Consider the following 72,089-nt stretch of genomic DNA (forward strand, 5'->3'; position numbering starts at 1 on the left):
GTGTAGTGAACTGTGAATGTAAAAGCCAAGAGAGTGGGAGAACAAAGCTAAGGAAGGTCAGGGAAGGGAGTCATCCCCCTGGTGTTGTGAAATCATGGAACCAAGTGAAAAGAGAGTCCAGGGGAAGGGAGGCATTCCCCCTGGCTTTGTGTCAAGATATATGGATAAGGGTGGCATTCTCTGCAAACCCAATAGTGAAGAAGCAACTATAGGAAATAAGGAATTTGAATGTTTGAACTGGAACTTTACCTTTTTAATTTGAATTGAGTACTTTACTACTTTTGGCTTTAGAACCTGGAATTATGTTTTGTGCCTTGGAAAGGGATTGAGACCTGGGGAAGGGAGTCAATCCTTCAGTTAAAGATCCAGCATAACAACTGGAACTGTGATCTGCTGTCCAGAAGAAGGAGCCATTCTTCTGGACCAAGAAGATCCACTACCTCTTTAGTTACGAGTGTAAAGGACAGAAGTAGGCTTTTGATACAGGAAGGTGGACTATTGATTTACACAGACATTCCGACAACACCATTAATATTTTAGTTGAGGCAGGGAAACCCCTTTTAGAGTTGGAGAAAGTTAGGTCTTCTCTGTATTTTCACTGCTAATAAAAGTCGTTAGCAATCACTATGCCACCTGTGTGTCAGTTTCCTCCTTCTGCACCCTTACACTTCCATCTGCACCCCTTGTCTCTACCTGTTTGGACAAGACACCCTCAGCGTGATGGTGACAATCCTGCAGAACACACTCGATGGCAATCTATGTCTCCAAATATCAGACTGGTCACCACCTTGCAGATGGCTCAGTCTGTGCTGTTCCCATTCTACTTTTAGCCATAAATACACAGCACCCTAAGATGTCTGCTTTTTCTCTGGTTGCTTGCTGCTTGTAATGACTGGGTGGAGCAGCAGGGTAAGGCACACCCGATAATGGGGGAGTGAGAGAAAGACAGAGACAGAAAGAGATCACATAGAGCACTGGTCTTCAAACGGGGGTGCTGCCTCCCCCCCCAGGATGCCCCAGAGGCAGGGGGACCAGACTCTTTGAAAAGAGATAAAGATGACTATTTATAAAATACAAAAGGATTATGGTGACTGCTTTTAATAGAAAATACAAGCAGTCGAAAACCTGCTTCTTTTTGGAGAACCTGCCTCCCCCCCTGACCCTCCCAGCATCCTTTGGATCTCCTAGCGGCAGCCAACCCCTAATAGAGGGGGCAGAAACAATATTTTTACTCAAAGAGGTGGAGGGGGGGTTGTAAAAAGTTTGAATACCACTGAGAGAATTAGAGAGAGTGAGGCAGAGGGTGAGAGAGAGCAAAAGAAAGAGAGCAATGGACCGGTACACAATAGGCCGAGTACACATGTTTCCACCTTTTGTATGCCCTATTTGTTGTAGTGACGATTATTTAAATATGTTACATTAGTTTTATTATTTTAAGATGCTATTTCTTTACTTCAATTTTTTTCTTTCGTATTTCTGTACCTCTTTTCTTTGCCTCAATATGTGCATTGTCGGTGCGGGGGCCTTCCATTGAAATGGGTTACATTGAAAGGAGTTACTTTCATTTGCAGTGAAATTGATGAGGTGAAATGGGTGCAAGTCTGGGTGTTGTCATGAGTAGAAACTCTGACTCCAGCTACTCTTGTTAGCATTGAATGACGAATCATGAGGTCATGTTTTTGTCTCAATACCTTTCGACTCTGGTATTACCATATGGGCTTAGTACAAGTTTCACTTCTTCGGTTTGACCTTTCCTAAAGATTGTTTTTTTGTGAATATACATCTTGTGATTGTTTTGTACAACAATGCAATGCCCCACTGAATGAGGGCTCGTTGTTTCTTCTTTTTCTGCCTTTTGGCTGCTTCTGAGCGTTTTGCGACATCGGAAGCATAGGTACACTATAATGACTGATAGGGGCCGACCCATAGGCCACCGAGAAGCCCCCGAGCTCCCAAACAGCCTACTCTACCAGCTGGATTTCTGGGGGACCCTGTGATGATTCTAAAGTGGGGGTGGCCTTACATTTACCAGTTCCAATTAGTTTAGTTCATTACTTGTATTGCGCACCAGACCCAAGGGTATCAGGGCGCATTGCATAAGACAGCTTGCTTGGTTACAGAAGGTACATTTTCATACGTGGATACATTAAAATATTACAAAGAATACAATCCAGAATGAGATGATGTTGCATAGTCAGGATACAAAATAGAATACTATATACAATTATGGTAACATATTGTTATGTACAAAGGTAGAGCAAGAGGTAGACTGGGGTCATAAGCCAGATTGCTTGTCTGAGTCTTTGAGCCAGCTTATGAGGTTCTGCCGGAATTGTAGGTAAGACTGATCTTCTCACATGAGAGGGGGTAAGGAGTTCCACAGTTGGGCTGCCTTCACCGGGAAGCTGCGTCCCCCAAATCTGGAGAGTTTGAATCTTGGGACCAAGAGGCAATTGGTGTATGATGATCTGGAAGGTCTTATAGGGGTTTTTCTAGTGATTCTCTCAGTGAGGTAGCAGGGAGCTGCATTATTAAGGCATTTGTATGTGAGAGACACCACTTTCAACTGGATTTTATCCTGCGTGGATAGCCAGTTGTTTGATCTTCTCATTTCAGAGATATGATCTCTCCTGGAGATTCTGAGTGCAGCTCTTAGAGCGTTGTTCTGGAGAAGCTGGATTTTCTTGATAGTTTCCTTGTTGGCCCCGAAGTAAAGAGAGTTGCAGTAATCCAGCTTCAACAGAACAAGAGCTCTTGCCAAAGTGATGCAGCTATTGTTGGACAGGAAGGGGTTACCTGCTCTGATAAATTTACAAGTATATGCTGTGGCAGATGCCATTGTATTGACCTGTTTCCTGAAGGAGAGGGTAGAATCTAGGTAGAAACCCAGTGTTTTAACCTCACTAGCGACCATAATGGGGTTGTTGTCAATGTTGAACATAGAGTATGTGGGTCCCAGTTTTTTGAGGGTTGAGGAGGTGCCCAGAATAATGATCTCAGTTTTGTCATCATTCAGGCATAGTCCATGGGTGGCCATCCATGCCTGGATGATGAGATATACCCTGTTCACCAAGGCCAAATCCTTCTCATAATCACCAGTAAGAGGCAGGAGAATCTGAGTATCATCTGCATAGTTGGAAGCCACTGCCATGTTCTTGTACTATCTGCAAGTGTTTGCACCTTAAATATTTATTTTCTGGGGGGCCAAAATGCAAAGAATGAACTCAGACCAACTCAGAGGATATTGGGGAAGTCTTCCACCCACAACACCTCTTAGAATATTTGGTGAAAATGGTGCATTTTACAGCACCAATTTCAGAAAATGTGGGTAAAAGAATGTGCACTCTGTCACGTGAGTGAACTTAGGAAATGCTCTAATAGGTGTTAGATCACCATCATTATAAAGGAGAGGTTTGGAATACATTCTCATCCTGAATGTGAAAGTCAATGAAACCTGATTCAACAATATATGCCAGCAATGCCTTTGTAAAAACACATTTTCATGCTGCTTGCCCTAAAGAAAATCCAGAGACCTTTCTAAACGATATATGACAGCATTTTTACTGTAAAGCACATTTTCATGATGCATGCGCCTTCTGTACTGGACCTCTTTTATACTGCTTGTGCCCAGCCCAAATAAAACAACAAGACATGTCCCCACAGTAGGTGGCAGCATTGACACTGTAAAATAAATGTTCATGTTGGTCTACATCTGCCCCATCTCGCTCTCCCAGCCCCAATTCTGTTCCGATTGTCCCCAGTTTCAGAGTTCTGCGTCAATTTACCCATCAGTGTTGGGTTCTTCTTCCCCAATGTGTTGCTCAGTGCCAAGGTGTACTCCAACATGCCCCTCATAGTCGAGTTCCACCATACGCTCCCTCGCAGTTCATAGTCGTACCCCATGTTCTGAGTTCATCTCAATCTTGCCTCTAAAGGCCTTTTTTTCTCAAGTGGGCAATTGCTTTTGAGTTCTATCATATTATGGCCCACAGTGTCCAGTTCTGCCTGGAGCTACCTTCTCCACTGCCACGATCTGCCCTTATTCTGCCCCAATCTTCTTCCTCAATTTGCAACTGAGTGCAGGGTTCAGCCCATGATGTGCCTCTTAGTGTTGACTTCTGCCTCAATTTACCACATGTACCAAGTTCTTCCTCAATTTCCTCAGTGGCAAGTTCTGTCCCAATTTGATCCTCAGTGCCTAGATATGCCCCAGTATTCCTTGCAGTGCCCAAACAATTCTGTAGCAACGTGTTCTCTACTTCTGAATTCTAAGTCAATTTTCCACTCAGTGCAAATTCTGTCCTAATTAGCTCTCTAGTGACAAGTCGTGCCCTGATTTGCCACCTAAGTGTTAAGTTGTGCCTGAATTTTACATTTACTGTCCCAATTTGCCCCTCATTCACCAGGTCTGGCCCTCACCTTTGGGTTCTTCACCAACGTGCACCTCAGCCTTCAGTTCTGCACTGGTTTGGCTTTCAGTCCGCAGTTCCATTTGTTGCCTCTCAATGCAGAATTCTGCCCCAATTTGCCCCTCATTGCAGCACTCTGCCCCAGTTTCACTTTCACTTCCTAAACATTGCCCCATTGCTCCCGTTCAGTCTCCCTGCACTCGACCCCACCACGCACCCCCAACTCTCCCCATCCACACATTTAAAAAGAATGTCTTTCTTTTCTAGCCCATCCATCTTCCCTCCTCGAGTCCTGCCTCCATCGATCCCATGGGCGGCTACAAGAACTTGAATTTGGAACCCCAGCAGGCACTCTTCTGCACATGCTGGGGCACGAACCTGACACCCTCCAGGCCTCCTATGGACCCGAGCAGCTAGTTGCCTCCTTGTGCCCGCATGGGCATTGCCCATTTCATACGGGGGCACGCAGGGCATTAGTCTGTGTGGGCAGAAAGTGGCATATCATGCAGAACAAACACACAGCTATAGTAACACATGAGTTTACTCCACAGTACAAGAAACAAACATTGGCAATGGCAACAGTTTGGGCTTTTGTGTAGGCATGGGAAAGGCACTTGCCAGGCACTGCCGTAGTGCTATTAACTGACCATTAATGGTAGCAGGAGCTAAATGGTGCGAGTACCTGGGCATCTAATAGCAATCCCTGGCAAATGCCAAATACTTATACACAAGCCAAAACTGTTGGCTTTGCCAATGCTTGTTGTTAACAGGACTTCAGTGAAGGGCACTCATAGTGCTTATGAATCGAGTGGCTGAAAACAGACCTCGTTAAGAAATATTTGATTACATCCCTAGCTTGTTTACAGCTCCAATTAAGTGATTAATTTGCAGAAGAGTGCTTTGAAAAAACACGGGCAGGTACTTCCAATGCAAAGATTGATGGTAAGGCTTGAATAAAGCGAGCTCAAAGAGTTCCCATGAGGCGGTGTTTTGGGCAGGGAGGGCCAGGAACTGGATCGGAATGGCCATGAGGATTAGCATTGCCATGGGCAGTCAATGGGTGGGCAAATAACCAAACAACACCTACAAGCTGTCTGTCCCTCCTCATATGACATTTCTTCCTATCTGGACTCTAATGCAATAGTTTCAGACTACTACCCCAAACGAACAAATTGGCACTTAAAGACAATAAAACTGAATACAGCTTCCTCTAACAAAGGTATTTTAAAAAAAAGTAACCCTCTTAATAAAGTGAAAAGAGCCATGTTAAAGCACATCAATCCCAATATTTACAATTTTACATTTGAAAAAGTATATGGATACATGTGTACATGCCAACATGCCCCATTCCATTCGGGAATGCTACTGCAGCCCAGGTTTTAACTTTCCATTCTGGGGCTTCTAGCCCTGGATTTCTCCATTTTAAACCCAGGACTAAAAGTCCCAGAATGCAGAGTTGAAACCAGGACTGGACTAACATCTGGTAACTGGAATGACACGTGTTGACATGTAAACAAATGAAAGTCTTGCAAATGTGTGTGAAGGCCTCTGCTTGGTGAGACAAGAAAAAAGAGCAGATCAAAAGAAGCGCACCTGGTATAACTGAAAAAAAGGGAGAGACACAGTGGACCTGTTCTATTGTTGCCGTGGATTTACTGGTAAACTATTCCAGGGTACAAGGGTCCCCGACGTGTTGGTGCTAACACAATATTGTCTAAGGCATAGCTTTAGAGCATTTCTTTAAAGAAAAAATGTTTTAAATGCATCGCACAGACATATGAAGAATTGATCCAATTTAATATTTTTTATTTATTTTAAACTTTCTTCATTATTACTAATTACATTACTTTTGACCCCTTCATTTTTACTAGGGTCTTTTTCACGGATATTTTAACAAAGAAACACTCCAAACAGATTATGCCCGGGCAGCCACTGACTGCCTAATTTCTTTTGGGCTTCCACTTTTCTCACTCTGTATTTTTATGTCTCATTCTATGTCCCTGTCCCTCTCTCTGTCACATTGTCATGTGTTAGACACCTCAGCCGTTGCTGGCACCAGAGTGGCCAGAGGAAAAAACACCAATTATCATGAAGGAGGGGCTGCCATGTTTTTATGGTTTAAAGTAGAACGAGATCAGCAGTGACAGAGTCATCCCCTGAGGCAAGGAATGGACAGGTACTTGGAAACATGCATCGTCATTGTGTGTGTCCTGCAGGGATGGAGCCATCATACTGGGGGTGCATAAGGTGGAGAAAGGGAGCCAGGGATGGGCTCTGCAGGGGTTCTGGATCCTGACAGAATTCCTGTCAGGATGAGAGGACGAGGCAGAAGAGCGTACACCTGCTTCTCACATTTTATTACTAATCAGTGTTTGTACAAACTATAAAAATGTGCCGGTTCAGCAGCACTACAAACCAATTAGCAGCGAAGACACAGAGTTAAATATGACCTTGGTAGCAGAAAGAGCGGGAAGGTCACATGGTGTTCACGGCAGAAGACGCTGTTAAAAAGGAATCTACTAAATTGTACTCACAATGTACCCTGATAACTTCATGTCTGTATTGTATTCACAATACGATTGTGACACTTGTCTTCCGGAGCTAAGCATATTATCAAAACATGGAATAACCAAAACGGTTCTAAAATGATCCTTTTACGTAACATCTAAAACCCTACATTTGGCTCAGTCAACATTAATCAATTAATAAAAATAGTTAGATATTTCACTTAAGTGTAAAATACATTATTTGACTCTCTTTTCAAAAACCCTGTTAGCTGCTTTGGCCTGTCAGGTGCACTGATAATATTAGCCAGGCCTGATTAGTTTTCTCCTGATTTCTATCGCATGTATACATACAAAAAGAACATGGAGTAATATTTCTAAACGTAAACCACAAAATCCGGCAATATGTTTTCTTTTGTTTTGCCTCCCATTACCATCAATATGGGCCCCAGACGCAGTGGTGTGAAAACCATACGAACTTCCTGCACCACGTCCTCAACCACGCAGCGTGGTGCTCCCTCTCCATAATGCCAATGACCTTATATTCAGATGCCATGCAAGATACTCACATTACGCATATTTAAATTTCGGATTTTTTTTTCTTCCACCAACTGAGCTTCATAATTGAGGGTGCTTAATAGATTCGCCCAAATTAACGTGATTAATAACTTCAGAAAGTGAGTTAGCTAGGCATGGTTCTGTTCCTGCACAAATTGGAATCAAATCAGGCATGTATGACCTGGTGTCTTTCGGTACAGTCCTAGGTCACCCTAGGCTTTGTATAAACTTCCTAAGCCAACATTTACCCAATGGTGGCACGTGCTAGTGTTTCACCCTGGTTCAGTCTCCTTTCTAAAGAACAACACAAGCTTCTCCTCTTCTGTCTTCATGGGAAATTACCTAAAAGTGCTGCAAAAGTGCACAAAAAAGGCAGCGCAATTCTTCTGAGCATGTCTAAGTACAGCGAAAGGAAGTCGTTCCTCAGACGGCAGCTGTTGAGGAAATCGGATGACCCTCATCGTATGAGTTTCAGGCAATTTCAAATCCTGTATATTGAGTCACCACAATGAAAATGTCTTCATGTCATTCAAGCAAATATTAGCCACTTCAGATATGGTGGCCAACTCTATATGAGATCCAATCATGACCTGCAATCGATGGTACTTTCATTCCTCCCAAATTCCCTACCATGTCCGCAATCAATCCCCAGACGTCTCAGGAGTCATTCTTTTATGCAGCTTCCATCCTCTCACCTCCATTTTCAATAGTTTTGTGTTAGTGTTTTAGTGCCCTTACTTCTTTATGATTCCAGTTACCCTTTACATTTTCCCCAAAAGTCCCAGAAGCCGCCTGTGGTGCTGTTTTTTATAGGCACCAATACTGGGAAATGACAGTGAAACACCCTTGTATTTCTACTCTTTTACAAGTTAAATAGGTTACTTATCATGAACACCTATCAGTTCTCCCAAAATATCCTGAGAGGTTATTACAATCTATTCAGAGTCTAATTCGATTTTAAAATTAGACTGGTGGAAGGAATTCTCTGTTTTATAGGATCAATATACTTTTAATATTTGCTCCAGGGCACACAGTTCTACATGAACATCTCAAATCCCCTCTGTTATCCTGTTTATAATTGTTTCAACTTTCAATTAAAATGTGCTAGAAAAGGCATATTGTCCTTGGAAACTGGTGGCATGGCAAGAAAGCGGTGATGGACAGCAGCTAACGAAGTTAGATGATAACACATGACAGTTGTAACAAAAGTTTAATGATTGTATTTAAACTGAAGTTTTACAAATAAAAAATAAAAAATATGGACCCTTTCAGCATAAGGTAACACCTAAAATCATGGGTCTGCAATTTGTGGCTCTCCAGATGTTTGGGACTACGGCTCCCATGATCCCTCACGTGGACTCTGCTGGCTAGAGCTAGTGGGTGTTGTAGTCCAACACAGCAGGCCAGCCAAGGCTGCAGACTGCTGCCCTAAAGGTTAATCAACTAGGCAATGTACTTGAATCAACAAAACATTAATTGATGTCAGAATGATAGATCGATAGCAGAATACTTTCAGTATGTTACGGATGCCCTCTTGAGAACGCTATGTCGATAGCTCAGGGGCAACGTGCTCCCTTGGAAGCAAGACGACACAAAGCACCACAGGTTCGATCCCTGGGTCCGCGCTCAGAAACCTCTAGGTATTAAGCGCGTTATAAATATCCTATCATATCATATCATGTATTACACTGAAGCCCCCTGATATTATGGACGCCTTTGTGCAGAAACAGGGGTGTCACATTGCTTGGATTCCAACAGCTGTTCAGCTGAAGTTTGATTTCAGATAAACATTTTTAAAATTAGTCCGGGGCAAGGGTAAAGCTGGCTGCAGCAACATTTGACAAATGCTGATGCAGATTAAAAAACAAGCATTGGCAAAGCCAGTGTGTATGTCTATTTATAGTGAGACTGGTTGCAGGTGTTGGCATTATACAGCCAGGTACTCACACCATCTAACAGCAATGGACATCCTATGCTGAGGCACTACTGTCATTTGGCAGGTATTGATATAATATGCTAAGAATGTGACATCATAAGGAAGGTAATGACGTCAAATGCCACATACTGCTATTATCTGCCCAACTTCTCACATCATTGAGAATTACTTTCATCAATCGAACAGTGACTACAAAAATGTGTCAGGTACTGTCATGATATGCCTTGGAACTCCCACCAAAGCACTTCTGAAGACCAATGTGCACTTGTGCATCGGCAATAGTGCAGAAGGCTGTGGAGGATGCACTAAAAGTTCTAACAGGTGAATTGCCACTGCCCTCTTATTGTTATATATTGCAACCATCATAGATGCCCCTAGTGTTGGGTGAAGGCCTGGATCTGGTTCACTGATTTTGGGGCTGGCATTGCAGTATTTCTGTATAGGGGCAGCTCGGCAGCGCTTGATATCACACTCGCCTTCGCGGTTGCTGCATTCCCCGGAGTTTGGGGCTCGGTGCATAGCTGTGGAGGTGGGCCACTCCTTGGCTCATTTTATAATGTCTGTCAATAGTTAGACTTCTGTCTAATTTGCAGGTACTATTGTTGTGATCTTCTCGCACCAGCATTGTGGCAGCACCCTTCCTTACTGTCATATGGCTATAGAGCAGGGATCTGGAACCTGTGGCTGTCCAGAGGCGCTGGACCATGACTTCCATGGACCCTCACCATTGACTATGTTGTCTAGGGCTAATGAGATTTGTAGTCCAGAACATCTGGCGATCCAAAGGTTGCAGACCCTGCTATTGAGCAGTGTAAAGGAATTCTGGTACTCACAGCTCCTCAGTGTCCATTACTCGCTCCAAGTGGGTCGCTGAATCCTCCATTAGTTAGTCCTAAATCATTTGGTCTCCAAGGCCTTATTCAAAAGTCGACAACCACTGGGGTGTGTTTGTTTCTCCAGAAATAGATCTTGCTGTGTGGCCCCTTCAAAACCGAGGTGGTGCAGTCATATCAGGGAATGGCTTCACGAAGGATCAAGCGGTCTGGAGGCAAATTGATCTCACCGCGTCTCCTTTAGCATTAGTCTTGCTCCATTTTTGTTGGTGCAAGCCCCACCATGGAGCCAAAACTAAAAAGCTTTTTACATCAGCAATTTCCCCTTTACAAATGGAACTACGAGTGTTCGGGAGTGTTTCGTGTGTGGGGTCTTTGCTTGCAGCAGCAGCGTTCAGTCTCTTTTCGCTCTTGGTCACCCAGAAGGCAGAGCCTATTCTTTAAAACGTATTCTTAAGGAGCCTATTCTTTAAAACCTTCACTGCGGACGCGGAGCGTTGCTGAGTGTCCGGGAGTGTTTCCCGTGTTCCCCGGGTGCTCGGGGGTGAGAAGAGCTTTCTTATTAAGGGGCCATCTGACTTGTATCTGCAACAACAGGCTGGCTCGCATGCTAAAAACGTTGGTTAAACTGGCAAATCTTTGACAAATCGACAATTGGGGATAGGTAAGGTGATTGCCACATAGGGTGGGAGAATGTTGTGCCACAACCCTCGTTGGGCATTCTTTTTGATACATGATAAATGTCGATGGATTTAATGCTGCAGCTTCTGCGTACAAGACAGCAAGGCCGTTGCCAAGAAGACGGGAGATGATTAATTGCCAAGAAACAGGCCCTCCCCATTCCAGAAGCCGTTAGCACTACCGGTAGTGCCTCCCTTGCGATTATTAAGGGACTTCAATTCAGCACTCCAGCCAAGTCAATGCCTAGTCTGGGATGCCCAAGGGAAGCCCTTATTTATATATTTTTACGACAAGTTCATAGATCTGGATGATAACCCCTTGTATAACGCCCCTCTCTTTGAATCCCCCTGACCTCACTGAGCCAAGAAGTAGGTTTGTTTGCAAATTAAAAGATTTATTTGAAAAATTAAACAATATAAATATCACACTTTTATGAATAAATTAATATTTGATAGCACACTTATGAATATAATATTGATCAACAATGGGTAATGTTACAATTGCACACTCTTTTCAATCAGTGAGGAGTTAGTATAGAAAGGATAAGGTAGCAGAGAATACTTTTATGGAAAAGGAAAAGCAATGATGGAAAGAATGCAGCATAGAAATAAACTGATATGGTTTCAACAAGAGATAATATGATCACTTTTTCTTTTGACAATTCACTCCCCCCCTATGCAATATAAGGAGATGGAAGGAGAGCACCCAGTTTTCAGGAATACAATCAAAAGCAGTTCAGTTCCCCCCTAGCAAGCTTAGACCAACCGGTATGCTTTTAAAACATGCAGAAATACTTTTAATGTGATTTGCAATGAAGTGAAAATATGCTAAAAATGATTTTAATTCCATATAGGAGATTCAGGGTGGGTGACAGCTACTTTGAATTAGTTCAGGTCAACACTAGCAATGATTCATGAGGGATTATCAGGTTGAAACGAATTTCAGCAATGGAAGCAAAAGACAGCTATTTTTGACATTTGAAGAAGTTGAGTCAAATTGCAATTCACTGCACGGGGCTTGTTGGAAAGCTGAGGATCTTAGCTTTAAAATGAAAGTTAAATCTCGCTCCTAGGGCACGCGGTTCAAAAGATACAGACAATTTAGTGGAGGTAGATACTCAGAAATAAAGTAAGATTCAAATGACAAATGACACTTTCACAGGTTTGAAATCACAGAATGGACACACGATTTCTATGCAGTTATAAATAGGTGGAAATGGTTTGAATTAGATTATTTTAAACTAAGAGATTGGTTTGCACAGTTCTGGCTGGATACTCACACTATAAATTTGAAATAGGCCGTCAAGATCTGGTAAACAGGTTTAGACGGGACTTCTGGTGGGTGGTTCTGAAGTCACAGCTATCTGGGTCAGCTCTGCACTGCTGGTCTGGATCTCTGGTTCTGGCAAAAGTTCTTGGCACTGCACAGCAGTCTGGTCTGGTCTGGTCTGGTCTGCATACAGCTCTGCTTTCTGGGTCTGGTTCTGGTTCTAGCCAGAATCAAACAGCACAGCCCGGCTGTTTTATTCTGATGTGCCCCTTGGAAGTCTGGGGTAAATCAGTTTGCAAAATTGTAAGGCCAGCTGAGAATACTTTTAGCTTGCAGTAGGCCTTCTGCTTCAAAGTTCTGGAATCTGGAGTCTAAGTTCTGGATATGGTCCTTCTGGATATTGTCTGGTCCGGCAAAGTGCTTCACAAGAAAGTGGAAAGAGCAGTCCCTATCTGGGTTTCAATGGTTCTTTTTTATGTCTTTTGAAAGTGGGTGGGAAGGCTGACTTTCTATGCCCAACCCTCTGAGGATCCTGATAGGTTAAAGGATTTTCTGTGCTCTCACTGGAGAACAGAGTTGTGAGTCAGAGTGTTGCTACATTTTATAATCTATTGAAGAAACGCCCCTTTGCTTTTACTGAGAACCCAATTTTTCATAATCAAACATGTTTCCAAGGTACACATGTTGTTAAGAATGTACACATCCCAGATTAATTTAATACAGTTCTCTGTTCAAGCGCCATGTTCCTGCGAGCTTGGGTTCAGCAGCGACAACATTTTGTGCTTTTTAGTGGGTTTCGCCATATTGGTTTTTCAACAAATCTTCCACGGAGGTACACCCCCTCCCTGAGCATATTACTATAAATTATAATGTCTCTAGCATAAACACCGTACCCACAATATTCATAAATCCCGGGGTTCGGTCTCAGAACATCACACAGAGTTGAACTTAGTCTCAATTTGTAGGTACATTTTTCATATTAAGAATCTCCAAATTTTGTACATTTTTGTAAGCTTCATACAATATTTTATAAGCAATTTAATAAAACATACATTTGCCTCTCCTTCAGTACACCCATTTTCTTGTCCCCGCCCCGGGAACTTGGCTTGACTCAGAGATCAAATGTCTTTCCTTCCCCCAGAGCAACTGTTGACAATTACACCTCAAATCAGCATATCCTATTTAGTAGAAAGAGTCTATTGTGTTGACTGCGGTCAGTAGACCAGGGTGCCACTCTGCATCTGGTTAACACGACCATGTGATCTCCTGTGCTGTTGCTGGTAAGGGCAGGTGTGAATGTTTCCCATGGACAGAGGCCTCTTGAACTTTTAATTAAATCAGACTGCCTTCTAGTATAGGGCCTGGGAACAGTAGGTGTTAAGAATTCTCATTAACCAGCAAGGCTTTGAAGTCCCAGCTGGCTCAGGTTCCTTGTCAGCTCCTGAAATACAGGTCTCCTGTCAGAGTTTAGACCACTAGCGCCGGTTACTGTCTAGCGCCGGTACTGCACCCCTTTTTAGGAGCTGTCTTGAATTAATACATTTCAAAAAGAAAGGATTTTACTTGATAGCATATGATCCTTGCTAACATTGCATTGATCTGGATTCTGCAGTAGAATAATGGAGAACACCCAACCAGAAGTTGGATTTTTGTTTGGTGGTTTCGTGCCCATGATTTTAGCAATTTTTGACATGAATTAAAACAGATTTTGAACAGCACCATATTCCTTTGCACTGATTTCGCTCATGGCGCTTCTGGCCCATCACGCTCACACTGGTGGGTGGCAGGTCAGGCGACCATTTTGGTGTGTGCAAAAACTGCGTGGTTTTCCTGGATTCTGGCGCAAATGTGGGCTTTTCGGCCATCTTGAATTTTATAAGCCCACAGCGCCAAATGTTGTAGCATAATAGTTCAAACGTGGGTCAAGACACCTGACATGATGTACCTCTCAGGAGGGTCTAAAAGACGCTGAATCATTGAGTGGGCAGGACTTTCAAAAAATCATGAAAGCTAAGTAATCCCAGATAAGATCCTCTGGCCCGCTCCTCACCCACTATAAAGTTAATTCAGAATTGTCACTCAAGAACACAAAGGAACTGTTCTCAGTGTTGTCTGCCATTATGGAATCGGCGTCAGCAAGGAAGAAGGTAAACGATCTGACGGACGCCGAGATACTAGAAACTGAATTATCGCCTGTAAACCATACAGAAAGTTCACGCAGTGAACAGCGAAGGTGCCTTATGAGCGGTTGAGCGGCTAAATCAAACTTTTATTTATTTATTTATTTACATTTGTAAAGCGCACTACAGCCCCAAGGCATTGAGGCGCTGTTTACATGAAAGTGTACGTAGGCATGAGTACATTAGGACATGCGGTTACTTGGTTACATCATATGTGCTAGGTTACAGAGTACAGATGGGCATACGGCGCCTGACATTTCAGACAAACAGGCTGGTTTTGATGGCCTTGCGGAAGGCTAGGTGAGAGTCGATTACCCTAATGTGTGAAGGTAGTGCGTTCCAGTGGGTGGCAGCGATGGCTGGGAAGCTGGAGCCCCCTGCACGCACTCTGCAGGTTTTGGGCTTGGTGATCAAGTTGGTGTAGGCTAGCCTAGATGGCTTTGTGGAAGTGGGGAAGGCGATGCGCTGGGCGAGGTAGGGGGGTGCCAGATCATGGAGGCATTTGTGAGTGATGGAGAGGATTTTAAAGATGATTCTCTGTTTGACAGGAAGCCAGTGAACCTGTCTCCTTAGGTCCGATATGTGGTCCTTTTTTGGGAATCCAGTGGCAGCCCTAAGGGCATTGTTCTGGACAAGTTGGAGTTTGGCAATGTTTTTGCTGGAGGTGCCTCCGAGGAGAGCATTACAGTAGTCCAGTCTTGAGCTGATAGTGGCTCTAGCGATAGTAAGGCAGTTCTGTGTCGTTAGGAAGGGTCTTACTGCGTTAAGCAGTTTTGAGTAGTATGCTGAAGAGGCAGCAATGGCGTTAACCTGTCTATTCATGGTGAGATTAGAGTCCAGGTAGACACCCAGAGTTTTTACTGTATGGGACACAGCGATGGGTATATTATCGATGGTGAAGGAGCGATATTTCTTGTTGAGGTTGCCCAGGATGGTAGGTGACCCAATGAGCAGAAGCTCGGTTTTGTCACTATTTAGGCATAGCCAATTTTCAGCCATCCAGGCTTGGATGGTACAGTAGATGGAGTTGAGGGTGATCCTATCTGCCTCATAGTCACCTGTGAGGGGGATGAGCACCTGGGTGTCATCAGCGTAGTTGGTATATGAGATACCCAGGGTGTCAAGAAGGTTGAAAAGGGGCCTAGTAAATAGGTTGTAGAGGGTGGGCGCAATGCAGGAGCCCTGAGGCACCCCACATTTGATCTGACTAGGGGAAGAGCATGCTGAGTCTGAGAAGACTTTCATGGCCCTTTCCTGTAGAAAGGAGGTGATCCATGCACATGCTTTAGGGGAGAAGTTTGCTGCGATGGAGAGGTGATGGCAAAGAGTATTGTGGTCCACGAGGTCAAACGCGGCCGATAAATCAAGGAGCAGAAGGAGCGCTGGTTTACCAGCGTCTCTGATGTCGTCCATTTGATTTTTTAAATCGAGGAGGGCAGTTTCGGTGCCGTGTCGTGGCCTGAAGCCAGACTGCCGAAGGCCCAGAAGGTGGTGATCCTCGAGGAATTTCTGGACTTGCAGGTAGGCTGCTTTGTCCAGAATTTTAAGCAGGAAGGGGACGTTGGTAATGGACCTGTAGTTCCCTGGTGCCGCGGGGTCAAGGGAGGGCTTCTTGAGGAGCGGTCGTACCCAGGCCTCCTTGAGGTCAGATGGGACATGGCCAGACTGGAAGGAGGCATTGATGAATGCTGCCAGGAAGGGTGCAAGTGTCGCGCCGCAGTCCTTAATGAGCTGAGAGGGGCAGGCGTCGCCCTTACAGTTAGATGGTTTAATTTTTTTTAGGAGGGAAATGACTTCAGATTCCGTCACGTCCTTGAAGTTGAATACAGGGGAGGGTTTGATTTTGGTCTCTTTATTCTGTTTGCTATTCTGAGTGGCAATGAGTAGGGTAAGGGCCTTTTGGTGAGCTTGGATTTTTGTTTGTAGGGTGTTTAGTTTGTTGAGCATGGCCGATTGGATGTCGTTGAACCATTTCTCATCCTTTAGGAGCGTGGGTGGCGGGGTGGAAGGGGTTTCCAGCTCCCTAAAAATGGTGAAGATTTCCTTTGTGCCGGATTTGGCGTTGGCTATCCTAGTGTTAAAAGAGTTTGCTTTAGCATGGACTATGCTTAGTTTATAGTCTTTGGAGATGGTCTTGAAAGCTAGTTTGGTTGCATCATTGGGGTTGGCTTTCCAGGCTGCGAGGGCGGCTCGTTTCTTTATACGCATTTGGAGCAGATCCTGGGTGAACCAGACATTGGTTTGCTTGGATTTCTTAGCTTTCCTGAGAGTGAGGGGGGCAATAGCGTCAACTGCTTGGGTGATTGCTAGCTTGAAGGATCTGGCAAGGGTTTCTGGGTCCTGCGACAAGGGGGCCTGGAGTGCGGGCACTTTCAGGAGTGGGGTAATGTTTTCCGCGGTGAGTTGACGGGAGCTTCTGGAGAGCCCTGGAGGGAGGGGGATAGTAGGCAGGGGGGGCTCTTTGGAGGTATCGATGTTGAATTGGATGTAGTGATGGTCGGACCACGGTATGGGTGAGTTCTCAGTAATAAGTACTGGGCAGTTGTGGTGGCTGATCCAATCCAGTGAGCGTCCTTTGGAGTGGGTGGGAAGGGAGACGGCTTGTGCGAATCCTAAGGTGGATAGGGCTTTTTCCAAGGTGGCTGCGTGGGCGTCGTTGGGATCATTAAGGCCAAGATTAAGGTCACCTGCGAGTAGGACTTTGGATGTCTTTTTCAAGTTGCTGGAGAGGGAGTGAATAAGGGATTCATGGAATTCAGTGATAGGCCCCGGGGGGCGATAAACGATGTGGAGGGCCAAAGTCATATTAGGGGAGAGATTGATTTTGAGTGGGAGGTAGTCACAGTTGTGGCCAAGGTTGCCTTCTGTTCTTCTGATAGCAAGGCTTTCTTTGGCGATGAGAGCTACTCCGCCGCCCCTAGTGAGGGGTCTATCTTGTCTGTGGATAGTATAACCATCTGGGATGGCAAGGGCGAGGGCTGGGCCCGAGGTTTCATTCAGCCAAGTTTCAGTTATAATGAGGATGTCTGTCTTGTTTTTGAGTATGAGGTCATGAATATCCAGGGCATGGGCTGGGATAGATCGGGCATTGACCAGGCCACATTTCAGAGAAGTGGTGGGTACAGATCCATGTACAAGCTTGGGGGTACCATGCACAGTGGTAACAGTGTGCGCATCAGGCGCGAGCAGTTTGGTAGCAGTGGGGGCATCAGGCACATCAATAACAGTAGGCGCATCAGGCGCAAGCAGTTTGGTAGCAGTGGGGGCATTAGGCACATCAATAACAGTGGGCGCAACAAGCGCAAGCAGTTTGGTATCAATGGGGGCATCAGGCACATCAATAACAGTAGGCGCAACAAGCGCAAGCAGTTTGGTATCAATGGGGGCATCAGGCACATCAATAACAGTGGGCACCACAAGCGCAAGCAGTTTGGTATCAATGGGGGCATCAGGCACATCAATAACAGTAGGCGCAACAAGCGCAAGCAGTTTGGTATCAATGGGGGCATTAGGCACATCAATAACAGTGGGCGCAACAAGCGCAAGCAGTTTGGTATCAATGGAGGCCTTAGGCACATCAATAACAGTGGGCGCAACAAGCGCAAGCAGTTTGGTATCAATGGGGGCATCAGGCACATCAATAGCAGTAGGCGCAACAAGCGCAAGCAGTTTGGTATCAATGGGGGCCTTAGGCACATCAATAACAGTGGGCGCAGCAAGCGCAAGCAGTTTGGTATCAATGGGGGCATCAGGCACATCAATAGCAGTAGGCGCAACAAGCGCAAGCAGTTTGGTATCAATGGGGGCATTAGGCACATCAATAACGGTGGGCGCAAAGACGTCAGCTAGCGCTTGCTCTGTGGATATGGTAGAGACAAGAGGCGGTGTGTGGCCAGCCTGGAGTGGGTTATGTCCATTGGTGGGGGCAGCGTCTGCTAGTGGCGTTGGTACTGAAGGGCGTTGTGGTGCTGCAGTAGCCGCAGGAGGCATGTGACGGAGGGCAGGCGGGTGGCGCATGGTTGCCTGGATCGGCCGATGTTGTGCAAAGCAGAATGTTCTCCCCCCCAGGCGTTTGTTCCGCGTGTGGAGATGCGGAGCGAGGGAGGTTGGAGGGGCCAGGGCTGTGCGCGATCTTAATCGCGCGTTCCTTGCAGAGGGTAGGGGTGGCATCAGGTGATGTGTCAAAGCGTTGAGGCTCATGATTGCAGCCTTACCTTTAGTGATGTGGCCAGCCGCGCCGACAAACGCCGTCGAGCAGCGGAGAGCTGCAGAGAGGGGGGAAGGCCTTTTCCCTTGGCCTTCTCCCGGCGGCTTTGCCTGTCGGCCTCCTCCCACTCCCTTTAAAGCAGGAGGGGCGGGGCTGGCAGGCTGTGTGCACCAGTGAGAGGCCTGGCTCAGGATGCTGGGTTTCGCGGGCGTTTCGTCCGTATTCCCGGGCAAGGGCATGTTGATGTTGGTTGCCTGGGCAACCAGGGCAACCATCTTGCTGCCGGGCCCACACACGGACCACGTGTGCTGGGCGGGTAGCAGCCGTGGACGGGGAGCGGATGAGGGCTTCTCATGTTGTTTGGGGCCGTGCTTCTGGATCGCTGGCAGTCTCCCTCGCAGCGGAGCTGCAGAGAGGGGGGAAGGCCTTTTCCCTTGGCCTTCTCCCGGCGGCTTCGCCTGTCGGCCTCCTCCCACTCCCTTTAAAGCAGGAGGGGCAGGGCTGGCAGGCTGTGTGCACCAGTGAGAGGCCTGGCTCAGGATGCTGGGTTTCGCGGGCGTTTCGTCCGTATTCCCGGGCAAGGGCATGTTGATGTTGGTTGCCTGGGCAACCAGGGCAACCATCTTGCTGCCGGGCCCACACACGGACCACGTGTGCTGGGCGGGTTGCGGCCGTGGACGGGGAGCGGATGAGGGCTTCTCATGTTGTTTGGGGCCGTGCTTCTGGATCGCTGGCAGTCTCCCTCGCAGCGGAGCTGCAGAGAGGGGGGAAGGCCTTTTCCCTTGGCCTTCTCCCGGCGGCTTCGCCTGTCGGCCTCCTCCCACTCCCTTTAAAGCAGGAGGGGCGGGGCTGGCAGGCTGTGTGCACCAGTGAGAGGCCTGGCTCAGGATGCTGGGTTTCGTGGGCATTTCGTCCGTATTCCCGGGCAAGGGCATGTTGATGTTGGTTGCCTGGGCAACCAGGGCAACCATCTTGCTGCCGGGCCCACACACGGACCACGTGTGCTGGGCGGGTAGCGGCCGTGGACGGGGAGCGGATGAGGGCTTCTCATGTTGTTTGGGGCCATGCTTCTGGATCGCTGGCAGTCTCCCTCGCAGCGGAGCTGCAGAGAGGGGGGAAGGCCTTTTCCCTTGGCCTTCTCCCGGCGGCTTCGCCTGTCGGCCTCCTCCCACTCCCTTTAAAGCAGGAGGGGCGGGGCTGGCAGGCTGTGTGCACCAGTGAGAGGCCTGGCTCAGGATGCTGGGTTTCGCGGGCGTTTCGTCCGTATTCCCGGGCAAGGGCATGTTGATGTTGGTTGCATGGGCAACCAGGGCAACCATCTTGCTGCCGGGCCCACACACGGACCACGTGTGCTGGGCGGGTAGCGGCCGTGGACGGGGAGAGGATGAGGGCTTCTCATGTTGTTTGGGGCCGTGCTTCTGGATCGCTGGCAGTCTCCCTCGCAGCGGAGCTGCAGAGAGGGGGGAAGGCCTTTTCCCTTGGCCTTCTCCCGGCGGCTTCGCCTGTCGGCCTCCTCCCACTCCCTTTAAAGCAGGAGGGGCGGGGCTGGCAGGCTGTGTGCACCAGTGAGAGGCCTGGCTCAGGATGCTGGGTTTCGCGGGCGTTTCGTCCGTATTCCCGGGCAAGGGCATGTTGATGTTGGTTGCCTGGGCAACCAGGGCAACCATCTTGCTGCCGGGCCCACACACGGACCACGTGTGCTGGGCGGGTAGCGGCCGTGAACGGGGAGCGGATGAGGGCTTCTCATGTTGTTTGGGGCCGTGCTTCTGGATCGCTGGCAGTCTCCCTCGCAGCGGAGCTGCAGAGAAGGGGGAAGGCCTTTTCCCTTGGCCTTCTCCCGGCGGCTTCGTCTGTCGGCCTCCTCCCACTCCCTTTAAAGCAGGAGGGGCGGGGCTGGCAGTCTGTGTGCACCAGTGAGAGGCCTGGCTCAGGATGCTGGGTTTCGCGGGCGTTTCGTCCGTATTCCCGGGCAAGGGCATGTTGATGTTGGTTGCCTGGGCAACCAGGGAAACCATCTTGCTGCCGGGCCACACACGGACCACGTGTGCTGGGCGGGTAGCGGCCGTGGACGGGGAGCGGATGAGGGCTTCTCATGTTGTTTGGCTCTTCTGCCATATTGGAATAAGAGGTTCCATCTAACTTGAATGGAACTAACAGGGCGGCTGTAACAGATACATCCTTGTTACAGCCTCATTCTTGTTCAAAAACATTTTTAAATGCCTTACATGGCCCTTTGGCGTCTCAAGCCATAGTGCCTCCAGCTTTCTTGCAGACTTCTGCTGAAATGACAGCAACACCTCAAACGTCTACAGTTCACATTCTTCAACATGGTCAACAGCTCAAAAATGCTGAAGCCGAGCCTTCTGCTTTAACTGCTCCACTGGCAAGTGACATAGATTTCATGAAAAGAAAGCTCAATCAAAAGTCCAAAACATTTAAACCTGACCTTATGATCGACTATGTGCAAAAATTGGCACAAAAAGAACGACATGTAAATCCTGGGCAAGTACTTGTAACTTCCAAAGCTTGCCAGCGGTTAATCTCCTTTTCATCTGAGCCGATAATTGAGTCAACTAAGCCCCAAGCTATTTCATTTTCTTCATCATTCTCTTCTCTGGATGATTCTTTTTTTCTCCTAAAATGTTTCAATGACTAAGGAATCCTTTAAACTCTACGGACTTTCAAACACACTGCAGTGTTATGTCAGCCTTAACAATCTCGTTAGAGTCGTTCCTAAAATTGCACAAAACTGTGCATTAAAACATAAATGATCAAGCAACTTTACTAGCCATGATCCACTCAAAAATGATATACATAGAATCATTTATCTCGTCTTTGCAAGCTAGATTGGATCATAAAGCAGCAATCTCTTCGCAGCTACAGAAAACCCTCCAAGAATCACTCGAACTAGAACGCGCAGACAAAAAGAGTATATTGGCTTCATTGCTTGAGATTTTACATGAAAAGAAAAATTCCCTTGAATAAAGATCCTCGACTGACAATCTTCACCTAATTGATTGCAATGCAAAACAAAAAGTATCTGCAAATGATACAAAAGGACAAGCCAGCCAGCCTGATAGATTTAACTCATCAGTCCTCCCCCACACAACCTGAGAAAGAATTGCGTCCACTAATCAGGCAGGCTTTGATGCCTGTAGAGGCCATCAGCAGTTTGGCGGTCATGACGGTAGAAACAGAATCACCTGAACTGCCTCTTTTGGATGTGGAAGGTAGTCCTTCCATTCACACGCTGAATTAGGAAAATTGTGAATCCCTACCTTCAACGACAGTCTCTTTTCCTATCTTTCAAAAGAGAAATAAAAGGAAACTGCTTAGTGAAAATACAAGAGACACTTCACAAACTAGGAAGTCCAAAAAAATTCAACAGCAGAAAAGCAGAAAGTCCAATGACACAAGGAATTTTTGCACAATTTATCTATCCCTCCGGTAGTTTCGACACTGCATTTAAATAAAAAAAACAAGTACACGTTGTCCCTTGAACCTCTTGTACAACCTTTAAAATGCATTAGTAGGGTTGGCTGTATGAATGATAAAGGGAATGTGAAGTCCAGTCCTGAAGCAGTGGACAAACAGAATTTCTCTACCTACACGATGGATGACGATTGGGAGGTAGATGAATGCTCGGTATCGGAACTTCTTCACAACTGACTGAGATTGCAACAGAGGGCAACATAAAAGTTGCCCCCTCTTACCCCTTTGGGCACAAAGACACCTTTTTTTACTCTAGTGCAAAAATGGTTGGCCGCTGATCTGAAATTTAGGCTGGTTAACAGTGAACATGAATGGGTGAATGGGATCAATCCATCATTCCCCTCAAGTTCACCACTACATAGCCAACCACCATTGAAAATGCTCCGTTTGTTAACTTTAAGTCTTTGAGATACAAGGATTTGGGCTATGGTCCCTTGAAGGACATGAAAGAACTGGAGGGGGGGCGGTATACCTAGCTTTTGGAACATTTCTTGACTGCCCAAGGAGGCCTGGTTTTAAATTGCTTCAATGTATTGAGACTATTTCACCCCATTTCATTACTATGATTTGTCAATACTGAGGACATCAAAATTGTAGAATTTTTGAACGAATCACAGTTGGATAAAGTGATTATACACTTACATTCAAGTGTGATTAAGTTGAACACTCAGGGTTTTGCCCACTTGTTTATGGATGGTGACCTGCACTTCAAAATGTTGACATACAATGCTTGAGGGAAACTTGGTTGCAATCGAATCCTATATTAGATGGCTGCAGTTCCTATCTCAATACGGCTTACAGCGGTATTAGGAGTAGACCCTCATCAGGACTCCTTACCATTGTGAGAAATGGGACAGGTATTGTAGTGGTAGATGCATGGAACTTAAATCCCTTCGTACAAGTACTTTCTTTGAAGATTGATCTGGGAGCCCCCAGTAGCACAAAGCAGGGCTTTATTTTTAACTTATATTGGAACCCTGTTGCTATAACATCTACGTTATTGGTGGATTAAGTGACTGACATTTTTGATAATCTCAGTACACAATCTAATGTCTCATTTATGGTTGTATGCAGGGATTTGAATATTCCGTACATCAACAAAAAAGGTGAGGCCATCAAGGACTCGGATAGTTCAATCAGTAAAGGGCAGGAAAGAGCCGTCAGGTGGTTCAATGCAATGCGGATTAGAGATTTCTACATGCTTATTGGCCAAACGAACAGGGATATACCCTGTAAACCAACTTGGTCTAATGGTAATCAGTCTAGAGTGTTTGATAACTACTTTGTATCAGGCCCCATGATTAATAACATAAAAACCTTGGAAGTAATGGAAAACAAAAAAAGTGACCATTCACTCGTAAAAAGGACGTGGGGTACAAGAACAAAACAAAGAAATGAAAATTGGCCAATAATTGTAGAATTCTCACAAGGGAGAAATAGTCTATGTATGAGACCCCATGACGTAGCTGTTTTGTTGTCTGAACACAATAGGTTGGAACGACAGCAGTTGGACGTTAATTATGCTCTGCTTTTGCTTGCTTTCACCATAACTGACAAGAGAGGAAACAAGCCAAACTTCTCTCATAAGCATAGTTATGATGAGAGTATAGCACTGGAAAAAAAGTCTCTAAAAGATCTCTGTGCTATTAACTAACTGGCGAGTGATTTGAGATTTGAATTGCTTAGGAAAAGGAAACAAAAATGTAAAACTGGGTTGTCTCTTCATAAAGCCAAAATGCTGTATATGGATGGTGAACAGATGTTAAATGCCATAAAAAAAGATTCACAACAAATCTGGCAATTGATTAAAAACCAATCTTCTTTTCCACCAGCTCTTTTGACTAACGTGGTCACTGAGGAGGACTGGATTAAATTACATGGGAAATGATTCGGTCCTTTGGCTGTGATTGACCAACTGGCGCCAAAGATACTGGCAGCAGCATGGGCTTTTCCATTAGATGTTATGGACTTAGATTTGCTAATTATGAAGGCCAACTCGTCAAGAGCACCTGGTCCGGGTGGCCTTACAAATAACATGATCAAAGAGGCCCCCTGAAGTCCGGATTCCTTTTATAGCCAAACCTTTCGAACAGGTGATGCAGTTAGGGCATCTCCACGTGCCTGACACATGGAGATCTGCTATAATAGTTCCAATAGTCAAGAGAGGCAATAGGGCCATTCCTTCCAGCTATCACACTATTGCCCACTTGGATGTTGTAGGTAAACTATTTGCAGCCTTAATTCTATCTCACCTGCAGAAATGGGCAAAGGACACAAACAGATGTGACCCCCCCCCCCCATAAAATAGGATTTGTAAAAGCAGTGGGGACTGACCTTAATCTGTTTCTTTTGAACATCTTGAAAAGGAAGGCTTTAAAAAGTAGTGTAGAAATGTATTTGGCCGTCATTGACCTGAACAAAGCTTTTGACAGCGTTGACAGGCAAATCCTCTGGTAGAAACTAGAGGCCTGCAATTGCCTGATCGACTTACTGTCGGCAATTAAGGCCTTTTACACATCGACAAAGGTTCAAATCAGACTAAATTCTCAAGGCCTTCTGACTAAGGGAATTAGCACTTACAGAGGGTTGAAACAAGGATGGCCATTAGCACCAATGCTTTTTCATTTGTTTCTATCTGACCTCGACAAGACTCTGGAAGTAACTAAATCCTTTCCAGAGGGATTCCGGAATTTTGGCCAAGGTGGCAGCAGCTTGAACCTGCAGCTCCTGATCCCCTCCCTGAAGCTATTTCAAGACTGATAATGAATTCAAAGAAGAAAATTCAAGAATCAGAAAATCCTACTTCTAAGAAGCAGAAGCAACTGATGGATGAGGAAGAGGATAATCCTACAAGCCAGGACATATATAAGCTTTTGAAACAGGTGTCCCTGGATATGGTAGAAGTAAAAACTACCTTGGCAGAACTGAATTCTAAGGTGTGTCATTTGGATGGCAGAGTGGAAGAGTTGGAAAGAAAATGACATTCAATGACTTATGAGATGGCGGGAAGTTACAGGGCCTATAATAATTTGAAAAAGGATCTCCATGATGAGAAGGACCGGAGGCTGGAAATGGACTTCAAACTGCGGGAGCGAAATGTCAGGCTGGTGGGAGTGGAGGAAGACCCTGGAGTTGACAAGCTGCTTTCAACAGTTCTTGGGATTTTCAAAGAATGTTATGGTCTAATGTCAATTAAGGAAGAGGATATTGACCATGTTTATAGGATTGGTAAGCAGCCTGGCTCTAGACCCAGGCACATCATGGTAATCTTTGTTCTGGCCAGGAAGAAAGAAGGTCTGCTACTTGCTGCTAGGTCTAAAGGATCTACCTCTTACAAGGGAAAAGCTATATTTGTGTTTCCAGATTACCCTAGAGAAGTCGTGATGGCTAGGAAGAGCTTTAAGGGTGTGAAAGATTTGGCAAAATCCCTGAGGGTGAAGTTCCTTTTGAACAAATATAACTCATTGACCTTGATGTTGCCAGAGGGGGAGAGAATAACTAATGATCCAAAAGAAGCTTTAATTTGGCTGGAGGCGCTTCGGGATACACCTGGCACTATTGCTGATTGATTGACATTGAACATTTATTTTTGGCCTCCCCTCTTTTTCTCGTGTGTTTTTTTTTTTTTTTTTTTTTTTTACATTTAATGTAGTAAAATGGTGCCAGATGGTGGTTACAGTTATAGTTTCAAATTCACCTACATTCGATGCAGTAATACAGCTTGTGGATTCTTTAGCGGCGACGCTCTGATGGGAGAGAGTAAAGGACCTTGTTGTCCGACGTGATGACACGTGATGCGTAATGCGTGGCGTTGCACTTCTCAGCGCGTTGCGTAGCGTTATGTGGTGTGTCGATATTACGGCATATGGATGATCGTACGCCTTCTGGGTTGCAGCTCCCCCTCCTCGTGCAAATGGATATATTATGGCTCGAACGCCGGGAATGGAGATCGGGGATTGGATTACTGGAAGGTTTGAGGTATGTAGGAGGTAGCGATCTTGCTGCGGGGCCTAAACTTCGCGAGTGGACTTCAGCTGCCCGTACTGTTTTGGTCTGAGGGAGGATATTAACGGGGGTATGTGCAACACGGTGCACAGGGCTGCAGCAGTTGTGCCCCCGCTCCTTCTGTCCATGCGGAGCAGCTGGTTTATGACACTCTCTGGACACACAAGGTGCGACCCGGTGCCCCATACCCTCTTCCAATCTATCTGGAATGACCTGTGCTGGTGTTGAATACGTGTATAGCATACCCTGGTTTACTCCACCAAATAAAATGATCTACTTGTACTATGTATTTTCCCACGCACAGTCACACGTATTCTATTGGATACATCAAGTGGTCCAGTAACCATCATTCTACCCTGCGCCCATGTCCCCCCTGACCTGGTAGCTCTCATAATACTACTGTGGAACAGATGACAACACAATTGGCATGCTTTCCCATTTTATGCATGTTTTATTTTGTAGCACTTGATTCCTTCTACTGGCTGCCCCGTCTGGATGAATGCGGTGGTCGGTGAATGGGCTATTGGTGGCTGATTTTCTGCCATCATATTTGTGTGGACATACTGCCCTGTAGTGGTATCTACTGATACTGACATTGGTCAGTCCAGGGCTGTCAAAGGGTGTAGATTCATTTTTACAGTCTGACTTGCTGCGTTTGAGACATTATTCAAGATCTGTGACTGATGGTGCACAATACAAGCTGGAGTGGCATGATGGCTTTTTCATGTGCTACATTTCTACAAACTGTCTATGTTCACGGCACTGGCATGTGGTGGAGTCGGGATGGGCACGCAGTTGCTAGGGTCCTGTTTCATTCTTTACACTGGCTCCTTGTGACACTGCTTTCCTGGAGTTGTGGAGTGGTCATCTTCACTGCTCCGGTATCTGTTTCTGGATCCAAATGACAAATGCATGTTATATGGCAAGCTACTTGACAACATACAGCATTTTATTTTCGGAATATTTTTATTTTTGAGGGAGACCAGTGTGTGGAAGCAAGGCGGAAGTGTTGGTTCAATTTTAAAAGCATGTTTGAAGTGAGATTCCACATGGCTGTCTCCACCATTTTGTGCCTGCTGAGAAACGTATGTCATTGGTTACTGGTCAGGAGAAGAAAGAAGGCATGAGGAGCCCATTTTTCATTTTCCCAGTTGTCTTCATCACTTTTTTTTTATTTTATTTTTTTATTTTTTTAATAACTGTATGATATAACTGCAGAAATGGGGCAATGCGGTGGCATCTTGACTTTTTTAATTGTTGGGAAATAACTCCTCATGATTTCATACTAGTTTTTTGATTCTGAGGCGCAGCCCCCATATCGTAGTCACACTAGCTACGTCCAGGACATTATTCAGGTACTATGATTAGTGGTACACAATGTGCGCTAAAGCGACAGGATGGTAGTTAAACAGGTTATTATTAAAATCTGCTTGTGATTTTACAGCTGGACTTGGACAGAAATGGGGATTTACATCATGATTACCTGATATATGTTGCTGCATTGTTATTTGCTTTGCTATCTTGCTATGTTGTTTTTTCTTCTCTCCTCCTTATTTCTTTTTAGTTAGAGGGGATAGGCATCTCCATCTCTTGACTCACGGGTCGGTGATGTTTTGATAGGTGGCCCGATGGGTGTATATATTTAGTTTTAGATATATTTGTTGTTGCATCCTTTTCTCCTGTTGTTTCAATGATTGGGATGCTGTTGAAGTAATTCAGGTTATGTTATAGGTTGCTTATAGCCTGTATGGGTTTTTTTTTACTTTGGTGTTTTCTGGTTGGGATATCTCCATGTGATTGGGGGGGGCATCGGGGGGCTTGGGGTTTGTTAGCTCTTGGTGACGTTGGATTCATATTTCTGTGAGCGGGGGTGGGGGTGGGTTTTTGATTTTTATAAGTACAGGTTTTTTTGTTTGGTTTTTTGTTGTCTTCTCTTTTTCCTTGCAATGCCGTCTGAGAGGAATGATCAGTTATCTGTTTCCTCGTGGAATATTAATGGTCTAAATAATCCGCTCAAAAGGCAAACGATTTTTAATTGTTTGAAAGATATGCACAGTGATGTACATTTCCTCCAAGAGACCCATTTACTGTTAGAGGATGCAAATTTGCTGCGCAAAGGTTGGATTGGGGAATTTTTTGTCTCGTGCTATTCATCCAGGAGTAGGGGGGTTGCTATTTTGATTCGGAAGAACTCCCCGATTAAGGTCTTAAAAGCTCGCACTAATAAAGAGGGCAGGGTCATCGCGCTCTTGGTGGAAGTTCAGGGAGTTCAGTATATTTTTTGCAATGTTTATGCTCCTTCAGTGGGTGACGGCACATTTTTTGGAACAGTTGCTCAAATGTTACAGGATTTGACTTGTCAGAATGTTATTATGGGAGGCGACTTTAATTTGGTTATTGATAATGTCAAGGATCGCAGTGGGCCTCATATTGCTTTCAGGAGAGACCCGACTTTTTGTTCCTTTAACTCACTTATTTCTGAATTTGCATTAGAAGACTGTTGGAGATTGCTTCATGATGATTTGAGAGAATATACGTTTTATTCTAGTTCTCATGGCTCACATTCTCGTATAGATATGTTTTTCTCTGCTGGTTCAGGAACCCTGAATTTGAAAAGCTGCGAGATTGGTTGTATTGCTGTCACTGACCATGCACCTGTGTTTATGAACGTAGATTTACAGTTTAGTACTCTTAGATCGTTCTGCTGGAGAAAGAATACCTCAATTCTTCGAGATGAAAAGATTGTGGAAAAAATCAGATCTGAGGCTGATCATTTTGTTGTGGAAAACAGGACAGATGGTATTGCTGTTGGGACAGTATGGGAGGCATTTAAATGTACAATGCAGGCCTTAATTCTGGGTTTGTCCAGCAGCAGGAAGAAATGTATGGTGGACAAAAGTATGGAACTGGAACAAAGTATTAAGCAACTTTCACAAGAGTTGATTAATGACTCTGGGAACATGGAGAAAAAGAGAAGATTGAGGGAGCTACAGAGAGAATTGAATGAAACTTTGAAAATAAGGTCTGAAAAGGATTTGTTCAAATTGAAATGTTCGTATTTTGAATATGGTGAAAAATGCGACCGTTGGCTTGCCTAAAGATTGAGACAACAAAAATCTGAAAGATCCATCACTTCTATCAAAAATGGGATTGGTCAGGTGACTTGTGATCCGAAACTGATTAATGAGACTTTTAAGGAATATTATAAGAAGCTCTATCAAAGGGAGTTAGGTGTCAATGGATTGGATGATTCTTTTTTTAATGGACTAGAGATACCTAGAGTGAATGATTTGGAGAAAGCTATGTTGGGTGAGGCTTTGACTGTGGAGGAAATGAAGACTGTGATTGGGAAGTTGAACTCGGGCAAGTCTCTGGGTCCGGATGGGCTGCCTGCTGAATTTTATAAAATCCTACCAGATTCGGTGGTGGAACTGATGCAGGATATGTTCATGGAATCCAGGGTGAGAGGTTTGCTCCCCGCTTCTACTAGTCACACCATTATATCGGTATTTCTAAAAAAGGATAAGGATGGCTGCTTGACTTCAAACTACCGTCCGATCAGTTTGATTAATACTGATAATAAGATTCTTGCGAAATTATTGGCCATTCGTTTGCAGAATCTTCTTGTGAAGTTAGTGCACACCGATCAGTCAGGTTTTGTTCATGGTCGCAGAACATCTAGCAATATTAGGAACCTATTGTTATTGATGAGGCATGCACAGGATATGGAAGACGATGTTGCGGTGCTTTCCTTAGACGCGGAGAAAGCGTTTGATCGCGTTGATTGGGACTATCTTTTTTCAGTATTGCGTGCTATGAATTTAGGTGAGGAGTTTGTTTCATGGATTTCTTTGCTTTATGCTTGTCCGACTGCTGCAATCAGAACTAATGGGCAGTTATCAGACTCTTTTGTACTGCAGAGGGGTACAAGGCAGGGATGCCCTTTATCCCCCCTGATATTTGTTTTGGCCATGGAACCACTGGCGATTGCATTGAGGTGTGATGTAGGGATACGGGGCCTGAGTTTTCATGGGGCCAATCAGAAGCTGTAGTTTTATGCGGATGATCTGTTATTGTTGTTGTGGGATTTAGAGGTGTCCCTTCCGGCCTTGTTGGATGTTCTGGACAGATTTCGTGCGGTGGCTGGATTTAAAGTCAACTGGACTAAGACTGAGGTTTTACCTGTTTCTGGATGTTATGATAGGAATTTGGTTTCTGGTTTTGGATTTCGGTGGTATGACAGAAAATTAAAATATCTGGGTATATGGCTGACCCCACTGGTGTGGTGAATATGACTGAGACTTGTAGAGAATTGAAAATTAGTATTTTGAGGTGGTCATTACTTCACTTGTCCCTATGGGGCAAAGTGAATGCTATAAAAATGAATGCAGCCCCGAAAATTAACTATGTACTAGGTATGCTTCCAATGAAAATTGGCAATCATTTTTGGAAGAAAATTGATGGTTTGTTACAGTTGTTTTTATGGGATGACAAGCCACCGCGGTTAAAGTTATGGAAACTTCAGCTGCCAGTGGGAAAGGGAGGTTTGGGGGTGCCGAATTTCAGGGCTTATATCTAGCTTTTTCAAGTCATTTCATTGTGCCCTTTCTGATGGAACAGCCTGATAGTTGGGTAATTGCAGAGGCAAGTTTGTTGGACCCACTCCCCCCAAGGGCGCTTCTTACGGCAACGAACAATTTATGTAAGAGATCATCTCTGACAGTCTTTCTGAGAGAAACGTGGAAACAGGTTCATGAATTACTGGGATCGAACGCATCTAAGACTATTCATGCTTCAATTTGGCTAAACCCTCAGATTTCTGTTGGAGGTAAATCTTTGTTCTGGCCGGATTGGTCTGGGTGGAGTCTATTGGATTGATGATGTGTTGGTGGATGGTGAGTGGATTGGTGAGCGTGAGTTGCGAGCAAAATTTCACATTGATAATTTCAGATCTGAAGACTTCAGAAAATTAAAAAGATGCATAGGTGATATGGTGGACCAAGGAAGCTCAATGGTTAATCTCTTTCTTAGAGAAAAGGTGCCAGGTGGTGGCTCGATTGCTAGCAGGATATACAATTTGAGGAGAAATTGTATTCTGATTTGAGAGATGAATGGGGGAGGAGATTGGGGTGTGAGATTTCACCCGAGGTGGGGTTGGATATGTGTGCGAACATTAAACTTTGTGCAATTGATCTGGGGGAACGGTCTAGGCAGATAAAGATCCTCAATAGAGTGTTTTGGAGCCTGGAACGTATGTTTAAGAGGGGGTTGTTGGATTCGGATGATTGTTGGTGTTGTGGGAATGGACTGGGAAGTCTGGAACATCTGCTGTGGCAATGTGTGCGTGTACAGGGTTTTTGGCATGATGTTTGTGGTGCCTGCCTGCGTGTTTTGAATTTTGAGGTGGATTTGGATTTTGTGACAATGATTTTGGGAGGTGGAGATTTGCTGGAGGATCTCTCTGTGTCACGGAAAAAGTTTTTACTCCGTGGAGCTTGTCTGGTCAAAAAGTTGGTCCTGAGGGGCTGGAAGTCACGGAATGCGCCTACTCTTGATGATTGGGTTGAGGGGATGTCTGCCCTTGCATCCATGGAAAGGATGGTGTTCAAGAGGCAAGGGAAATTGAATTTGTACGGAAAGGTGTGGGATGACTTTTTGAGTATTTACTGATTTATTGCAAGTTATGAATATATAATATTCTGTTAATCTGTATATTTTTGCTGAGTATTACTTGTTCTAATTGTTTGATTGATAATATGTGTGTAAAACTTTATAAATAAACAAATAAAAAAAAATAAAAAACTAAATCCTTTCCACCTAAGATCGGTGATCAGGATCTGGCATGGATTCTCTATGTGGACGTTCTTGTTCTGATTGACCAGACCCCCATAGGCCTCCAAGGTAAGTTGTCTGGTCTACAGGAATATGTGGCCAAAAATGGACTGCAGATAAATACCTCTAAAACAAACATCTTGATCCTCCACCAGATGAGGGAAAAGCAAAAACAGCATTTTAGATGCTACTTGGGTAAAGATGAACTTACCCAAGTAACATCCATGACCTACCAACGTTCTTGTAGCATAAGTGACAGCCCGCGACAAATGGAATTAAAAATAAAGATTACAAATCTGACAGCTCAGTGACTATTAATTCATAAACAATATGGAAAATGTTCAATCCTCCCTGTGCTGACTTTCTATAAATCAAAAGTAACCCCGACTTTAATGTATGTGCAGAGGCCTTTTTATTTAGCAACTGGAAAATGTGGGCATCACTTGAGAGCACTACATGGAGAAGAATTGTGTGGCTGCCTAGTGGTGTGCCTAACTCCGTAATAAGATTTGAACTCGGTTTAACATCATTGTATGCAAGAACGGTGTGGAAGGCCCTTTCTTTATTTCGAAAAGTGTCTAATGCCCAACACTGCTCTCCCTTATCCAATACTGACCTTAGAAATTCTAAGTGGAAACACCAATTTAATTGAGCAATGGAATTTAGGATGTTTGGCCATTTTGGAACACTTAGGAACTAAGCAAGACAAACTCAGAAGAGGTCAAGTGGAAACTGTGGCAACAGGACTGGATCCTGATGATCGAGTCCAAAAATAAATATCGATTGTACGCTAATTCAAGAACAGAAACTAAAGCATACAATTGTCACCCTAAATATCTAAGCAGATTTCCCTGTCCTTGGATTAGATATCAATTCATGAGGTTTCGCATGAATATATATCCTAAAAAGCAAATTTTGCTGGTTCATAATCAGAAGGTCAGTGACTCTAAATGTAGATTTTGTGCCACAGAGGGGGAGATGGAAACCTTAAAACACATTACACTATTTTGCACTGGTTTGACTGAGTTAAGAACTAGACACATCAGAAAGTTCATTGAAGATAGACAATCCTACGATGCAGAGGAATGGAGGACTATAATATTATTGGGTGAAAATGACTCCATGATCTTTGGCTTGATAAGATTTTTAAATTAAATCCTTGGTCAGATCAACATTTTGAATAGAATGTTTTTGTATCAAGACTGTGAAAGAAACATCTTTGTTTTTTAGGCTATGAATTGTGTTTTGTGTTTGATAGCTTTTATGTTACAATATAAAATGGAAAGTTATAGGTTTAGAATTTTTGATACAAATTGGAAAAGAATATATGTAGATGATGATGAACGTTGATAGACTATTTTTGTGTGTGATATTAAAGACAAAGGTCTGTAATAAACCAAGGGCCTCATTACGAGAATGGAGGTAATGAAAAAAGGAAGGCGGAATGGTAATACCGGCATCGTTAACGGGTCCGGGGCATTACGACCCGACAACCCGCCAATACCGCCACCGCCCGTACCGTGCCCCCTCATACCGGCATGCGCACGTACACGCGCCCCTTTGTGGAGTAAAAACCGGGCTGCCGGTAATAGGAGGACATCACAACCCACGCGGGCATGCAATTACCGGCCTCCCTAAGGCGGTAATTAGGGCCTGCACGATGGCGGCCATACAGGCATCGCAGACCACCCGTAAACAGCAATCTGAAATCAAGCCAACTGCCACAGGTGCACACAATCACCACAGGTGGAGTCAATGGAGCCTGGCCCAGTATAAAAGGAGTACACCCACACACCACACCTCTTCCTACAACAGAATTATACCACTAGCTGTTGCAATCATGGGGCTGGAGGACATGCCTATACTGCTACAACTACAGCAACAACAGCAGCTACAACAACTACAGCAGCAACAACAGGCAGCAAAGAGGAGACGCAGGAGGAGAAGGAGGGTGAGACAGGCCCAATAATTACCACCAGTGCAGCCAGTAGTACCTTGTAGGCAGCCACCAATCCCTTGCATCATACCCAGTCCATTCAATCTAACCCCTGAGCAGATCCACACCCTGTACTGGTTTGTCCGGAACACCATCACCACCATAGTGGACATGATACACAACAACATCGTCAGCCTCATAGAAATACGCACTGCCACCCCCCCCCACTAAAGGTGGTGTCCGTGCTCCACTTCCTGGCCACAGGCACCTACCAGCACACAGTGGGGAAGCTACATGGCATTTCACAACCACTATTTTCACGCATGCTGAACCAAGTGCTGGATGCCCTCCTGAATCACGCTAGCACCCACATATCCCTACCACGGACTGCCCAGGAGATAGCCGACACCAAAGTAGGCTTCCATGCACTGGCAGGCATGCCCAATTGTGTTGGTGCCCTGGACTGCACCCATGTAGAATTGGTAGTGCCCCATGCTGTAAAGGTGGTGTACCGCAATCGCAAGCAATACCACTCCATCAATGTGCAGATGGTATGTGACTTCAGCAAGATCATCACACATTGCTGTGCCCGATTTCGCGGATCAACACATGATGCCATGGTGCTGCGTAACTCCACGCTACCCCGTCAATTGGAGCGACATGCTGGACGACGTGCCTGGCTGCTTGGTGAGTTGCCTGACTGGTCCATGGCAGTGCATCGGGGTAGTGATGTGTTGGGATGCATACTCCATCTGGGTGGGAATGGGGGGGATGCATACTCCACCTGGGTGGGAATGGGGGGATGCATACTCCACCTGGGTGGGAATGGGGGGGATGCATACTCCACCTGGGTGGGAATGGGGGGGATGCATACTCCACCTGGGTGGGAATGGAGGGTGAGTGGAGAATGCACGCAGAGCTAAACACTCCTGACCTGAACCACACAACCCCAACATAACACATCACTGGCACACATTGGACCAATTACGTATATCAATGACAACATGTAAGACGCACAACCTGGCCACCATGGGAATGTCAAGCAATGCATGAGTAAACATGATTGCAACTGTGCCAATGTGGCTAGTGTGACCATGCACAGTGTAGTATACACAGCAAAAATGGGAGGCAAACATCGTCCTGCAACCACAGTACAGCCGCATCAGCATGCAAGAATTCACCCTGCATCATTTGAACAACGGCATCCAGACTACCACACCATATTGCAGTATAGAATGCATCTAAACAATATTTGTGCATATGTACAGGGACATATGCATGTCATCAGCAAATAGCTGCGGCCATGACTGTGAATCCTGAAGGTGGCAGCTCAGAGTGACTCACATAGACCTATTTGTATTCGCTTGCAGGTGATGGAGGATATCCCTTGAAGCCGTGGCTATTAACCCCTGTGCGGAACCCGCCGAACAGCGTTGAAGAGGAGTACAATCGGGTAGATACCCGTACCCGTGTTGTGATTGAGCAGACCTTTGGCCTGTTGAAGGCGCGGTTCCGCTGACTAAGCAGGTCTGGTGGAGCACTCCTTTATATGCCTGAGAAGGTGGCAAAGATCACCATGGCCTGTGTCATGCTGCACAACATGTGCATACAGCGAAATGTACCACTGCCACCTGACATTGACATGCATGCACCAGGTGAGAATGATGAGGATGAAGTTGGAGGAGAAGCAGCACCCCTGCCAGTACGTGATGCACAGGATGGCCGTGCAGTACGCCAATCACTGATTGACGAATACTTCTGACCCACAGGGACGTTGATAGATATGTGTCAGTGACACATTGTACACTATGTCCATGTGGACATACACACAGGGATTGTGAGGAGTTGGGCACTGTACGCTGTCATAAATTAAATGGATACACGCGAAATGAACAATGTCCAGGCATTGAATGATTTTTAACACAACAGGTGTATTGATATCAACTGCAGAAAGTGCAACCCCCCCGCAGCCCTCCACTGAACTCTCAAAACACCCCAGTGAACTCCCAAAACCCCCCAGTGAACTCCCAAAACCCCCCAGTGAACTCCCCCAAATACACCCATTCACCGCCAACACCATCTGACCCGCTCCCATAGTTCTCCCACACTATTTCCTGGACTTCTTGATGTTCGGGGGCAGCATTTTAGAGTGCCACGCACTCCGTCTTGTTAGACGCACACGGCTGGACGGTGCAGAGGAAGTGGGGGCAGAGGAAGCGGGTGTGGTGGATGGGGTGGAAGCCGTGGTGATTTGCACGGCTGGTGCGGGTTGTGGCTGCTGCATGTTCAGCAGGATGGAGGTGAGTACCTGCGTGACGGCCCCTAGACTGTCTCTCATCAACAATGCCGAGGCATTGACGGCGGCTGTGTTCGCCGCTATGGCGGCTGTCGTCCCCTCTATGGCCTGCGCTATCTCACGCCTTGTGTCCTCCCCATCCGCGACATATTGTCAGAGAAGGTCCAACATAGAGTCCTGTCTGGCCTCCACCCTCGCTAGCCGTGCCTCAAGGTTGTTGGTGGAAGCAGCAGTGGTCGAACGTGCTGTGACCGGGCCTGCATTGGCAGTGCTGTCCTCGGGGAGGCTGCTGAGGTCAGAATCCTGCAGCAAGGGATCCGCACTGCTGCAGGTGGGTGAGGGCTGAGTGTGGGGTTGGGGGTGGACACAGGGCTTGGGGAGTGTGGACATGCCACATGGGTCAGTCCATCCTGGTCCACATACTCCTCCACTGCAGTATCAGTGTTGCTCAGTGGGTCAACGGCCTTGCCTTCCAATGGTGTAGCCAGCTCAGTGTCCACAGTGTCAGGTGCCCTGGTTGTTGGTGTGGGCTGCAAGGCTGCCCCGGAGGTGGTGTTGTCAGTGGCCGTTGTCTTTGGCCGGGATGTGGATGCCCTTGTGGTTGGATCCTCGCTGGCATCTTCTCCATTGGTGCCTGGAGGGGTAGAAGAGATGCAGGGTATTAGTGATGGTGTTACATGCTAGATGCATTATATGGTGTTGTGGAGTATTTCATTTATCATGCATTCATATCTTACTGGTTTGTCACACAGGGTAGTATAAAGGGGGCATTTTAGCGTCTGCTGCATTGCAGGTGGCATGCCATTGTATTGGGGTTTGTGTGATGTATTATATGGGCACGGTCCGTGTGTGTTGGCTGCGTGTTGGTAATGGGATTGGCACTCAGCATGCATTTCAGTGTGGCAGGGTTTGGACAAGATATGTTCATGTGTGTGTTGGGACATGCATTGCATTGCCTAGACTCTCTTCCACATCACTTGTGCTGCGTCATGGTTTACCCTACAGGGATCTGCAGGGTCACTCACCTCAATCTGCAGATGTTGCGGCACCCGTCTCCATCTACCCAAATCCCTCGATGGACTCCATATGAATAAACGTGCTTGCCGTCTCCTCCCAGCGTGACACTTTGGCAGGTGAGTGGAGACCCCCGCTTTTGTAGCCCTGGCCTCCCTCCTGTTGCTGGCCAGGATATTCCGAATCCTGAGGCGGAGGTCATCCCACCTCTTTTTGCAGTCCTTCACTGTCCGTGGGGTGGTGCCGACTGCCGAGACCTTGCGGGCATGTGCGGCAAGGGTGTCTGCCTGCATGGTTAGTTCTTCATCTGAAAAACTCTTTTTGCGCAGGCGTTGGGTTGTTTTCCGGGCAGACTTTGACATGGTGAAGGGATTGTCACTGGTATCTCCTGTACACAACTGGTGGTTTGGGAGGATTGCAATGGATTGTGTTTTTAAAGATGGCCACCGTCAAATTTCCCGTTCCGACGCAATGACGTTACTTCCGGGTCCTGTATTACAAGCCCGGTATTAGCATGCTTTTATTAGCGGGTCGGTATTAAGGGGTGCCTCCTTGGCGGAGGCGGTTTCGGCGGGTCCCGTGATGGTGCTATGCGGGGGTTAGAGGGTCTTTAGCGCCATGGCGGTATGGCCATTACCGGCATGGGGGTTTGCGCATGCTCGCGCACTCGTAATCACACGCTATTAGTGGCGTCATACGAGCACGGACCCGCTAGTTCCTCCATGCCGGTAATGAACCGGTTTTTACCGCGCTTCTCGTAATGAGGCCCCAAATGTCTTAATTTGAAATTAAAATAAAGCTTTTTACTCCAGCAATTGCCCCTTTATAAATGAAACTCTTAACTATTGCTGATAAAATGTTAGTTCCTGGTTTTAACACTTTCATTTTATAAGTAGAAATGAGAGAGAAGAAAAAGGGAGCAAGAGAGAGGGGGGAGAGAGTGAGACAGGCAGAGAGAGAGAATCATGGCAACAAAAATGCAGAAGTGTTTTCTTAAAGTTTATTTGGTAAGTTTTTGATTTTGATTTTTTTTAAAACTAACTCTTCCAAAGGATTGCATAGTTTCAGTAAACCCTTAAACATCACCCGGTAGGTCCAACTGCAGACCTGAAGGCCTCGTACAGTCTCTTCAGTCTACTAAGATAGATCATGTGGTTAAGCGCCTGTTGCAGAGGTCTGTGGCTGTGTGCAGCATCACGTGCACGACTTGGTGCAATCGGCTCCGCCCCTTCTTCCTCTACAGTCAGTAGGTTGAGTAGAGCATCAGTAACAGCTGCTCTAGTCATCACTTTGTTGCCCAGTCGGAATTGAGTGCTACATAAAAAAGAAGTGATATTATTTTAACAGTTCTCCCATTAGCCTTCGAGTTTATCATCTGACCATGATGTAGTGTCTATGTGGTCAGCTCCTTTGAACAACAGCTTGAATGTGTTGCCAAGGGCACTGTTTCCAATTTAGCAGTTCTCCGAACTGTGCTGCCTACGTTCCCTTTCCCTGGCAAGACTCATTTAGCCATTAGCACCCTCTCTCTATGCTAGGCTGTTGTAGCTCACTCTATGCTTGTCTAGCAAAAAGGTTCTGGAAGGTTCTGGAAGGTGTAATGGGTATAAAACTGGGCAGCTCGTTAGGTTTATGAGTGAAACTTCACTGAGGTATTACGTTGCGCACGTCCAATGACTTCCGATGCAAGGCAACATGGCTTTTTGAGACTTCCTGCCTGATGCCAGCCAGGGCTGGACTGGTCTTCAGGGTTACTCTGGAGATTTCCTGTTAGGCCTCAGCACCCTGGGCCTCTTTTGTGTGGTAACCTATGTTGTTTCTAAATGTTCTCATTGGAAAAGGGTTGTGCTTGGTGAAAGTGTGTAATGTGGGGCCACTTTGAACATTATTTCCAAGGCCTCTTTTGGTTCCAAGTCCACCCCTGATGCTAAAAACCACCTGGAGCTCAAGCCCCGCACTACTCACCTTTTAAAACGCCCCAAGTCTCTCCTGCTTTGTCCTGTTGCTCAGAGACTTTGGGCCTGATTATGGGGTTGCCAGTAATGGTAACACATCTGATATTTCTAAATACTCTATGTTTTACCACTCTGCCAAAGTGCGTGTTACGTTTCCGAAAGACTTCATTCCCGCCCGCTTCCCTGTGGCAAAAGCTGTACAAAAAGCACACCTTGTAAAAGATCCTCATTACGGGTTTGAGGAATTACTGGCAAACTCGGTTAGCAGCACATGGACCCACTGATTTCCCAAGTAGTGGTAATTCAGTGTCAGTCTTCAGTTTTGGCGTCCATAGGAGTCCATAGGGAGTTTGGTGAATTTGTCTGCGTCTGGTAATCCCGCCATGGGAAATCGACCGATTTCTGGCCTCAATTGGCATTGTGCTGGAGGTAAGTCCTTCACTTCAAGACCAAAATTATAATTTGCTGGTGTGGTAAAAGTGGCAGTAACAGAATTATAGCCACACTTTTGCTGCAATGCCAACCTTGTAATGAAGCATATTTATTTTGATAACAATGTATTTTTGAAGGTGCATGGAAAGAGCACTAAGGAGAATATTGTGGGGACCGTGCTTAATTAACAAAGTGCAAATGTTATTTATTGCACAAACTTCTTTTGTGAGTGTTCATTAAAAATGGTGCATATGTATATTTTGCATTCGTACAGGGTACCTGATTGGCCAATAAAGTACATGTGAGCAACTGCATCCAGTAGAACCCGCCCTTGCTGTGATTATTCACTGCATTCTCATGCTTTTTACCTGAAGGCAGGGTACCGTGGTATACATTTTAGTTGGTTATTTCCAGTTGCTCACAAGTGTGTCTGTGCATCCGCTGAATTTCTATCAGGAAAGTTCCAGGAGTGATTTTGTTTTGTTGTGTGAAACCCATATGTTGCCTGGATCCAGTATACACCTTTTCTTAGATGTGAACTGGAAGCGTCACTAGCACGAGCTACTCACAGCTGGCATAGTACCACTTGAGATTTCCCCTGCCACAACCAGCATTTGCGGTCTCACCTGTTTCACTCGAAGATATGGTGTCCTTGTATATATACCAAAGTACTATTTCGAAGGGGTTTCTACTGTATCCAATTGCTGACATATGGGGTTATGTATATCTCCTGAACTTATATGAAGAAACTTTTAGTGGTTTTGTCCATCCCAATGCACTGCACCACCCTCTATCTCTTCACTAATCATCACTTTCTTTCTCTCGCTCGTCTGCATCCATTCCCTTTAACACACCTCTTTCCTTTGCCCCTTCCCTCACTCCTCACTGCCCCTAGGTCTCCCACTCATCACAGACTATCTTTGCAATGGTTTATAGTGACATTTTCGAACGTCCATTTTCGAAATACCATTTTTCCGACACCAAAATGCCGAAAAAACAAAATTTTGAATGTTTTTTTAATTTTATTTTTTAAATGGGGGGGTTCCCCCAACCCCTGTTTTTTTTATTGACACTTTTTTTTACTAACGAAAAAAATTAAAACATACAATTAAAAATTTGTTTCGACAAAATGGCATTTCGAAAATGTGTTTTCGAAAATTTAACTGGATACCCTTTGCAATGTCTATAGCATAGCAAAAACTATTGGCTTTGCCAATGTTTGCTTAGTTTTTATGTAGCACTTCTTACATTGAGCACTGGTTTATACACACTCACAAGTGGACTCAAGTACAAAGACAAGGTGATATGCTCAGAATGAGGAGGATAGCTCCGGGGCAATATGCTCACCTTGGAAGCAAGACGACACGGAGGAACACAGGTTCCATTTCCTGGGTCCGCGCTTAGAAACCTCTTGGGTCCGCGCTTACAAACCTCTTAAGTACGTTGATATTGTATCAGAATCACACCATTTTGGGAATATGGGGATTCTAGCTCCCCATGATCAATATTATACGCCCGAGCCTACAAGTCCACGCAAATATGGACTGTTTTCGCGCCTCGAAACACTTGTCGTGCTTCAAAATAGGCGAAATATGGCATTTATAATAGGCCTGTGTATAGGCGCGTTATAAATGCCATATCATATCATATCATATCATATCATATCAGGGAAACCTACCAGTCCTTCCACTAAATATTTATTATGCAGTGGGTACACACGATTAGCATACCTGATTGTTTAACCTGGGGAATGAAACAGATCCGTCACTTACTTTATTATCTTTCAGAGACCCATCCCCCGGGGAACTCCCCACCAACCATAGCATGCAGTCTTATCACTTGTGTGACGTACGGATCAAAGAACCATGGCGCATAAGCAACCCTGGTACAAAAAACACACACCCTGGACGTTGCCGACCAGGAGCCCAAAGGTGCACTCCTTGCGGGATAATATCCCAGGTCAAATATCTCAACTAGAACAGAAGTTAGATGGCTCCAATGAGTCACATATCCATAACAGTTGAGGCTGTAAATTTGTAATTTAGATGGCGAGCAGCATACAACTGTGCTCAATAGTTTAACACAATACGTAATCATTAAAGTGTGTATTTCAATATTTCTGTCCGCCTGCTGGAGTAAGACAAGGAAAAGGATCAAACTGACTCAAAAGAGGTTAAAACAGAAAGTAAACAGGTTTTATATAAACAAAAGTCTCTGTCTGTTGCACTGTTAGTTTCCACAGTGCACCGTGAAGGGTGTCGTAAAATGCAGTAATTCAAAACACAACAATGGTACGGTTTGAGCTATAAAAAATTTGGGTAAACCAAAAAGAAGGTGAATCAAATGAGTATGACAAGTTGTGTCCCAATTACATCATTGGTGATAACATGTACAGTTTCCAACATAAATCCTTTTGAAATTTTCAACATAAAAAAGCACTCCTAGTTGGTATGAGGTGCCAACGGGTTTCGGATTCCATTAATCCATCTTCAGGGCCGGATGTGCTCATATTTCATAATGTATTCAAGTAGAATCTCTTTCGTTGGGTCCTAAGAATAATTCAAATGAACTCGTCAAGGGGTATAGTGTATTGTGTTTCAAAGTAACTAATAGGCTTAGTAAATACACTGACCTAGTGAGTCGAGGGAACTGAACTCAAAAAGGTGTTGTCGGGTCTGGAGAGAGTCGCCTCCCATCTAGATCATTGGTAAATGGTGGCGGGATTCAGGTCTCATGCAGGTATCTGCAGGTAAAAGGGAAAAGCCCCCATCAGAGGTGATGGCAGATTCATACTAAAGCAATTTAGAAGTCGCACTGATAGACTGTTCTGCCGCTCGAAAACATCGCCCCCGTGTACTATCGTGATGAGCTAGTTCGAGCGTGTATAGTAATAGGAGTGAGAAACTCTCCGTAGGGAGTATCGTATTGGTTTCAAATTCAATTGTACTTACTGGATCTCTGCAGGGAAGAAAACCCGAGCGGCCCCTCGCCAAGACGAGGCGCTCGTAAGTGAACCTGGATAAAGTGGTTGTCACGGACGCCATGCATGCGTGTTGGCGCTTAAGCCGCCATGTTGGTGTGGGCAGTAAGCCGTACAGAGCCGTATTGCGAGTGGCGCTGCAACAGTGTCAATCAGGAGAAGAATCAAACTGTACTCGCGCATCTGTATGCGTAGGAAAAAACGTCTGCAAGAGCAGAAAATAGGGTCATCATTAATCTGAGTAGTGGGGCGCAGGAGGGGGGGTGTCACAGTTCCAGTCGGACTGCGGTGCGCCCCCCCTCCTGCCGGTTAGCTGGGACCCAGAGGGAGGAGCTGGCGAGCATACCGGCTCCTATCAAAAACTGGGTCGAACTGAAGAGAAGTGATCAATGGTCAATCTACATGGGTACTTACAGCTTTTCTCTGCATGGAATATCCCTAAAGAGTTTGTCATGCTGACGGTCCCTAAGCCGTTCACATTCTATAGAGGCATACATATTCACATATATCTGGTAGATTGGCATGTTGACGGTCCCTAAGCCGTTCACATTCTCTAGAGGCATATATATTCACATATTTCTGGCAGATTGGCATATACACATATTGGCACATTCGGTTTATATGGCATCTCAGCGTGCCTTGGACATTCAAGCTTATGTATGTAAAGTCCCGATTCCACATAACATCAAAGGAAACACATAAGATCAAATTCACAGTTCATATCGCGAGGGGTGAGACAGTCTAACACATCTATCCATATGATTTCTCTCTGTAGCGGTTTTATATGGATATCACCTCCTCTAGGGCCAACCTTCACCTGTTCAAGGATTAGACATTTCAGTTGAGCTATCGAGTGCCTAGACTCCAGAAAATGCACCGATACTGGGGATTTAAGTCTCTTTGTCCTTATATTTGACTTATGATGTGTCCATCTTAGCTTGGCCTTTCTCATAGTGATGCCTACATAGTAAAAACCGCAAGGGCATTTTAAGGCATAGACCACATTTGTGGAGTCGCAAGTACAGGAATGTTTTAGTGTGATTGGCTTCCCAGTGTGTGGATGTGAGATGGTATTGCCAGGTAAGATGTTGCTGCAATGTTGGCAATTAAAGCAAGGTTGTGTCCCCTTAAATGTCTTTGCCGTGGGTAGATCTTTGGGTGTTTCAGCTCTGATCAAACTGTTTCTAAGTGCTTTAAGCAACCCTGACAAGGAACACATAGCTAGAAACAGGTTAGGCAAAAGAAGCCTGGCTCAGGTTTAGAAGGGAAATGAGGGCAAGAGAGAATGCATATCTCCAGGAGGAGGTGCAATAAAATAGTAGGATTAAAACATTAGAAATTAAACAATAAAAATGTTTAGATTTCAAAAGAGATGATGAACTGCTACAGTTGACATTAAAAGGGGACCCCTCTGGCAAAAGTCTGCTCCCAGCTTCTGCGGCTGCACACAGCTTAATTTCCTTTTAATTGCGCCCCCATTATGAGGCTAGAATGCCAGGCAGGGGGGCTCAGCATAAAGGAGTGTAAAGCCAACAGAAAACTGGGAGTAGGGAGAATGGATTAGCATCGCCTTGCACCTCCTTTGCGCCCCACACAAGGCTGTCAGGGGTTGGGGTGGGGAGGCAAAAAGAAAAATAATCAACACATGAATTGGAAGTGGGAAAACGCTTGAAAACACTCTCTACTTTCTCGGTGCCCTGGGCAGCCGCCCAAGTGGCCCATGCCTAAGGCTGACCCTTGCTTGAAGCACGTCGTAACGGTAATTCCGTTTGACGGTGCAGCTAAACTTATAATCAGGCCCTTTGTGTATAATTTCTTGATAATGTGCAACTAAAGACAGCAAATAGTTCATTTCCTTCCATGTTCCCCCAGCGGTTTAATTCCCGTAGCGGAGTATACAGTTGCCAACTATAGCAGGGGCAATGAAGCTCCAGTTAGCCCCCCTCAACCCTCTGCCCCACTATGTCTGAATGATTTTCAGAACAGTCTAAAGCCAATAATCCAATTTCTGGTAGGAGAGAGGGCCCATAGTTTTGGCGAGTTGGTTATATTTTGATTATCTTATTTTGTAATTGTTGTGTTACGGCACAGAAAGTTGTTAATCTCAGTAAAGGAACTTGAAAGGAGGAGTGGGTAAAGGATGGGTGAATCTAAAACAAAATGTTGTCATAAGCTTGGTTATGTGCATGCACATCTTAATACAAATGGAAATAAAAATGTGCAATAGTGAAGGACTAGCAACTCCAGCATCTCCATTCTTGTGCCTCCATGCATCACACTGTGCCACATTTTGTGAATGATTTTCCAGGAGGGATAACACAGCCAGGTGGTGGTAACTTCCCTTGGCATCACACAGACCCAAAACCCGCAGAGCCATTTTCCATAAGAAATCATGAATCTTGGCTTTTCGAGAAGGTCTTCTGAAAAGCTATTTTCCATACAGCCACCCAGTCATATTTTTCTATTAAGGATTCCAAATGGATTATCCTGTCTCCTTTTAATACTTTGGGTAATTTTACATAGCCTGTTAAAATGCCCCTATTACTTACCATAAACTTTATTACTCCTAGTCTTTCACTCCCTCATCCCAGTACTTTCTCATGATGATGAAGCCTACCTTACCGACAGTGATTTACAAAATTGTTCCACCCATTTCTGTGTCAAACTCCCTTTCCCATATCGAGAAACATCCTCTTCACTACCCAGAAGGTCGAAGTGAACCAGACCTACACCCAGGACTGCAGGGTGGGTGTAAGTAGTGGGAGGAGTAGGACTAGGAGTAATAAAGATCACTCGTAAGCAATCTGGACATTAACTCCACAGCCCTCTTCCTCACCCGGGTGTTCAGACATGAGAATTGCCGAATAGCCGAGTCGATTTGACTCTAATGAACACACACACAAGACACAAAGCACTGCACACCCAGTGAACCTTTCATCAATATGTGACTCAGTGCAAGGCCACCTGAAAGACTGCGTGGGCAAAGTCATGATCCTGCTGCCCACGTAGATGCAACCAATAATGAACAAAAGTGTAGGTGGGGTAGGTGGGGCCCAGGTGGCAGCACAACAGATGTCCTGAATAGAACTTCCCAACGCCAGAGGTTCCACCCAGGCAGCAGCCATGACCCTGACAGCGCAACTTCAGGTGGCATATTGAATCACCCCAAGTCATAGGCCAAAGTGATAGTCTCTTTCAAGAACCTAGAGGCCACCATCCTCCTAGAGGCCACCATCCTATCGAGAAAGGTGAGGAGGACCTGCGTCACATCCAAATGCACTATAGCGCTAGCCTCAGCTTCAGATAACCCCTCTGGGATGCACGGGAGGTCAATCTCATGTGAAAGGTGAACATAGAAGATTACATGATGTCAAAAGAAGGGGGGTCACATATTAGCGTGATAGCACTCAGGGAGACCTCAAGGTACCGAGTGGAGCATAAGAGGACCCCAGTTCCCCAACTCTTACAGACGATGTGATAGGCAGGAGAAAGGGAGTCTACAAAGTGAGGAACATCACATCCTTTGTGGCCCGAGGCTCTAAGGGTACACACTGTAAAACCCATAACACTGTGGGAAGGTTCCAAGAAGGGCAGAACCCACTCTGCAGGGTGAGAGGGCACAATTATGCAAGAGCTGTGAAATGAAGGGTTCAGCCTTAACTCCAACCCAGAGGCTTCTGTAGGCTCTGATTGCGGCCCACCTGGCCCTCAGGAAAGAATGAGACAATCCTGCTCTGAATCCACCCTGAAGGAACTGGAAACATTCAGTGACACAGCACTCAAGGGGTAAATGATTCAGTTTATTGCACCATCTCACGAAACAACCCCAATGACGATCATACGCCCTGAGAGTCTGAGGTCTACTGGGCCCCCGGATGGAGAGGGTCACTTGCCACCATATTTCCTGTCATCTTATCCCATTACTTTCAACAGCCAGGTCACCCACTTCCAAATGCTGTGCAGCAGGGAGCCGTCCGGCCTGCGCACCAGAGGAGGGACCCAAGGAATGATCAAAGGTGGATAGATGGACATGTTCATCAGGTGGGGAGACTAAGTGCCAGAGAGGGGTTACCAGAATCCCTCTAAAACTGCTATCGTTGATCTTCCAGCAGCTGCTGGAAATCAGAGGAACTGGGGAAAAGGCCTAAACACAGGTGTCCGGCCATTGAAAGCAAGAGCGTTCATCCACCAGGCAGAAACCTCCCAGGACCTGGAGCAGAAGACGGGAAGAAGAACGTCCTCTGCCGAAGCAAACATGTCAACCTCCAGCATCCCAAAGGTCCTGATGATCAGTCAAAACATGCTCAGTGCCAGGTGCCACTCTGACAAGGGTGGACAGGAACAGCTCATGTGGTCTGCCAAAGAGTTCGCTATCCCCCAAATATGAATCGCCTTGAGGTCTGAGAGATAGGCCCCCGGCCTTACGATCAATGCCCAGATGATCCAATCCAGGGCCTGAGATCTCACGCCCCTGTGGTGGTTGACATAGGCTAGGACTGACGTATTGTGTTTCCTGATGATGATACGAAAATCAAATCACCTGTAGCTTTCTGCATTTGGGAGACAATGCACTCTCCAGCTCAGACCAACAGCCTTGAGTGGTCCTGTGACCCACAAAGGATCCCCAGGGCAGAGAGCTGGCATCCACCATGTCCACCAGGGGGTCCATTAAGCTATGGAGATGAACCCACAAGGAATCTGTCATGGGGCACACTTTCGAAAGTCCTGGGCACTCAGATTTCCGCATCCGTTCAGATGATCGATAGATCTTTATTACCACTTTCGGATTCCAGAGCTTTTTGTGTAAAATATAAAAACATCAATAATATTTCATGATCTAAAGCCTGCAACTCATAAGTTCATTAGACATTCATGAAGCTTTAAAAAAAAACAGATGCATACAGAATAAATACAAAACACCCCAGCACAGCGATGTGTCCTTGCATAACGCTCTTCCAGAGGGGGCCATCTCAGAGCTACACCTCACAGCCCCCCTGTGATAATAGCTACAGCACGGCGGGGGATGGAGTCCATGGGAATCAATGACCTCTGTCAGTGTTAGTTTGCCCAGTTCTGCTTTAAGATAACCCACAGTGGGTATTCGCTGTGAGCAGTGCAAAGCCTGTATGACCTTAGGCAACTTTTGATCTACCCATCCAGACCACAAATAAATGCCCCCCAACCATCTTTTTTATGGAGTCAGCAAAGTCACATAGAAGGAAACCAGGGCATTGTACACCTACAAAATCCCCTCAACCCTAAAGCAGGGGATAACTCTAGATTTCTGTAATAGAGAATAGGTAGGACAGATCAAAACATCTTGTAAGTTTTCAATGCGGTTTAAGCAACAGTTGCATCAATCTTCCCCCCCTGCCATTTGCACCTTTTCAAATGTGCACCACCAGAGGGAGTTTATTGCACCTTGCAAGCGCAAAATGCCTCCTTTCTTGTGATATGGTTAGTGTTGAGGCCCTCGGGCAGCACCCCAGTGGCCAAAGACCACACAGCAGGAACGGTGTAAGGCTCAGAGTGTCCCTGCCGCCAGATGTGCGAGCCTACCATCTATTCATTACGTTGCGTGGGTCGTCACGTGACATGTGTGACGGCCCACGTCACAACACCCTATCAAACCTCCCCCAAAACAATGTGCATACAACAATGACATCAACAGTGATAACAATATCGGAAGGTAGGTCGGTTGACCCCTTCTGCCCACTACTGCAGTTCATAGTCCCGTAGTCGTTCCAGGGGCTCCCTTGAGGGCCACTGGCGATACCTTCATTCTGGGATATCTGGAGGTTCTTCAATATTCCCTGGTCTTGGCAGGTCTTCATCTGGGCCACTCGGCCATGAGGATGCTTCTCCTTCATCATCGTTCACGGTGTCCTCCCCCTGACTTGGACCTGCAGGCAGCCTCAGCGGCACCTGCCGAAACCAACTCAAATTTCATGTTATCATCTCCCTTTCTTGCTGGGCCGTGACCATTGTCCCCCTCTCCGCCTTTACTGTCCATGGTGTGGTCTCATGAGGGAGGCACAACTTGTGAGTCGGCTGCATCATTCGCACCAGAACGGCATCACCAACGAACACCGGGTCATCACCTAGCCTTCGCCAGGCATTTTCCTGTGGATTGGCCTGCTCCTGCTGCTCTCTCCATCTCACCGGGTCAGGCTTTGCCAGTCGCCTCGAGCGATACTCTGGGATGAGTGAGGACACTTTGTGCCCCAGGAAAGCCTCCACCGGTCATACCTCTGTCAATACATGCAGGGTTGTCCGGTATGCCATGACGAATGACATGAGGGTGAGGTCCAGTGGCTGCTCCTTGTCTACTGCGATCCAAAATGCTTTGTTGAGCGTTCTCATAAAGCGGTTGACATCCCCATTGGCCCTTGGCCAGCAGGGGGTAAGGTGCTTGTGCATCACTCCATTGACTGTAGAAACCCCTCAATCTTGGACCCTTGGAAGGATGGGCCATTGTCAGACCTGATATGATGTGATAGGTTATTTATAACGTGTTTAATACCCAGAGGTTTCTAAGCATGGACCCGGGGAATTAACCTGTGTTGCTCCGTGTCGTCTTGCTTCCAAGGTGAGCACGTTGCCCCTGAGCTATCCTCCCAAGACCCTGATGGAGTCCAGAGTCCCATGAGCCTCAAAGAGGTCTTCCAGCACAGGAATCACATCGCCGGCCACCGTGAGCTCCACAAACTGGACAAAATGGTACATTAAGAATTCATCTAGGACCACAATGAAGTGCTCAGACTGCAGTACGGTCCTGTAATCCACACTGAGGGATTTCCATGGGACTGTGGCCCTCACCGTGGACTCAATAGACGGTTCCCTTGTAGACAGCCTCGCAGCTTGGCACCAGGTGCATCTGGCCAGGGCAACAACCACCTTTCGTTCCAGCTCAGGGAACCAGACCTTATCCCTGAGCCGTGCCTTAGTTTTGCTGGCCCCCTGGTGCCTTACATGCGCCAGGGCGAGGAGTTTGTCCTGCAGTGCCAGCGGGATCACAAGCTGAGTGCCTTGCAGCAGAACCCTATCGTGCCCGACTGAGAGCTCGGAACGGACCCTCCACAGGCCTTGAAGAAATGCCTGGGCTTTGGGCATGCAGGGCTGTGTTGTTGACAGAAATGACTTCCACTGTCCTGCCTGGAGCTGGTCCATCAGCTTCTGCAGCCCTGGCCCACCCCTGGTGGTGCTAGCGATGTTGTTGAGTGACATGGATTTAGGGACATATGACCATGTAATGATCGAGATGGAGGCTTTTGTGTCATCATCCTCATCCTTGCAGGCTACAGGGATGTCTCTTCTTTCAGGTTAGTGCGATAGAAAATATGCCGGGTTATCCGCCCTGGCCCTGAACAGCAGTGTTACCCTTCCTCCAGCAGCTGGAGAAGCCACTGTTCCAGGAGAATCAGGGGACGAAGCACAGACCCTGTCATGATAGGAATGAGATGGTTGTGGTCAGTGTAGATCATCACTGGATGCCCATAGATATACAGGTGGAAGTGTTTGCAACGTCGATTGACTGCCAGTGCTCAATCTGAGAGTACCAGAGTTCCACCTGTGAGAGGTCTTGGCTGGCGTAGGCCACCGGCCACCTCATACCTTGACTGCTGACCTGCAGAAGCACTGCGCCTGGCATGGGGCTGGCATCCACAATGATTTCAGTAGTATGGGTGGCGTTGAAGTAGGACATTGCTGTGTCGGGTACCAGGGCTGCCTTCACTTCTTAGAAAGCGTCCTCCTCTGACCGCAGTGCCAGTCCTGATCCTTTTTTGTCAGCACCCTGAAGGGCTCCAGAAGGGTGGCAAGTTTAGGGATGAAGCGCTCGCAAAAGTTCACCATCCCTAGGAAGCTCCTCACCAGCGTGGGTGACTCCGGGCTCGATGACCTTTTGATGTCGTCCACTTCATTTGGGTCGGGGGACAGTCCTCCGTCGTGGAAAACAAATCCCAATAAAATCAACCCAGTGTTGAACAAACTTGCACTCGCGCTTGTTGAGAGTTAGGCCATGTTCATGAGCTGAGCCAGAACTGCCTCCAGCCGAGGAAGGTGTTCTTTGTGTGACTTGGAGAAGACAAGTACATCATCAATCACGTTCAGAACACCCGGGATCCCGGCCAGCACGCACCTGATGGTATGTTGAAAGACCTCTGCTACTGAGGACACCCCGAAGCCCAGTCTTTTATAACTGAAGTGGACAAAGTGGGAAGAGAATGTGTTGATTGGTCATGAGTCCACATGTAGGGGCACCTAATGGTGCCCCGCCTTGAGGTCCAGGGTGGAGAAGACATAGGCTCCTTGTAAATCGGCAAGAATATCATCTAATGTGGGCGTAGGATGCTGCTCCTGAGATGGCTTTGTTTGGCAGTCGCATGTCCACACATATATGAACTTCCTCGGGAGCCTAGGGCTTGGCTGCCCCCACAATGGGGGACACCCACGGTGTGGGGCCAATCACCCTCTGATGCCTGCCTTCTCAAGCTTTCCCAGTTCCTCCTACATCTTCTGTCGCAGATGCAGTGGTATGCAGGGATGCTGCAGCGCTAACAGTTGCACAGAGGTATCGATGTGGAGGCTCACCTCTTGATTCTTTCGGCCTCTGACGCCATTGAACAAGGGGGCACATTTCTCTACCAGGCAGATGGAGTCACTCTCATATACCTGGAATGCAAACTGTACGAATCTGAAATCTGCTGCCGTCACACAGCTCAGTAAGGTGTTCTTTGCGACAGCAGTGATGTAGAACATAGTCTTCACTGACTCGTTGTCATGCTGGACCGTGGTGCAGAATGCCCCATCGAGCGGTAGGGGAGAGGAGCCCTCATAGGTGAAAATATGGATTCTGGGGTGATGTGCAATGCAGTACGTGTGGTGGAAGCTGCTATTAGAGCTGCATTGCCGGCATCACGTTGACTGATGCCCTGTGTCAATGAGCACTGGCATGCCTATGCTGTGCACAGTCACCAGACACCTCAGTTTCCATCGTACGCCGACAGTGCCCAGGCATATGGGTGACATAAAGAAGACGTCCTCCATGTCTACTGCGCTCTCCAAGCGAGCCAGTGTTTGATCCTCATCTGTGGCAACAGCTGCGACCCTCCTCTGCTCTGGCTGGGGCGGTGTGGGTGCTGGTCTTGCTGCCTCTGGCCAGGCCATGGCGCCCTGCACATCCTGGCAAAGTGATTAGGTTTGCTGCACCGCCCGCAGCTTTGTCCACTGTCCAGGGATTCTTTATCATGCAGGGTTGGGCCTCCGCAGTTGTCACAAGGCTTCTGCTCACCTGAGTCAGCCTGCGCTGCAAATCTTCTGACCCCCTTGAGGACCGTCCTCTGGGCCTCTGCGTGCCACCTGCTGTCACAGCACATACCGTTTCCACCCAGTTGGCCTTGGATGCCTCCTCCATCTGTGCAGCACGGGACAACGCCAGCTCCTGCGCCTGTCTCAGATCAAGGATCCGCTGCAGCAGAATATCAGGCTCCTTGAAGCTCTGTCAATGCAGGGTAGTCGAAGCGCAATGCTGAATTATCTGGGCTTGTATCTCATCTGTTTCGTCATTGAAGTGGCAGGACATCGTCAGGCGCCAAAGCCGCGCTTGGTATGCGTCAAGGGGCTCAGTCGGGTCCTGGTGTGCCTGTCGCAGCCTGAACTGTTCATAGCCTCTGTTGACCACGGGCCTGAAGTAGGCATGGAGTGCAGTTTTCGCCTCTGCATATGAATCGTCACCTGGTCACAGGGTTTTGAAGATCTGGTGTACATCACTCCCAGCGTAAAACAGGAGCATGGCTTTCTTTTGGTCATCGTCCTCACCCGAGGTCACAAAGAACATTACCACCTTTTTTGATCCACAAGTCCCATCTGGGTCCTAACGTTGCTGGGGCACCCGCCACATTGAATTCCTGGACTCGGGCGCCTGCAAAACCTCTTGGTGCTCCCTGTGTCCTCCATGCTGTCCTGGTAACATCCTTGCATGCATCGGACGCAGGCATGGTGTGGGACGTGGAGACCCCTTCATCCTCCCCGTCACTCTCCATATCGGGGTGTGATCACCTCGTTGCCAGATGTTGAGTCCCTCAGGTCTCACCCTGTAGGTCAAAGACCACACAACAGTCACGGTGTAGGTCTCAGAGTGTCACTGTCTCAAGATGGGCAGGGCCTCCCATTTATTTGCTACGTTGCATGGGTCATCACGTGACAGGTGTGGCGGCCCACGTCACAACAGTTAGGTTGCTCGTGTACGGCAGCAGGAAGCCATCCATTGAATAGAAATTCTGCGATACAGGCATGCCCATAGCTCTCAACTCACACGATTTTGGCGGGTGCCACCCGCCTTGTAAACAGCTGACCCACGGGCCAAGCCTCCTGCACGCCCATTCATTTCAATGGGCCTCTCACCCGCCAAAAATAAAATCGGGTGTTTTCAACCACCTTTGCGACACAAATGGTTGAGAGCGATGCATACCCCATTTATTGAGATCTACACAGCGTACTGTATCATCTTTTTTTTCTGCCTATCCTTTACTAAATTTGCATGGGTGTTGGATTGGTACCTCAACTGCACCTGTTTGCCTAATATCACACCCGAGAGCTTGCAGATTCAACTTTATGGCTTTTATACTTTTGGAGGAAAGTTCAAGCTTCATGTGTTATTTCCATGCCTGATCAATCAGGGTGGAGATGTACTTTTGGTGGCAAAACTAGCTGGGCAGTTTTTACCTCCTATCATAGACAGCAGAAAACCCAGTGTCTGTCCCTGAGGCCAGATTTCGAAAGTCACTCGGTAGGTTAAGTAGGCTTTCCAAAAAAGCTCTCTAGCACACTCTCAGCATGCCAACTTTAGTGTCTACACGCCATATCTCTGCACCATATGTGATCTGACAGCCAATTCTTGCCTGGAAGACAGATTCAAAATGAGGCGAAATGATGCTACTGTGTTTCTTAACCAGCTTAATGATAGCTCTGCTGGTGGCTTCTCTATTATTAGTTAACAGCAGAAAACCCGTCCTCTGAACGGGTCATGTAGAGAGACAGAATAAAACTAATCCGTTAGGTTGCTTTTCGATGTGCTTTGCATCCTGAAGTAAACTGCAATGAGAATGGGTGTGTGTGGCTCGCTGACATACCTCAGAGCAGATGTTGGGGTGTGGGAGGAGGCAAGAGTTGGTATGCTGCTGTATACTGGTACCTTCTGTACTCTCTTCCACCTGTTGCCTCACCCTAGTGTGGTGCAGGTCCTTTTTGGTGCATTGCGGTGGAAATATCTTGGAAACCGTGCATCCTAGGGCCTGGACCTTGTGTTTCGTTCCTCCTGTCGGGATCGGTCCTTCTACGACCACATTGATGTTTTGACAATTTCAGGTAACGGTCTGATGTGTGTAGGTGCTGAAATCTGGGCAAAGGGATGGGGCGTCCAAATGTCATCTATATAGTAATTCCGGAGTGTCCTAACAGGTAACTATGCAAATATTGGTGCAGATTGGTGAAACGGTGTGGAATTGTTCAAGGAATAATGCTTCACCAAGCCACAGACCCACAAAGTTACACTTGTGCTGAAATCTAGGGAACAGGGTGTCCAAATGTCATGTATCCAGTAATGCCCGGAAGGTCCTAACAGGCAACTATGCACAATTTGGTACAGATTGGTGAAACAGTGTGGAATTGTATAAGGAACAACGCTTAGCCACACATTCTGCCACAAACAAATACATTTTGACTTTTAATATATATAGATTTAAATGATATCGGGATTCCAATTTAGAGAGTTTGAAATGATTACACTCAGGTATACACATTCTAGAACTTGTTGACAAGGTCCCACCATTCAATAGGAATATCCTTGATGGCCGTTCCTGACTGAGCTTGGGAGAGAAGACCATGATCTTAGATTTGCTATTGTTGATAACTAATTTGTTTTCTTTGCAGTACTGATCACGTGTGTTAATTTGTTTCTGTAGTGCCAATGAAGTCCATGCCAAAAGGAAGGAGTCATCGGCATATGGTAAAACGACCCACATACAGAATTTCCTTTGTCACTTCCTGAATTGTTGTGGCCATGCCATTTATGTAGAGGTTAAAAAGAAGTGGGGCAAGAAGGCACCCTTGCATCATGCGTCTTGAAGCCAGAAAGTCCCTCAAGAGTTTTCCTGTGCACCGAAACATACCTGGGCCGAGGTGTTCGTGCACCTCCCGTTAATGACATCAACAACATTGGCTCCATCATCAGGCTTGATAGTTTACTTCATAGTTTGGGCCTGTCTACAGAGTCAAAAGCTTGGGAAACTGTGCAGATGAGACAGCAGTTGATGGTGGGTGGTGGTGGGGGAGGGGGGAGATGTGGGTAAATCCAAGATGTGAACAAGACTGCAGCCAACAGCAGACACCGGACCTGCAACCATTTCCGCGCTGAAGATCAAGGAGACTAGAAACTGCATCCCACCTCCCCTCGCAACGTGATGCATCTGTCCTATGGCAGATAAACCAAGCCTACTCATGCGTGAAGCACAACGCTGATGAATTGCAGTCTCTTCTCTGTCTCGCAATCAAGTGGGACTTCTTGCTATTGATTAAAAACCCATGCTCTCTCAAGATGGAACAAGTCCTGCTCGCCTCCATCCCCACCTCCTGCTGAGATGACCCCCAGAACCACCTGGCCATCCAGGCAGGGGTTACTTACACCCAACCGCTCGCCAGCAGCAGACCCACTAGTCTGGACTAGACTGGAAATGAATCTTGTTCCACTGCAAACCACAGGTACTGGTGGTGCGAGAGATGAATATGAATATGAAGTTAAGTATCCATCAGATCCAACGATGCCAACCAGTCTCCCAGAGAAACGAGGGGAGCAACCTCTGGAAGGTCTCCCTCTTGGAAGCGATGAAGCCGGTGACCCCCCTTCAGCTGATCATTGGTCAGAAGCCCCATAAGGCACCGGGGCAATGGTGAAACAACCCTGACCTTTGTCCCCTGGGGGTACCCTCGTGATTGTTTCCTTCAGCTGCTGGGTCCACATCTCTGCTAGGAGAGCAGCTCTCTTTTCTGCATTCCCCGGGAGATGGGTGACAAGTGGTCCTCTGGGGATTCCACTCTGTGGCCATGCCCAATGATCTCCAGAATGCATGAATCCACCACCGTCATCTCCCAGAGATGGAAGACTGCAACACGGAAGCAGTTTGCCTCCAACAGGAAGAGGCTCAGCATAGTCTGGAGCGCCTGTTCCTTAGGGAGGAAGCAGTGGAGTAACTTTGCTGAACACGTTGGGGGGACATGACATCTAAATGACAAAGGCCCTGCACAATGAGTGGGACAGAATGGTGTGCCCCAAGAGTTGGGGGAATAAACACCCTTGTCCCCCTCTGAAACTATGCCTATGGGAGGAAGAGCCTTCCGTAGAAGGTGCAGAGACACTATGCCCTTGAACACTGATATGCCTCTCCCGACATTGACCCAATACCATGGGCTACTGGGCCTGGTGTTACAGGGATTGGAGTGACCATTATGGCACAGGGGTCTATGTGCTTATCTTGTTTGTGTATGCAATCTACCCTTTTCTCAAGTTCTTTGCCAAAGAGCTGCGCTCTGTGGAACGGTAGGTGTGAGACAACCAACTTCTGTGCATTATCTGTCTTCGAGTCTAGGACATACAAATGACCTGGCTGTGATGGAGGTGCCCTTAGTCAGGACAGATTCCCTGATGCCATCGAAAGCCAAATCTGATAACAGTTCCTCTTTCTGCTGCATCCCCACAATCAGGTATGAAGAGTCAGCTCCTTCCTCCATGTCATCATTAAAGGCCTGGGAGTCTCCCAGGAGTGACTTAGAATTATAAGGTGTTCATGGACAGGTGGACACCTGCAAAACTCTTCCTGAGGGATGAGTTCAGCTTGCCCTCAATGAGGCCTCACACAGCCACCTCATGTGATGCTATTGAGGTTATCCCAGTGAGCCTGGATAAAAGAGAGGGCCTGGATAAGGCAGGGACTATCTGAAGTGTACTGGGGGTTGTGATCATCTCAGGGTACTTCTACTGCTTCAAAGCTACCTCCTGAAAGCAGGGATGAGGGGCAGTCCCTCCTTTGTGTTTTCTTCAAATTGCTGCACCGCGAGGTCATCATCCTTAGCAAGAGGATTGGGGTCTTGAATTACATGCACACCAAGTGATGTGAGCCGTACCCTTAGACACCGTCTTTTAATCAGGGTTCTTCCGCATTGGCTCGCCCGTTTCTTTATCAGAGGATTGGGAAGAGGGGGAAAATGTAGAAGAGGGAGAGGACAAAGGAATATTCATTTCCTTCTTATTAATCCTGTCTTTAGAAGAAGCAGCCATCTCCCTCATCTGCGTTTTCCCAATAAGTTCCTTCAAGCATTCCATAGTCTTGTATCTTTCCATTCTAGCTCTCTACCTGCAAGCAGAGTCAAAGGTCACAAGGAAGGATGGCGGGGTAGTACACACCAGCAACACTCAGTGATGGATGCAGAGTGTCCTAGCATATGGTACACTGCAAAGTGTGCTCTTGGGCTCGAGTGGAACCATCTGCAAATGCACCCAGTGTGACAGCAACGCCTGCTATGGCGCTGCTTCACACCATCCACCCTAACCGCGGCGCTGCCCACCAAGAAAGGAGGCTGTGGCTCCACCGAAGAAAACCTGCAGGTCAGCACAGGCCCGTAGAGGGGAGGCCACTCCTTAGTTGCGGAAATGCCCTTTCCCTCTCCAGTGCTCAATCCCTGTTCAACCAACATGGAGCCATTTTAACTATTTGTAGGCACAGTACTGCCTTCATTGCTGAGAGATGTTTCCCTGGTAGGGGACCCCATAAGCCTCTCCACCAAATGCACCAAATCCACTTCTCCTAGCTCCTCACCCAGTTCCAGATCCTGGGGATGTCAACCTGCCAGTGGCCCACCCCCTGTTCTCCACTGTCACCACTGCCCATGGCAGGGTAGCAAGACATTCAGACTTCTGACTCCCTGTAGCCCAACAGGGCTGCCGGCGCTATATAAGTACACATAACATAACATAACAGAGGGAATACCTTGAACAAGCCGACACACTAGCTCTTCACACCCATTAGGAACCGCTGTACGCAGAATGGAAAACAGAAGCATTCTGGGTACGTTTATAGGGAGCAAGGGCAGTTACCCTTTGATTGGGAAGGGGTGGGGTTTGAAAAAGGATTGGGTGGAGCAATTTTTGGGAATTGCTGTTGGGAAGGTGGGGTGCCTTCACGTGTAAGCATTAGAGGAAGAGGAACGTGGAGGACACGGCCTGATCAAAATTCACTGGTGGAGACAGTCGCCATTTCTGTGCCTTTGTACCAGGTCACTGGGGAATGGAGTGCCAAATCTGCTTCGGTCTACCACAGCAGCTCTATGCTGAAAATCCACCTGCACCCACCCACCCACCCATATTGAATTTTAGGCAGGTAGAGATGCGGACATCCGGATTCAACCTACATTTTGCACTGGCAAAAAAACGGCAGCATCAATAGGGATTCATGTTATTACTGCTCGCAGTGCATGTAGATGTTGGGCAGCGTTGACAATTGTTGAAGGTTAAGGGTGTAAAACGGCACAGAAAACCAGGGACCCCCTGGTTTACATGGCTTAAGTATGTCCCTTTCCAAAAACTATAACAATTGCACGGAGAAGACCATGGATACTCAAGCTTTAACTGTCATGGTGCTCTCAGTGCAAGTACTGTTTTCTTTTTTAAATGGCCTGCTTAGGGCTGATTATGAGTTTGGCCGTAACAATACTGAAGCGAAAGTAACGATGTGGTGCAGTGCAGCCACAAAATGGCTGCCCTATGTAGGATGTAAATTCTTTGATTGCAACTAATTGTACACTTTTGTACAGTTGCAATATTTCTTTGATTTCCTTTGGGGTACATCGATACACACTCTAACACATCTTTAGAGTTTTAGTTGGATATATCCTGGTATGTTAGATCTGTTGTATATATTTGCACTTTGGATACAGCACCACGTTCCTTCCGTAATCATCATGTATGTGCTTTAACAGTGGGGCATGTCGGTGACGTCACTACGTCAATATGTGATCAACATATTTATGTCCTGTATAAGGCAGCCATTTTACGGCCGCACCACATGGATTGCTGGCGGCTTATTGTTCTTACTGCAGGCTACCATGGAGAATTATAACGTGGCTATAGATTTGGGTAACACACGTTTTTGTCTTTAGTGATTTGTACTTAGCGTACTGGGTTATATGATAGATGTAACGTCTCTAATTTAACTCACCATTCATTTTGCGCTTACAAGATTTACCATCATACTGTTGGACATAGATTTTCTATTGGTAGCTTACTCACAGGATTCCTAAGGTAAATAAGTTATCTTTTGATCTCTACTATTTAAGAACTTTGTGGTTGTGTGCTAGACGGTATACCAGATAGAATCAAAGGAGATGGTAAAATACTGCTTTTATCTCAATGAAGTAAAGCAGTGTGAATCATTATTCATCAAATCAATAAATGCAAGATAACAATGTATTCTTGATTGTGCTTAGCTTATATAATGCTAGATGCGACATCTATGACGTCATCCTATGTGGCATATTACAAAAACCTATTAAGGTGTGGGATTGGATTAGGCGAACATGTCTACATATAGATGGTGTGCGTGTTAATCCCTCATGGGTGGTCTCTTTTCTGTAAGACACGCCCGGAGCTACCTCTACACACATAGTGTAATATACTTATTACAGCAGAGAACATGGCAGCGAAATAACAATTTGCAACATTTCATAAAAAAGTGCATGGCATGATTTTCTGATTGATTGGCAACTCAAATCCAACCCTGGACATTCAGCTCGCTAGCAGCACGTACACGGAAACAAAAGCAGGTGCTCTGAGATACGTCATCTCTACCCTTGTTATCCCAATTAATCTACCCTCTCTCTTTGGTAGGCCTCATACCAGTGTCTTCTGTTTGAAGACTGACCTTGCCAGTCTGCACTGTCTCGGAACATTCAAGGGAGTGTAGACACACCATTATCTTAGTTTCAACCCTAATGAATAGCCCTTGTTTGGAAGCTCTTCATCACGTGTTATGAAACCATGAATTTGTCAATAACACCATTTGATTCAATTATGCTGGTGGCAGTTGCTGCTCTTGGCCTTTAGAGACTTGGTCAAGTACCCCTTATACACTTTATGTACTTTTAATTGTCCAATACTTGGCATCTGTAAATGTTCTTGTTCCTCCTAATATTTGAGAAATATGTTCTCACACATGGTCTGCTCGATGGACTCCCTTTGTACTTTGTCTTCATCTCTCGAAATAGCATCCTTGGTTCCAGGCCAACGTACTCCTTAGTTTTGCACTCAAAGAACATTTCTTGATCGTGTCTTCATCTCATCTCCCTGGGCTCGAATTCTGAGGTAGCTGGGTTGAATTTGATCATGAGCCATTGCCCATTTTCTTCTAGTGGCTCTCCTAAATGTTGAACACATACCCCTTTGGCAAGCTTCTATATGTTTACTTTCTACCTTGCGTTACTGCGTATTTACAGTTATTGACCAGTGAGTCACTTCATCTTTATTTCATCCACGATTACTTTGTCTTTAGGTACATGTTTCTCTTAATGCTTTAGTTACGTTGTCATCTTTAAGTATTCTCATATTGCTTCAGAATAGGATCTTATATTTTCTTTATGATACTCTTTAGCTGTCATCAGACTTTGTTTAACGTTCATTCATTCTATTCATGGCTGCATGTTGACAGCTCGTCAAAGTATATCCTTCATGGTAACTTTCCTTAACTATGTCAGCTTGTTGGTACACTCTGAATGGTTGTCTGAGTGCATATCATCTCCCATACAATCAACGAGACCCTGGAACAGTGCAAGAATGTATGGGTGCCCCATTATGGCTCTTTGTCTGTCATCCCAACATGATGGTGGCAAAGGGGCGGGGACTAGGGAGCAGGCATCTACCTCCTCCTCTACAGTTGTTTAATCATTATGCTTACCACCCACATATTTATTGTACAGGCCTATGTGGATACACGTGACCCTTACTAGCTTGGACTCACAATTTGAGATTAAGCCTACCCATTCCATTTTAATAAGAACATAGGGTACGTTACCTTTCACCTTTGAGCACTCGAAATTAAGTAGTAGATACAGATACATTCTAACGTACGTATAAGGGTTACTTTTCATTGCAGATAAATTGTAGAACCAAACCGTTACAATGACACCCAAGAGGTTTACCAAGCAAATTACCTTATGATCATCTGATGAGACTCTTTAGCTGTCATCAGACTTTGTTTAACGTTCATTCATTCTATTCATGGCTGCATGTTGACAGCTCGTCAAAGTATATCCTTCATGGTAACTTTCCTCAACTATGTCAGCTTGTGGGTACACTCTGAATGGTTGTCTGAGTGCATATCATCTCCCATACAATCAACGAGACCCTGGAACAGTGCAAGAATGTATGGGTGCCCCATTATGGCTCTTTGTCTGTCATCCCAATATGATGGTGGCAAAGGGGCCGTAATGATCATCTGATGAGGTAAATCTAATCGATATTTCACCTACTTTATGATTAAACAGTAGTGTAACTATGATTATAAATGGTCTAACTTTTTATATTCTACAGATTAATGAAATGCATGCTCCTGAAGAATGGATTATTCCCAAAAGGTTGTAAACTCTACACTGATTTATCCTTGTTGGATTTAAACTATTTTGTTTTATTAAATTCAATTCTTTAAATGTTTCTAATTTCAGATTAATATCATCCTTACTGCTTAAATGTGCATATTTGAGCTGTTTAGTTTCAACTGAAAGTTTGACAGTTTTCAATACATAGGAGTGCAGGGGACGGGAGTATTCTATAGATTAGGATACCAAACGTTTTATTTTCACATTAATAAAACCAATGCCAAAAAACGTAGCTGTTTGTTTTAGTAGTATAACCACAAACCCACTGAAGAGATCTGAAATAAGAGCGATTTACCCTCTTAGGACTAGAAATATATGTTCAATGCTAAACTGCAGGGTCAAAAGAAAGCAAGAATCTCCTCACATCAAGCCGAATTTTAATGTTGACAATATATCAGCATTTCATGAAAGTCACTGGACGCAGTCTAAAAATATCTTGAAGAACACAACTGAGGCTTAATGGTGCCTCACAGAGAAAGTTTAAGATTCTCACTATCTGGAATGGCTTTTGAGTGGATGAATTCACAGAGGTTGTACTACAATTGGATGTCTGATGTTGTCTCTTAGTCTGACTCCTGTTGAGTCATGTTATGCTAGTATTATAGAGCATGAGTACACCCCTATAGATGTTTCTTGATGCTAGGACGAATGGACAAAGCAGAAGGGAGCACTGACAAGAAAAAAGAGAAGGCTGGCAAGCAAAAGCAATTGAGAGAAGCCCAGCGTTCGTGCTTTCTCACATTCTGACATGGAACGCAAGGAAGTAGGCAGAGTTCCAAAGAGAAGGTGCGTGAAAGGAGAAGGGCCTTCCTTCTTGTGACATTTGGGAAAACGAAGGACATTGACAAGGAATGTGTTGGAGGAAAGCAAGGCAGGTATCGGGCAGGATAAGTGGTCAGGAAACTAGGGCCTTAGTTTGGAAAGATCTATCTACTAGACAGAGAGGGCATTAAACTGGACCCTATATTCAACGTGAAGAGAGTGAAGAATGGAAGTGATGTCGGGGTGGCAGTTGACTCAAACCAATAAGCAGGTGGCAGCATTTTGGATAAGTTGAAGCTGACTAAGGCTGCAATCAGGCAGGCCCAGGTAGCTGGTATTCCCACCAGAATTTTAGGAGGGCATTGACAGCAGAAAGATGACATGCAGAGGTAAGGAAATTCCAGATTTGTTTGAGGGTATAATGTTGGAAAAAATAGGAGGCAACCTGACAGATTTGAGGAAGAAAAGAAAGTAGATGATCAAGCATAAAACATAGTATTTTAGAAAGGGCACTGTTACAGGGCAAGGGTCCATGGATGACGTCTAGAACGGGGAATTCCAGAGGCATGGCTCCTTATCAATGAGAATAACCTCACTTTTGTTGCCACTCGCTTTGAGGCTTTTTGTACAGATCCCAGCTGTGAAGGTTGACATGTATTATCTGTGCTTCTCTTGTTGCATTTCTTATGTTGTTCCATTCTCTTGCCCTGTGATCAGCAGAGACGTATGTCTAGGAAAGAGTCTGGAATTAAGGTTAAGCATGAGATTACTGGTTTTAATATGGGTCATTATACACATATACAATCTTCACTTTTTACCTCTCAAGTCTGTTAATGGGTAGGATTAGTTCAGGAACTTGTACACTTCAGTGCAATGCCTACTATGACATTAGCATGTCCTTTTCTGGATATGATTTCTATGTGCTGGCTTTTTCATTAGTCCATTTATCTTCAGTGTTTCATTTTTATATTCTAAAAATCTGCACATAGAAAATGTGTATATAATAAAACATATTGCTTGCCTCACTCTCACTCTTCAACACCGTGTTGAGTGGGTTGTTTCTGGCACCATCAGTGGCACAGGCCGAGGCCTATGAAACAAAAGAAAAGACAGTGAATGCTAAAACGGAACTGGGGGAGGAGTAGCACGTCGTGTGACAATTTAAACTGAAAGTAAATGTCAGAAACATAATATTATTTTACAAACAATCCCCTGAAGAATGTTCTCCCTAGATTGGGCTTGATGAACAGAAACATGTCGGGATTAATATTTTAATGACACATTGAGAATGTTGTATGTTGTTATGTGATATCTTTTGTGTCTTGTCCATTTATAAAATTGGTTTCTGTTGCTGTTTTAAATTCAGTTGTTGATATTAGATTTATTACTGTGTTATGTCAGGGTTGTTTATATGTTTTAGATATTTGGAATTCATTTGAATACATATTTGTGATGTAAGGTGCTTATAAGTAATGCACACAGTCCATTTTTTCAGGACTTGGAGTGTCGGTAGATCGTACAGAATTGCTAAGTCTGGGTGGTAAGGTGTGAGCTGAGTGAGTGTAGACACCAATCATCTGACTCCTTATTGTATTACATATTGTATCCCCCTTTTGGTGGAGTGAGAGGAAAGATTTAGAATAGGGACGGGTTGTTCACCTATTTTGAATATACACCAATCAATATGTGCCAGAAAAAAATCACTCATTGGTTTCAATAGAAATTGTTTGTATTTTTTGGTCATTCTGAAAACCGACCATGTTTTCCTATTCAGTGGATTGATGATCCCAGTGATCGCCTATTGAAGAAGGATTCAATTCATACAGCTGACATACCCTGGAATCAAGACACTACAAGTCAATCCGTGGTAATGAAAACCCTCCTACTTTGGGTCAGCCATCGCCAACATTGTTAACCTTGGCTTCTGATGAGAAGCCTCTTGGTTCTTTCTTAAATTGTACTTAATTGACTGGATGTGATGCCACTTAATAGCAAATATTTCATTGGACTTAAGTGAAATGTAAAGTTTCTGCACCCTCCCCCATGACGATCATGTATCACTTGCTTTTTGAGGAAGGCTGTCCTACGACAATGAACGATGGGATTATCATTTATAACTCCCTATGAACTAGTGTTCTCAGATGCTTTTTAATGTTGTTCATTCCAGGGGAAACCCCATCAAGCCACTGGAATACTAGGGAGAAGCTGTACACTTTACCCGGTGCATTCTTCATCCAGAGAAGACACCAGCAGATGACCATGTCCAGAATCCTCACAATGTTCTTCTGTTGCCATAGCAGCCTGCATTCCTCAATGATATAGAATGATAACATCATAAGCTAAAGCTCCAGATACAATTAATAAATGGAAATGGTGAAAAGTTCAACAAACACCAAATATCTACCCCATCTGAACCTGAGAACATATACACATAGTTCTTGCATTTAAAACGTCATTTTGATTCAGTTCAGCTGCTAGACTTCCGGCCTTCATTGATATTATTTTTGGACATTTCAGCACCGCTATTAGTGGGATTGATGGACTTGCTCCCTCGAGCTTTCTGGCAAGTGTTTCAGCAAGAGGGTGCTTTCCCAAGGCCATTGTGTAATGCCTTTTTGACTGCATATCAACACAGTTTTTATGGGTTGGTGTAAGGCACTTCAAGTGCCGTTTTTATTAGCTTTAACTTTCATATATGAACAAATCTGTGGGGCTGGGCCCCCTGTGGGAGGCCAGAGGATGCCCATAGAAGATTTGAGGTCTTTTGAAAGGGAGCAGGGTGACTGCATTTAATTGAGCGATATAAACTGAGGCGAGGGTCTTTTCTGACTAGCAAAGGCTCTCGAGCCAAACTTGGAGGCCTGAGCGAAGTGAGGGCCTTAACATGGCACCTAGCCCATTAAAAACTGCTAAAGCCCCTTTGCGAGCGAGGTGTATATAGTTATTAGCACGATTGAGCAAGAGTCTGTACGCCTAAGAGTCATTACAATGGATTGCCTGCTTTTTGAGGAAGGCTGTCCTATGACAATGAAAGGTGAGTGCATCATAATTTAAAACTCCTTTGTAACTGGTGCTCTCACTTGTTTTTAATTTTCTTTACTCCAGGTGAAAAACCATCAAGCCATCATCATATAATAGGACAACCCCATACACTTTCTGCAAGACATCCTGCTTTTGAACTAACTTGTTCTCACATTCCGTTTATGTATATATATATAGATAGATTGAGAGACAGAGAGCCAAAGTGTGAAAGTGAAATGGGAGCTTAGCCGTCTACAGCAAAAGCCTTTGGGAGGAGACCAAGGTGGCCTTCCCATACCTAATAATATTGGGCCTCATTCCAGGTTTGGCAGTGCAGGGGAAAAAAGTGGTGGTAATTCCGCTACCAACACATTTTTGTCAGAAACAGAATTACCACTGTTTTGCTGCACTGCCAAATTATAGGTTTTGACAGATTTGCCACTGGTGGGATTGCCGAGTGGTGAAACAGCTGATTTCTGGAGAAAAAGATTGGTGGTAAATCCTCCACTTTTCTCCAAAAATCCGCAGATTGACCACTCTGTAATTCCGCTGGTGGTAAATCCACCAATATTCACCAATGTAAATGGGGCATTACACTGCCCTACCACCACTTGTAATCCCGTGGTAAACCCACAGGACCAAGTGGCGGTAACGGTAACTAATTTTTTGTGGTAAATTGGCATAATTATCCCCAAATTACTGAAAAACTCGGAATGAGACCCATTACATTTTATAATTTATCACGCCATTTAAGCCTTGTCATGTCTCTTCATGCTTTGCTATGCCATGTTGTGCCTAGCTATATGTGGCTTCTTGATAGTTTGCACCCCTCATACACCTGCTTACCATTCTACTTTGCACCTTATACTACACAATTGACTATCCACTTGAACACTGCTGGTGACACCCACTAGTATTCCTCTCCCCTGCACACACTTTCCACCTTACCCACCAGCTTGTCACAGACAGCTCTCCGGGAAACTTAAGCCCACCCTTGATCGCCGCCCAGAACTTGTAAGTAGCAAAACCAAGCACGACACCCCACTGGGTCCTCTTCTGGATGCACATATCGCAAAGGCCCGCGTTACAACTCATCTATCTATAAACATAGCAGATTTTGGGGATCAGCCTCAACACAACAACCAAACACTCCTTTAATGCTACTTATTGCAAAACCCAACACATTTTCCTACAGTTGCCAAAACTCCAAAAATCCATGAAAATGGCAGCAGAGCGCTGTATAAAACTCAATAACAGAGTAAAAGCCCACCAAATACATACATTTCATCATGATCTTTATGGTCCCACTCTCTTGTACATAGACTCTCTTGATCATATTTTGTATCTATTCGGCATGTAAACCGCAACTGCTGCCTTCCTGTGATATTTTGCATTCTATTATTTGTATTTTGTATTTATACAGTGTATGTATTCCCATGACCCCACCCTGCAACCTAAGCTTCGCATTTTCTGTACTGCTGCGCCCGGCTACCTTCGGGTTTGGTGCGCATTATAAGTGAATAAAACAAACAAACAAACAAACAAACAAACAAAAAATCCTTAACCTCTTGGTAATATTCATTAGATTTTTACAATGTTATTATCCTTCAATGCCTGCACTTTAAAGTGACTCTTGTGCCTTGTACTTTTGAGTTTACAAAAAAATGCAGCACCTCTACAGGGTTAAGTCTTGAGCGCAGGCAAGACACCAAAAGGACAGCCAATAGTGTCTCAAGGAGAAGTCGCTTCCTCTGTGCAGATGAATAACTCTGGCCCAAAGTACCAAAGGGACGTTGGGTGGGGTGGAAGTTTCTAACACACACACACACACTGATCCTGTTTGGAAAACGCCTTTGTAAATAAAGTCATCTTGAATAAGTTCGACCTAGAAAAAACAAAGAAAAGGAAAGTTAGGGAAATTAAAGACTTCGGATTGGGAAAGCTGGGGCGTCTGGGGAAGAACACCCTCTTAGAGGCGAAAGAGGAAAAAAACGATCTGGCTAAAACCAGATTTGGTTAGGTTTTCAAAATAAAAGCCTTTTTCTCCTGTAATCCACCTACACTACTACATTTTACACTAAGGCCAGCGAGGCCCGACTATGAAGGCCTGGTGAACAACAGAACGAATATGTTACTTCAAAAGAGACCCGTGAGGGTCTCACGCGGCTTCATTTCACATCATGGCGCCTCCTCTCGCCTTATTTTGGCAGATATCGTCTCAGCTGTCCGTTACTAACATTAACACGTGGAGTTGTTTTTCACTCTCAAAATATATCTTAACCCAGCACGTCTCAGTGGGAATATTAGGCACTCAAATGTTGCCAGGTATGGTCTCAGTGAGTCCGCTTTCATTTCCTGTGTCACACACCTGTGCTGGAGAGAGTCTCATCAGCGCTGCTTTCATTTCCTGTCAGAGTCACAATCAAGGTTTACTTTCTTTAAAAAGTTGGCCAACCTGGTCGTTCCTTCAAGATTTTTCCTGGGTCTGCTTCCAAACGCCCCTGCGTTCCCTTGATCCGAGTGTGTAATCGGCCAGACTCCATTTTAATGAAAGAGTAGGTCTAGTTTGTCTAGTGCAGCTGGTATGGTGGGTGTGGATTTTAGGACTTAAGGCTTCCAGCTTTGTCCTACGGGACGTTGGTGCTGAGCCGTGAAATGAGTGAACGAGGCTACGGGGAGATGCTTGACACCAGATTTCCAGGCCAGGATCACGGTTGAAGGAGTCAGCCATCTTGACCAAATCCAATGAAAAGACATTCAATAAATGCAGTATCAGTGAGAAAACAAAACCTAAGGCAGGATTTTACAAAACAATTTTGCTGTAATGTGCTACGTTGGAGGACTAAAAGGGTTCCATTAGCGACCTAACCATTACACCTCGTCTTCCTCTTCCTCGTCACAGTCCATACCAATGAAGGCCAGTGGACGTGTTGATGTGGGGGCAGTACTGTTTTATTATCCAGCTCAAAGAGGCATATTTAATCAACCTCAGGAACATGAAGGCCTCATTCATGATGGCATTCTCCGGCTGGACAGCTCACAAGTACAGCACTGGTCTCTGTTGCATGGCCCCCAGCGGGTTGTGTGCACTGCGAACCCCCACCAACCCCCAAAGATGACACAAGGCACCCTCCTCTCCATCCAGGCTCCACAGATGTTCTGAGGCACCACAGGACTAGCCCCATTTATTATCTTCCACACATGACACAGTTACGTCACTCCGCTGTGTGTGTCTCTGAAAGGAACACCACACTCCTCCTTTTTCATAACGAAACAAATAACAAAAGATTTTACTACATGACCACTGGATACTTAAACACACAAACAACGACCTTAGTTCTTAGGTAATTTAGAACAGAGGCCAGTGTTTGACTCATGTGTCCAGCACATAATCCTCAGGTGGGTAGGTTTCCCCCTACCTGCATGTTGCGAATACCACTTGCCCCTTCCCAGCTCAGCCTCTCCTCACCTGCAGCCCCTAGGTCCTGGGGATTCAGAGAACGATCACCCCCCCTACTTTCATCTGACTCTTCTGCATGCCTCCTTCGAGGGGACACTCCCGGCTGGTCGTTCTCCCACATTCTCTTAAAGAAACTTGCCTTTCTCGTAACAGTTGCCGTCCCATCAGAGGCACTTACCATGGATCCCTTCACAGCTACCACATCCATGGGATTAGGTTCATATGGCAAGGACGGTTTCCCTTGCGGGTGCCTGTCCCTCACAATTACTTTGTCTCCCGGCACTAGCGTATATGGTCGGAGTCCTCTTCTCACTTTCTCACTCTCATTCCTGGATCTCCTTTCCTCCATCACTCAGTCGTCATTGATCACTGCCGGATACTGGTCCCCTGCATCTGGCAGAAGACCTCGCAGACTTTGCTTGAGTAATGCCTCTGCTGGCACCACCCCTGTGGAGCAGTGGGGCATCTCCCGATACTCTCTCTGGAACGGGTAGAGGGCCCTTCTGAGACAGTGCCCTTGGCCGGGGGCGATGCGGAACACCTTGTTGATGGTCCTCATGAATCTTTCTGCCTCCCCATTTGCCCGTGGCCATACCGGTGTGACCTTCCGATGGCATATTCCATACTCCTGCATGAGCTGACTGAAACTTTCTCCCTGAAATGGCGCTCCATTGTCAGAGCACAGCACCTGGGGAACACTGTGAGTTGCAAAAACCTTTTCCAAAGCTGCTGCCATGTCATCGAACGACACCAATTCCAAGAACTCCACATCTGGGTATCTCGACCACTGATTCACTACCACCAGAAAATGTGTGTTCCTCCCAGTGGATTCAAAATCTGCATGTACAGCCTTCCACCGCTGCGTGCTTTGAGGTATTGACTCAATCATGGGCTCCATCTGTGTCAGGGCCACCGCCTGCCACCATACACATCCTGCCACAAACTCCTCAACTTTTCTTTCGAGGTCAGGAAACCACACTTTCAGCCTAAGGCAGACTTAGTTCTGGCCATCCCCTGATGACCCTGGGGGGCCAGCTCAATCACCTGCGGGATCTTGCTTGCAGGTATCACCATCCTGTCCCCCCGCAACAACAGGCCCGAATCCGTAAATGCCAACTCATCACAGATTTTCCACAACTGCTCCAGCGTGGTGCAGGCTTCTTGAGTCCTTTTGCCAAGGCCTTCCAGAACAGTGTTCCAGTCCCCCTTTTGTAGGGCCCCTCTGAGAATGCAAAAGCACTCATCTTCTCCTGACGCTTTCTCCAACTACTGCACGGGCATGGCGTTGGGAGTGTCAGACTCGATGAGGACTCGTACATGTTCCTTAGCCTCCTCCACGTTGCTCGCCTCGTCCGCATGCCTGTCCTGGCAGTGCCTCAACAGATAGTCAGCCACATTGTTCACCCCAGGTCGGTATACTTCATACTCCAATAGAGCCAGCATCCACCACTCAATCCTTGCCAGAGGCTTGGATGATGACCCTGCCATGATGGGAAGCAGGGTTTTGTGGTCTATCACAACCATCACGGGTCTGCTGAGTTCATAAAGGTGAAAGTGCTTCGATCCCCAAAGTAATGCTTCATACTCAATCGGTTAATATCTTTGCTTAGTATCTGAAAGGGCACCGCTGGTAAATGCAATGGGTCTCACTGCACCCTTGGTGTCCACCTGTGTGCAGAACTGCCCCTAGCCCAAATGGACTGGGCCTCAACCACTATTTCCAAGGGGAAGGATGGACCAAGAAACAACATTGTGTCTTCAGCCATCTTTACATCATCAAATACCGCTTGCTCGAGAGGGCCCCACTGCCAGGTGGTATCTTTCCTCGTGAGGTTCCTCAAGGGCTCTGATCATGTGGCCATATTTCTTATAAATCACCCACAGTACGTTACCACCCCCAGGAAACTGCGAACCTCAGTTACTGTCTCTGGGGCCTAGCTTCCATTATGTTCTTGACCTTTCTAGGATCAGGCGACATCCCACCTTCTTTGAATACAAAACCGAAGAACCCAATCTTGGTCTTCAATGAACTCACATTTCTTCTTGTGGAGTATTAGGCCCTAGTCCTGGATGCATTCTGGAATTTTGACTAGTCGTGCCATGTGCTCCACTTCTGATCTTGCAAACACCAAGATATCATCGCTGATATTTATGGCCCGGTCCAGGTCAGCCAAAGTGCCCCTGATGATATTTTGAAACACCTCAGCGACAGACAACACACTGAAACTGAGGCGTTTGTACCTGTACAACCCTCAGTGCCTTGTAAATGTTGTAATGTACCTGGATTCGGGGCGCAGCACAACCTGGTGGTACCCAGTCCGCAGATCAAGCTTAGAGGAAAACCTTGCACCCTGCAACTCAGCTATGATGTTGTCAATTGTGGGGGTTAAATGTCTCTCCCTCTTTACTGACTTGTTGGGTAGCCTCATATCCACACAGACCGTGATGGGGTCAGGTTGCTTGGGCTTCCGAGCAATGACGATGGGCGATAACCCAGGCGTTGGTCCTTTGACTTTCTCAATGATGTCAAGGTTGACGAGATTCTCCAGTTACTTGTCCACCAACTCCCTTAGACGAAAAGGGACCTTCCGATGTTTCAGGGCGACCGGTCTGATGGATTTGTTAATGTGCAGCTTGATCAGCTCCCCACCATCTGTCCGATTCCAACGAATACATCTGCAAACCTTTCGAACACCTTGTGCTCATCCTCCACCTAACACTGTATGCAAAACTCATGATCCCCAGGGCCTGAGCTGTGGCACTCACATCCGTAACGAAGAAGCTGGCTTTAATTGAGTTGGTGCCAAAGGTGTATATTCGTTCTTTTGGATGCTTCAGTGCGGGGGGCTCATTCATTGCGTCATAGTTCACTCTCGCCATGACATTGACAGATGCTGCTTTGTCTACTAACACCGGAACTGGTGACCCATCTACATGCCCCATGCACTTTGGCTGTCTCCTGGTCTTTGTGTTTATAACGCTCACGCTTGAAATGTTTTTATTTTCACTTCATCGATGTCTTCCTTACCCTCTTGGGCTTCTCCCTCTTCCTCCTGGTCAATGAGGGCCACTTTTCGGGGGGTGCTGCTGCCTGAAAAATCCAGCCCTGATGGGACCTCTCTTGACCACCACCGGAAGTTGAGCTCTGCACATGAGTGCATAGTGGTCAACATTCCTGCAACTCCCACATGCCTTTCCTTTTGCTGGGCACTCTGCTGGGTGTGGAAGGTTGTACCCACACTTTAGAGACGACTCTGGTGATCTGGGGGCTCTCTCTTTCGGATGTGCCACAGCCCGTCAGGCTCCTCTCACCCCTTGACCACAATTCACTGCACATACCTTGTCAACCTTGAGCGAGCGTATCGCTGCGTCCATTTTGGACGCACATGTGTCTGCCACCTCTTGGGAGTGTCCAAGTTTGAGGATTCTGGACAGTGTTAGTCCTGGTTCCCTCAGCACTTGATGTCGAAGCTTGCCAGGCACACAACTTTGATCAACTGGTTCCGAATCATGCCCTGCTCATTCTCCTATGCGCAGGTCAGCGCCATGCGTCTTAGACGTGCATGAAAAGAGTCTAGGGATTCATCGTCTTTTTGCCTTGCATTACACATCAAAAAGATTTCATAAT

This window comes from Ambystoma mexicanum, chromosome 13 (assembly GCF_040938575.1).
Source record: "Ambystoma mexicanum isolate Mex_15411 chromosome 13, UKY_AmexF1_1, whole genome shotgun sequence".
Classification (NCBI taxonomy): Eukaryota; Metazoa; Chordata; class Amphibia; order Caudata; family Ambystomatidae; genus Ambystoma; species Ambystoma mexicanum.